This window comes from Pinus tabuliformis, chromosome J (genome assembly GCF_031772625.1).
Source record: "Pinus tabuliformis cultivar Carrire ecotype Pingquan chromosome J, CPIR1, whole genome shotgun sequence".
NCBI lineage: Eukaryota > Viridiplantae > Streptophyta > Pinopsida > Pinales > Pinaceae > Pinus > Pinus tabuliformis.
In genome coordinates, this window is record NC_142295.1 from 1047177495 (window position 1) to 1047249583 (window position 72089).

The window sequence follows — 72089 nt, forward strand, 5'->3', positions numbered from 1 at the left end:
GAAATAATTAATTATTATTATTATTAAAAAAATGAATTAATTTATATTAGTAATCATTTTTTATTGATTTTTAATTAAATATATTTATGTTATTAATATATTCAAGTCATGCTTGGTCTTACAATTCACTCTCATTGACTATTGTTGAAGAACATAAAAAAAAGACACTATATTGTTAAACCCTAAGTATTAAACACTCTATATTGTAAGTCTAATATTAGAAACCCTAATATTGAAACCTTTATTATATACCGTATATTATGGAACCTAATATTAATCTTGAGCTTATTAACACTAACATTAAAAACCCCATATTAAATTGTGAATGTTGAATTGTTGGAAATAACTGTATTTTAAACTTAATGTTAAACTAGGTTGAATTAGAAAACATGTCAACATATAATCATGTTAATGCATAGTTAGATGCATATAGAAAACATGAAAAACATCTAATTATATCAATACATAGTTACACACATACATGTAGCTATAACATGTCATAGGTATAAAATGTTGTCAACCATCGTCAAGCATGGTAAACTATGGCAAGCCATGGTCCAATGTCGCATTGTGATAAAGATTGTCTCTATATGAAAATTAACCATGGCCAATGATGGTCAACCATGTTTATTTTATCGTTTATAATATTTATCATAGGGGTTATATACCTTGGTTTATATAATAAGAATCTTGGGGTTTAATATTATTCCTAGGCTTAAATGTTATTCCCTTGGGTTTATTAATGTTAGGGTTTATTTACCTATTGTTTAAGATTAATGCTAGGGTTGAATTTTATTCCCTTAGGTTTTTAATATTAACTCCTTAGGTTTATAATATTGGTCATGAGGTTTAAAATATGAATGCTAGGGTTTAGTTTTTTTTAGGGTTTATAATATTTATATGAGGGTTTTTATCCCTTGTGTTTATAATGTTTATCCCTTGGGTTTATAATATTAATCCCTTGGATTTGTGACAACGATTTTCTCTATATGGTGAGTCATGGTCAACATTTGTCAAACACGCATGACCATGGTCAATTATGGTAAACCATGGCTAAAATTCACATTGTTACAAAGATTTTCTTAATATGAAAATCAACCATGCTCAAGCATGGTCTAATGCCACATTATGAGAATTATTGTCCCAATATGAAAATGAGTCATGGTCAACCATAATCAATCACAGACAACCATGATCAACAATGGTGATCACATTGTGCCAAAGATCATCTCATGGTCCTATGTATCATTTTGAAAACCATGGTAAACCATATTCAACCATCATCCAAAATCACATTGTGACAAAGATTGTGTCAATATGAAAATCAACTAGGGTCAACCATCGACAAGAATGGTCCATTGTCTCATTGTTTCAAAGATTTCCTTGGAATGAAAATCATTCATGGTCAACCATGCTTAACCATGGTCGAATGTTACATTGTGATAAATATTGTCTCAAGACAAAAATCAAACATGGTAAACGATGGTCAACCATTTTTATTTTAGTGTTTATAGTATTAATGTTAGGCTTTATATATCTTGGGTTTATTATATTAATCCCTTGGATTTAATATTATTCCCTTGGGTTTTTAGTATTAATCTATTGGGTTTATTATTCCCTTCCATTTATAATATCAATCCCTTGGGTTTATTAATCTAAGGATTCATATTACTAGGATATAATATTATTCATAGGGCTTATAATATTAATCCTAGGGTTTAATATAAATCCATTGGGTTTATAAGAATGGTTAACCATGGCCAACGTCACATTGTGACAAAGATTGCCTCTTGGTCTGACATCACATTGTGACAACCATCGTCATCCATGGTCAGTCATGTACAACCATGGTCCAACATAGATTTGCGGAAACTATTATCACAATATGAAAATCAACCATGGTCCTATGCCACATTGTGACAAATATTGTCTCAATATGAAAATCAATCATTGTCAACTATGGTCCAATGTTGCATTATGACAAATATTATGTCAATATTAAAATCAACCATGGTGAACCATGTTTATTTTAGGGTTTATAATATTTATCTTATTTTTTATATACCTTGGGTTTATGATATTTATCTCTTAGGATTAATATTATTCCCACGTATCTATAATCACTTGGGTTTTTAATATTAATCCCTTGGTTTCATTAGTCCCTTCAGTTTGTAATATCACATGGTCTAATGTTACATTGTGACAATGATTGTATCAATTTGAAAATCACCATGGTCAAGTGTGGTCAACCATGGTCCAACATCGTATTGTAATGAATATTGTCTTAATATGAAAATAAATCATAGTCAACCATAGTCCAACCTCATATTTTCACAGAGATAGTCTCTATATGAAACTAAACCATGGTCAACGATGATCAACCATGTTTATTTTATCATTTTTAACATTTATCATAGGGTTTATATACCTTGTTTTATATAATATTATTCTTATAGTTTATATTCCTAGTGTTTAATATTTAATCTTAGGCTTCAATGTTATTCCTAAGGAAAATTTTAAGAACCCCCCCTAAATTTACATGTATAATAAATGGGCGAATCTCCATGGTATATAGGAAAAATGGAAGGCGATTTTATCAATAATATGATATGTATATATAATTTTTTGCGGAATCTCTCACCAGGCATGGAGAATATTTTACTCAATCATAAAATCTTGTGTTTATTGAATACATAAATGAAATCACTGCATTTCTTTAAAATATCTTTTGAAATCAAAATTACCAAAATTACATATCAATAACCTAGTGGGTGTAGGATAAAATTCACCTGTGCCATTCACAGAAAGCATGATAAAAAACATAACACTATATATAAAACCAAGAAAAATTACCCAAATTACAATCTATTTACTCCAGCATATGTTGGAAAGTTATAGAAGGATGACTAGTGCAATCAATCCATTCCTTTTAGCCCTGGATTTGTTTCAGTTTAGAACAGAAGTATACAAATATACTTTTCCAATGTCTATGCTTTAACCATTCACCTTAAGATGTTTTTATAATATAATTTCCTAAGTCTATTTAATATCTTCATTATCATAAAAACCAACCTATATCCATCTTAACTCCACATCTACCACTCTTAGGGGGATGAAATCTATTTATCCCTCTGAGAACTTGGTAGACCCAGAATTAAGATGGATCTAAAATGATAGAATTTCCCCTTTAAATAGTCTATGCTCACATGAATACCATGGGTCAATACCATGGGTTATCATAAACCTAGAGCTTAAAAATTACTATTAGTAATTTATAAAAATTAATAAAATTAATAGTTGATTTTTATTTTATTTTTTATTTTAACCAAGCTAAAATGTCTAACATACATTAAATTACAACATCCATTTTTACTCTTGATCAGATCAAATATTTTTTCACTATATGCTAGTTTGCATATCACGATATTTGGTACCTCTTGGGGGTTAGTAGATCTAGAGTAAAGATGGATCTATGCTGGTTTAATTCCCCCATTTAAATAGGCTACATTCCAGGTGAATACCATGGGTCAATACCATGTTCCATTTTGGTGAATACCATGGGTCAATACCATGTACCATTTTTATTTTTATTAATACTAATATTAGGGTTAATAATGTTTTTTTTCATGGTATTAATAACAATCTAGTTCATGGTATTTGTCCCATAGTATTTTGCCCATAGATTTCACCTAAATATAATGCATTTTTTGAGTGTTCGTAAATATAAGGTGACTTATGGAGTAAATAGAAAAAAAATGTTTTATTTGTTTACCATACCTCTTGTTTATTTATATTTTTATTAATTTACCATACCTTTTTTACAAATATGGAATTTGGCCCATAGGATTCACTTAAATAAAACCTCTTTCTTGAGCCTTCATAAATAGAATGAGGGTTATGGACTAAATATAAAAAGAGGTTTTATTTATTTACCATGCATCTAGTTTATTTATATTTTCATTTATTTACCATAACCTTTGAGTAAGTATAAAAATATGTTTTATTTATTTACCATAGGACCACTTTACTTATATTTTTATTTTCTTACACCCTTGCATGTATATAAGGTGACTTGTGGAGTAAATATAAAAAATGTTTTATTTATTTACCATATCTCTCATTTATTTATATTTTTATTAGTTTACCATACCTCTTTTATAAATATGGTATTTGGGCCTTTGGCCCATAGGATTCACTTAAATAAAACCTATTCTTGAAAATGGGCAAATGGAAGGTTGTAACTCATAATTTCAAGGGCTAAATTTACCTTTTTTACCCTCTCCCTTAAAATAAGGTGGGCTATTTGAGGTGATTTGTAAAAATGTACTATGATACAAAATATTTGCCCACTAAAAAATTAAAACCCCTTAATTTCATCAAAGGGCGAACATTCGCCCCTAAAATTTTCTATGGTTATTCCCTTGGGTTTCAAATATTATTCCCTTGAGTTTATAATATTGATCTTGAGGTTTAAAATATTAATGTTAGGGTTGAATGTTTATTTTAGAGTTTACAATATTTATCTTAGGGTTTATATCCCTTGGGTTTATAATGTTAATCCATTGTGTTTATAATGTTAATCCCTTCGGTTTGTGACAATAATTTTCTCTTTATGCAAATCAATCATGGTCAACCATGGTCATTCATGGTTAGCATTGATCAAACATGGTTGACCATGCTCAATTATGGTTAACCATGTTTGAACGTCGCAATGTTATAAATGTTGTCTTAATATGAAAATCAACCATATTCAACCATGTTCAACCATTGCCCAATGTCGCATTGTGAGAAAGATTGTCTCAATATGAAAATGAGTTATGGTCAAGCATGGTCACTTTGTACCAAATATTATCTCATAGTCCTACGTCTCATTTTGACAACCATGGTAAACCATTGTCAACAATGATACAACGTCTCATTGCAACAAATATTCTGTCAATATGAAAATCAACCAAGCTTAACCATGGTCATCCATGGTCCAATGTCTCATTGTGACAAAGATTGTCTTGAAATGAAAATCGATCATGGTCAACCATTCTCAAACATTGTCCAACGTCACATTATGATAATGATTGTCTCAATATGAAATTCAACCATGGTAAACAATGATCAACCATTTTTATTTTAGGGTTTATAATACTTATATAAGGCTTTATATAGCATGGATTTATAATAATAATCCTTTGGGTTTAATATTATTCCCTTGGGTTTATAATCCCTTAGGTTTTTAGTATTAACATATTGCTTTAATTATTCCCTTCGATTGGTAATATTGATCCCTTGGGTTTATTAATCTAAGGGTTCATATTACCAGGGTATAATATTATTCATAGGTTTTGTAATATTAATCTTATGCTCTAATATAAATCCATTGGATTTATAATTGTGGTCAACCATGCTCCAACGTCACACTGTGACAAATATTGTCTCTTTGTCCAACATCACATTGTGACAAAGATTGTCTCTTTTTCCAACATCACATTGTGAAAACCATCGTTATTCATGGTCAACGATGGATGACCATGGTCGAATGTAGTATTGTGACAAGATTGTGTCAATATGAAAATCAACCATGGTTAACCATGGTCCAATGTGTCATTGTGACAAAGAATGTCTTGAAATAAAAATCAATCATGATCAGCCATGCTCAACCGTTTTCCAACATCACATTATTATAAAGATTGTCTCAACATGAAAATCAATCATGGTAAATGATGCTCAACCATTTTTATTTTAGGTTTTATAATATTTATCTAAGGCTTTATATAGATTGGATTTATAACACTGAACCCTTGGGTTTATCATCCTTTGGATTTTTAGTATTAATCTCTTGGGTTTATTATTCCTTTTGATTTGTAATATCAATCCCTTGAGTTTATTAATCTAAGGGTTCATATTCCTAGGCTATAATATTATTAATAGCGTTTATAATATTAATCCTTTGGTTTAATACAAATCTCTTGGGATTATAATAATTTCCAACCATTGTCCAACGTCACAATTATGTCTTGGTCCAATGTCACATTGTGATAGTCATCATCGTCTGTAGTCAACCATGGACGACCATGGTCAAATGTAGCAGTGTGATGAAGATTGCAACAATATGAAAATCAACCATGGTCATCCATAGTCAACCATGGTCCTACATCACATTGTGACAAATATTGTCTCAATATGAAAATCAATCATGGTCAACTGTAGTCCAATATCGCATTGTCATAAATATTATTTCTATATGAAAATCAACCATGGTCAACCATGTTTATTTTAGGGTTCATAATATTTATCTTAAGGTTTATATACCTTGGGTTTATAATATTAATCCATTGGGTTTAATATTAGTCCCTTGGGTTTATAATTATTTGTTTTTTTTAGTATTAATCCCTTGCATTCATTAGTCCCTTTGGTTTATAATATCGCAAGGTCTAATGTCGCATTATGACGAATATTGTCTCAATTTGAAAATCACCATGGTCAACCATGGTCAAACGTCACACATTAACAAAGATTGTCTCAATATGAAAATCAGTGATGGTCAATAGTGGTCCAACCTCACATTCTGACAAAGATTGTGTGTATAAGAAAATCAACCATGGTCAATGATGGTGATCCATGTTTATTTTAAAATTTATAGTATTTACCATACAGTTTATATACCTTGGTTTATATAATATTAAACTTACAATTGATACTCCTAACAATAAAAGTAAATTTTTTATTATTATTAATTAGTATTATTAATTAATTTTTATTACTATTTAGTTAAATATAATTATTTTTAAATATTATTTTTATATTTTTTTCAATGGCTTGTGTGATAGATACAAATGAAGCCTTTGACATATGTCAACCACATTTACTAAAATGATTATTGTTATTACTAAATAATTATTGATATTACGATTATTATTATTATTTAATATTAACACTATTATCAATTAATCTTATTATTAAATAAATAATTATATTAAATAATTTAAAATTAAATAATATTAAATAAAATTAAATATTAAATAATACTTAATAATAATAATAATGATATTTGTATTGTAATAACTTTTTTTTTAATATTATTTTTACTATTATATATTTATCAATGGTAGATACAATTGAAGTCTTCGAGGTATTTCAACCAGATCAATAATTTTAATGTGGTTGTGCTAGTAACAATTTTAATTGATAAATATTATAAACCCTAAGATAAAAATGATTGACCATCATTTACCATTGTTGATTTTCATATTGAGACAATCTTTATCATCATGCGACGTTGGACAATCATTGAGAGCGGCATTGGACAACGGTTGAGAATGGTTGACCACGGTTGATTTTCATTTCAATGCAATCCTTGTCACAATGAGAAATTGGACTATGGATGACCATGGTTAACCCTGGTTGATTTTCATATTGACACAATATTTTTCACAGTGAGACGTAGGACCATGAGATAATATTTGGCACAAAGTGACCATTGTTGACCATGGTTGAACATGGTTGATTTTCATATTAAGATAATCTTTGTAATATTGCTACATTCAACCATGGTTGACTGTAATTGACCATGGTTAACCATGTTTGATCAATGCTGACCAAGAATGACTATGATTGATTTGCATAAAGAGAAAATCTTTGTCACAAACCAAAGGGATTATCATTATAAACCCAAGGGATATAAACCCTAAGATAAATATTGTAAACTATAAAATAAACAATAAACCCTAACATTAGTATTTTAAACCTCAAGATCAATATTATAAACCCAAGGGGTTAATATTAAAAACCCAAGGGAATAACATTGAAGCCTGAGATTAAAATTAAATCCCAAGCATATAAACGAGAAGATTAATATTATATAAACCAAGGTATATAAACCCTATGATAAATATTACAAATGGTAAAATAAACATGGTTGACCATCATTGGCCATGGTTGATTTTCACAGTGAGACAATCTTCATCACAATGTGACATTAGACCATGGATGACCACACTTGACCATGGTGATTTTCAAATTGAGACAATCATTGTCACAATATGACATTAGACCATCTGATATTATACATAGAAGGCACCAATAAGCTGAAGGGATTAATAATAAAAACCCAAGTGATTATAAATGAAGGGAATAATATTAATCCTAAGGGATTAATATTATAAGCCCAAGGTATACAAAAACTAAGATAAATATTATAAACCATAAAATAAACGTGGTTGACCATGGTTGATCTTCATATTGACATAAACTTTGTCACGATGCAACATTTGACCATGGTTTACCATGATTTATCTTCATATTGAGACAATCTTTGTCATAATGTGACATAGTACCATGGTTGACCATGATTATAAACACAAGGAATTTATATTAAACCCTAGGATTAATATTATATACCCTATAAATAATATTATATCCTAGGAATATGAACTAACTCATTAATAATCCCAAGGGATTGATATTTTAAACTGAAGGGAATGATAGACCCAACATATTAATACTAGAAACCCAAAGGATTGTAGTCCCAATTGAATAATATTAAGCCCAAGGGCTCAATATTATAAACCCAGGCTATATAAAGCCTAAGATAAATATTATAATCCCTAAAATAAAAATGGTTGACCATCATTTACCTTGGTTGATTTTCATATTGAGACAATATTTATTGCAATGTGACGTTCAACCATGGTTGACCATGATTTATTTTCATTTCAAGTCAATGTTTTTCACAATGAGAGATTGGACCATGGTTGACCATGGTTAACCCCTGTTGATTTTCATATTGACACAATCTTATTCACAATGCAACATTGGATGATGGTTGAGCATGGTTTACCATGCTTGTCACAATGAGAAATAGTACCATCAGATAATTTTTGGCACAATGTGACCATGGGTATTGACCATGGTTGAACATGATAGATTTTCATATAGATAAAATTGTTGTCACAAACCCAAGGGATTAATATTATAAATCCAATGGATATAAACCCTAATATAAGTATTATAAACCCTAAAATAAACATTAAAACTAACATTAATATTTTAAACCTCGGGATCAATATTATAAACCCAAGTTATTAATATTAAAAACCCAAGGGAATAACATTGACCCTAGCATTAATATTAGACCATAGATATATAAACCCTAACATTAATAAACCCAAGGGAATAACATTGAAGCCTAGGAATATAAATAGTAAAATTATTATTATATAAATCAAGGTATATAAACCCTATGATAAATATTATAAATGATAAAATAAACATAGTTTACCATCGTTGGCCATGGTTGATTTTCATATAGAGACAATCTTTGTCACAATGTTGTAGCACCCCTCCATTGTATGTAAAACATTTCTAACCTAAACTAAGAAAAGCTAGGTCTAATGTGTGACAAGAAATGTAAATACTTTATGAAATCAATAAAATAATTAGTCACTTAGAAAAGTGAGACACCAAGAGATGATATTTCTTGCCAAACCCCATTGGTTAATGGGAAGGGATAATTCTTTCATGATAACACTTCTAGATAAAATTCTAGATAAGCTTAATGGGTTGGAGATAAATATCCATTAAGATAATTAGTTGGAGAAAGACGTTAAGTTAAGAAAAACATAAAAGCCTTGTAGGAAAGAAAGGCAAGCTTTTATGAGGAAAAGCCTCACGGGAGATAAAGGCGAGTTTTTCTGGGAAAATCCTAGGCAAATGGATACAAGAGATGCATAAAAGTTGGACTCTACTAATGGAAGCCATATCATGAAAGGGGGTATGAAATACCCATTGAAGAGATCAATATAGGCATTTGATCCATGGCAAAAACTCTCGGCTCGGGGCTAAAGTGGAAGTATCAGTTCTAGGTTGGGTGGCATTGCTTGGTTTTCTAGGTAACATTATTTCAATTTATTTTGTCGGATTTCATTGCATGGGATGTACTATATGTTGTTCCTTCCCCTGTATATTGTCGAATTCTCTTAGCATATGTGTATAGTTGCATGTGTGATCTTGGTGTATGTGGACGATTGAACATTGATGCATGAAACAATTATGTAAGATGAATAATTATGTTTTAAGGTTACCATCGTATAGTTGGTGGTTCAGGTTATCCATCCTAGGCCTTTGCACCATGAATTGCATCTACTAAAGATTGTCTTAACTATTTATTCACAATGATTCATATTGCATAAGATATATGACAATAATACTTCGACTATGACAGTAGGACTATGAACATGTTAGATGGCAAAGTTAGCTACAATGTATTTATGACAATGTCTCCATTAATGCTTGTGGTAAATCCTCAAAGGAACGGAACTAGAATGAAAGATCTTGAATGATAATCATTGATTCCTTCCTTTGCAATGTGATGTATGCATGAGTAGAATTGCATGTGTTGACTTTGTCTATGGGATGATTATATATGGATGCATGTGGAAATTATTGTATGTATGTTTAATCCAAGTTAAATTTAGTGAAGGAACATAATTTGGGGTTTTTATTATTAGGTCAAAGAGGTATGTGACTAATGGTATTAAAGAATTAAATTCAAACATTGCGGCCTGTGGGCCAATCCACCTCTATAAGATATGAATAAGATGTAGGTCCTAATTTAGGTCTTACACAATTCAGAAGTTTAATGAAGGGTTTGGGTATAAATTACCATAAGACAAATATTCCAAAATTTATTGAAGGGGGATGTTGAAGAAATAACACATATATTGTGTTATATATATTATATTGATTAATTGAAATCAAAGATAATTTTGAACTCGGGTCATGTAAAATGATGGATAGTGAAATGAAAAATAAAGTTTTCTACATTGCTCGACAACTGTGAAACTAGTTGTGTTCCCATTTACCTAAAGGGGTCAATTATCATTCTCGAGCTCTCTCTTACAAGAATTGAGAAGAGAAAGAGGACCATGACACGTGACCCCGATGCTTAAAGTCTTGACAGCTACAATTTTTCCAAATTGAGAGAAAACTGCATACATAGACCTTTTGAGCTCTGACTAACAAAATACAAAGGTAAGGGTTCATAAAATCACAAAAATAATTCATATGTTGAACCAGAAATAGTAATTCTGTCGAAAGTCATTTATGGTAGAAAAAAAACATATGTTGGACAAGTAATTGCACAGCTAAATTAAATAAACATACAACAGATCAAACATGCACAGAAGACACAACTTTTAACGTGGTTCACCCAACCAATCTGGGCTACGTCCACCAAACATAGGCATCAGGAATTTATTAATCAAAACAGGAGATTACATCATGAAATCCTCACAAAACTCTCAGCCTCTTAGCAAACCATCCGAATGGTTGCCTGTTATATAGCATAGAGAATCTAACAACCTCATTAACTCACTCACATCAAATATAGGAGGCATTAACTCCCTCCCAACAACCTGGAGCTAATCTAGGAACTGAATTTCTATTATTGTCATCAGCTGAGATTTTTTCCTATTTTGCTCCAAAACAGAAAATCTCAACAATCTCCACCTTGACAACAATTAGCCTGATGCCCTGTTATTATTATTTTATCTTTTCTGCAAGCCAAGAGAAGCCAAACACCAGTGTAGCTTCTCCAACAAAACTGGTTTCGTGAACATGTCTGCACAGTTCTCCTTTGTATGTACCTTTTCAAGAGAGACTCCCCTTTCAGTGATAACCTGTCTTACAAAATGGTACTTAATTGGAATATGCTTTGATTTACTATGATAGGCCAGATTCTTAGCCAAATGTATTGCACTTTGACTATCACAAAGTAACCTGATGTTGTCCTGTAACCTACCAAACTCACCAAGCAAACCTTTCAACCAAACCGCCTCTCTGCAAGCATGAGAAGCAGCAATGTATTCTGCTTCAGTAGTGGATAAAGAAACAATATTCTGTAGCTTTGACATCCAGCTTATAGCTCCACCTGCAAGAGTAAAGACGTACCCTGAAGTTGATCTTCTCTTATCCAAATCACCTGCAAAATCGGAATCAACATATCCGCAAACAAATTCACTACTCTTATTGTAAGAAATACAATAACTACTTGTGCCTCTCAAGTACCGAAGCACCCATTTCACTGCTGACCAGTGTTCTTTACCCGGATTTGCCATGTACCTGCTGACAACCCCAACTGCATGTGAAATATCTGGTCGAGTACAAACCATCGCATACATTAAACACCCTACTACATTGGCATATGGAATTCGAGACATATAATCCTTTTCTTCATCTGTATTAGGACATAAACTGGAAGAAAGCTTGAAATGGGAAGCTAAAGGGACTGACACAGGCTTCACATTATCCATACCAAACCTCAAAAGTATTTTCTCAATATACTTTTGTTGTGATAGCCATAGCTTACCATTGCTCCTGTCTCTGAAAATCTCCATGCCCAAAATCTGTCTTGCTGCTCCTAGATCTTTCATATCAAATGTCCTTGCCATCTGAGTCTTCAACCTATTGATTTCTTCAATGCTTTTGCTTGCTAAAAGCATATCATCAACATACAACACTAAGATAATGAACATGCCATTATTTAACTGCTTAAAGTAAACACAATGATCATATTCACTTCTTACATATTTCTGACTCAACATGAAAGAATCAAACTTCTTATACCACTGCCGAGGTGACTGCTTCAGGCCATATAATGACTTCTTGAGCCTGCAGACAAATTTCTTATTGCGATGCTGAACAAACCCTTCCGGTTGTTCCATATATATTTCCTCATCTAAGTCTCCATGTAGAAATGCAGTCTTAACATCTAATTGCTGCAACTCTAAATCAAACAAAGCCACTAATGCTAACACAATTCTAACTGAAACAATTTTAACCACTGGTGAAAATATCTCATGAAAGTCTATTCCAGCTTTCTGAGAAAACCCTTTTGCAACCAGTCTCGCTTTGTACCTATCTTCCGTATCATTCACACCCCGTTTCACCTTGAACACCCACTTGCATCCCACAGTTTTCCTGCCTTTGGGAAGTTCAACCAGATCCCACGTGCCATTATTACCTAAGGCCATCATTTCTTCCTTCATGGCTGCTTTCCATTTGTCACTATTTGAACCTTCTACAGCTTCCTGATAACACAAAGGTTCATCATCATTAGTGATCAAAGCAACTGAAGTAACATGATCATCATACCTTCTCGGAGGGCGTTTGATCCTTGTAGACCTCCTTAAGAATGTTTCTGGGGCTTTCACAATTGGTTGTCTATCATCTGTAGGAACTTCTTCATGATCGCCATCTGAGACCTGTTCATGACCTCCATCTGAACCCTATTCATAATCTGATTCTGAAACCTGTTCATGACTAGAATCTGAACTATGGTCGTTATGACTATCATTAGAAATGCTGTCAAACTGAATATGCTGGAAATCAGATACATCATCCTGTTTCAATCTACTATTTACATCTAACTGTACAAGAGAGGATTCATCAAACTTTACATCTCTGTTGATGATGATTTTGCAGGTAGTAGGATCCCACAATCTAAATCCCTTTGTTCCATCACCATACCCAACAAAGACATACCTTTTCGATTTCGGATCTAATTTAGTTCACTGATGTTTAGGCACTAGAGCATATGCATCACAACCAAACACTCTGAGTTTAGAATAATCACAAGGGTGTCCTTTCCATACCTCTTGCGGAACCTTGCAGCCTATTGCCGTTGATGGAGATTAGTTTATCACATAACAAGTTGTTGCCACTGCTTCCGTCCACAACTCCTTTTGCAACCCGACGTTACTCAGCATACACCTTGCTCTCTCTAGAAGAGTCCTGTTCATGCGTTCAACAACTCCATTCTGCTGAGGAGTATAAACCGTGGTCTTATGTCTCTCGATCCCTGCATCCTTGCAATAGCTGTCAAACTCCTTGGAGGAAAACTCACCACCATTGTCAGTTCTTAAACATTTTATAGTTCTACCAGTGTTGTTTTCTACCAATGCTCTAAATTGTTTAAAAACTGTAAAAACATCAGACTTCTTTTTCAACATGTAGACCCATACTTTCCGAGAAAAGTCATCAATAAACGACACAAAATACGACGAGCCACCATACGACGCTGTAGGGGCTGGACCCCAAACATCTGAATGAATATAATCAAGTATCCCTTTACTAGTATGTTTGCCTGTTTTAAACTTTTGTTTACTTTGTTTTCCAAACAAGCAATGTTTACAGAAATCTAACTTTCCAGATCTTAGATTAGGAAGTAACTTACGGTCAGCCAAAATTTTCAACCCTCGTTCGCTCATATGGCCCAACCTTTGATGCCATAGGCGAATGGAACTACTGTCCTGTTCAGACACCGACACATGATCTGACCCAGTTCTACCTTCTAATTGAAAAAGATTTCCTACCTTCTTAGCCTTCATCACTAGTAAGATACCTTTATAGATTTTCATAACTCCACCTTGAATTACAGTTTTATATCCATTCGTATCCAGTGCTCCTAATGAAATTAGATTTTTCCTTAGATCTAGTACATGTCTCACATCAGTTAACATTTTGGTTGTGCCATCAAACATTTGTAGTTGTACACTTCCTATTCCAACAATACTGCAAGTGACATCATTACCCATGTACACGACTCCATCATCAACTGATCTATATGTTTTAAACCAATCTTTATGAATACACATGTGGTTAGATGCCCCAGAATCTAACAACCAATGTTGATCATGTTTTGACATATTAACTGACAATACCTCATCACTCATACCTGAACCAGATACTGAACCTGTATCTGTGGTGTTGGCTTCCTTCTTTTCTGTCGAAGAGCCTTCTTTAGCAGCCTACTTTCGCTTCCAGCAATCCTTTTTCAGATGTCCAGCCTTGCCACAATGCCAACACTTCACTTTTGGCTTCCTTCCTTTGGACTTTGAACGAGAGTCGCTATGCTTTCCCCCGGAGTGTCTTTCTCTTGAGCGACCTCTGGCCATCATTACCTCTGATGTAGAGGTTTCTGCATTCGATCTCTTCCTCGTCTCCTCAGCCAACAAGGCTCCAACAACATCGTCAAACTCAAGGATGTTTGATGTACTAAAGCTTATGGAAGTAACAAAGTGATCCCAGGATTCAGGCAATGAACATAATAGAGTTATTACCTTATCCTCTGAATCAAATTTCACATCTAGACTGTCTAATTGCACCAGTAAGGTATTAAAAACATTCAGGTGATCAGCAATCGAGGTACCTTCTTTCATCCGCAAACCGTAAAGCTGCCGTTTCAGGAGAATTCGATTTGTCAAAGATTTCGTCATATAGAGCTTCTCAAGCTTCGACCACAAGCTTGTGGCGGTTTTCTCTGACACAATGTTGAACAGAACATCGTCCGCCAGACATAACCGAATTGCGCTCAGAGCTCTATCGTCCATCTCATCCCATTCATCCTCCGTCATGGAAGGAGGCCTTTTGTTTTTCCCCAACAGTGCTTTCGCCACACCTTGTTGAACCAGCAGATCGTGCATCTTTACCTTCTAGATCTCGAAATTATTTTTCCCATTAAATTTCTCTATTTCAAACCGGGCACTTTGAGTTTTCGCCATTTTGTATCAAAAAACACAATAATCTCCAATACCAACGTTTAAATACCAGCAATTACAAAAAAAATTACCTATGCCTTTGTTTTTACACAACAAAAAACTGCCTATGCCTTTGTTTTTACACAACAAAATTTTTTTGCTGTGAATTACAATACATTTAAAGACCACCGCCAAAATAAAAAAACATTCCCTGCTTCTGGCTCAAAAAACGCTGCAATATGCATGCGCACTTATTCAGTGAATCTTTTCGCGAGTTCAAAATTCAAATTATATTGAACCATTCGTCCAACACCACTGTTATATGTAATGGCCCCACCCTCGCTCATTTAGGTCTTCACTGGATGTTGTTTAATTAAAAAACAACAAATACTTTGTAATGCTCACTTATTCAGTGAATTCTTCCCAACTTTAAAATTCAAATTATATTGTTACCATACGTCCAACTCCACTGTACAGTGTATAACACTACAGCAACGAAATATGAAGTGCAAATTGATTCATGAATAGTGCTTTTGTGTTGTAAAATTGAACAGAATTTATTGCAAACTCTCGGTTCTGGTGGCTTCAAATAAATCTACACTTCGACATTCCTTAAAACAACAGACCGGCGCTTACAGCAAAACAAAATCACACGCACCAGCGATTAAATTTCAGGCTCCACGCAATAGATTGACATACCTTTACTCAGCGCACCGCACAGCAAACGCACCAGGTTATATCAGCGCGCACGGAGGCTGTCTACGCCTTTCAGGCAACACACACTGTTCAACGCAGGCCACAAAACAAGTACGCTCATATACTCTGCCCGTTATACGCAGGCAGCAAAAAAACAAATATCCTCACTACTCACTGCATCTCGCCAGCGCCATATTCATCAATGGAATCCAACAGCAAACCTCTACACAGTCCGCCCTCCAGTATGCATACCAATTTCGGAAAAAAAAACGCTCCACGCATTCACACGCAGGCTCAGTGCTTCAGCAACACCTGCGCTCTAGCACGCTGCTTGATCCACGTATCAACTGCGCTCCACCTCCAACATTGCTCTGATACCACTTGTTGGACAAGTAATTGCACAGCTAAATTAAATAAACATACAGCAGATCAAACATGCATAGAAGACACAGCTTTTAACGTGGTTCACCCAACCAATCTGGGCTACGTCCACCAAACATAGGCATCAGGAATTTATTAATCAAAACAGGAGATTACATCATGAAATCCTCACAAAACTCTCACCCTCTTAGCAAACCATCCGAATGGTTGCCTGTTATATAGCATAGAGAATCTAACAACCTCATTAACTCACTCACATCAAATATAGGAGGCATTAACTCCCTCCCAACAACCTGGAGCTAATCTAGGAACTGAATTTCTATTGTTGTCATCAGCTGAGATTTTTTCCTATTTTGCTCCAAAACAGAAAATCTCAACAACATATATTAAAAAGATATAGATATATAGACAAATTCAAACGATGCATCCACGCATAATAATCTATCCTCGGCATTGAAAATTAAAGTAAATACCCATGCTGGCAAAGTTGTCATATCATAACTTGATACTTTATGCATCTTCTCTAGGAACTATATTTAAATGATTTAATCTTATAAATAATAATTGGGTATATCCCTCATATAAAGTTGGATTAAAAATTATCCTCCCCTATCTAGTGGCCTCTTTACTTGTTTATTTGAAGCATAGGTGTTCTATTGACAGAGAAGCGAATACTCCAGGATTTCCTCGTCCTTGTAATATTGCCAATTCTCCTTTGAATAAATCCTACCACTCACAATGACTGCTTGATATTGGTGATGCGTGAATGTTGCTACATCGAGGAGAAATGCACATCTACTGACCTCATCAAATAGTGGATTTTAAATACAAATTTGAGGTATCAAATATTACTAGCGTATGCCTACTTTTTCCAACTACATGAACAAAACTCTTATATCTCTATTAGCAAACAAATTGGATAAATTGGATTGTCATGTTTCGCTTTAATTCTATCCATTTTATACATTTTTGAAAAAATATATATATAATTATACTCCATGTGTAAAGTCATGGATTAAATTGGGAAATCGTAAAGATTTTTAATTATTGTTTGGCTCCCATTATCAGCCTTGGGTACAATTTTGGGTGACAGCTAGGACTGCCACCGCGGTAGGGAATGATAGTAAAATAACCCAGAAGGAAAAATAAAATCTGAAATTAATTTTTGAATACAAATGTTTGTATAAACTGCAAAAGGATAACATTTGCAGCCAGCTTGATTGCTTCTGTGTATATGCAGAGATACATTTGCAGCCAGCTTGATTGCTTCTGTGTATATGCAGAGATGCATCACAAAAAGGAGTGTAGGTATGCCACTAGATGATATGAGTATCCATTGGGAAACCTTGGGCGGTGTCAACAGTGTGTGGGCGTACGAAATTATTGTATCCGGAAGATTTCAACCAGATACTGACCGTTGGTTAAAAAAACAATATAGCATTTCAGTTTTGATAGAAACATTACAATCCGCCTTTGGGTGTGTTTGACTGACAAGTTCTGACTCTTAGGCATTTATATGCTATCAATGTCACCGCGCAATGTCCAACATCATCTCTAAGAGCCGAGCAGCCATGATAATTCATGAGCGGGTGGGTACCAAGGCTCGTGTTCGAACAAATAAAGTAATGCTTATTTTAATTGCTTTCTTATTGGTTATGTAACTCACGAACTTTACGAAAAGGGAAAAAAAACCCACGCTTTTGAGCTTTAAATCATGCTCAAGTTTGGTAATATATGTTAAAACAAACCCACACCTTGCCAAATTGAGTAACTGATGTTTCCCTCTCCATTTTCCTTATCAGCAAAGCTGGAGGTATCTGAATGCGGATTGAGTTGCCGCAAAAGAATTCTAGTTTCATATGACAACATGGGATTAGTTTTTTTCATGATGTTTTGTTGTAAGTATGCGCATACATGCATTCGGGTTCGACATCATTGATAAACTAGTTGGTGGCTTTTCGTTGATGCAAAAATATTTCATATCCAATCGATCTGATTAATGACATCGGATTCTACCATCTATTGTGAGGAAAACCTGTGAAGTTTTCCCATCGATATAATGCAAAAGAGCATTCAATTTTCCAAATCTACCGCACACGCTGTCTTATACAGTGCCCTAGTGGATCTCTGAAGATTTCTTATTTTGGCAAGCATGCTATTTGAATTGGTTGAAAACAGTTCAACTCAAATTTTATTTCGTGGATGAATTTTGACACAAGGGGATGTGAATAAGTAAGTTATCTGAAGAGCTGGTTAGCCTAGCAAGTCGTATGAGCATATATTCCAAGGACATAACAGAGTAAAAGATTTCGGCTTGTCTTGCATCCTACAACATAACATGCTAAGTTCTGGACAAGTATTGTGATTCTCCTGTTATTGAGACAAACAAATAAAAATTAGCTGTATATATTCATACCCAAATCGTTTTTATGTTAGTTATAAAAATTGGGAGCAATTAAGGTGACAACTTTCAATCGGCACATGCATCAGTGAGTAACCCGGTCAGGCTACATAAACTTATTGTGATAGGAACGTTGATTGAAATATAACATGCGTGTTGCATTCTACCTTTTAATGTTTGTGAATTGCCAGATTCTAGTTCCATGATATCCTTGGACTAGGGACGGTGTGCATTAACTCTAAACTTTCTCCTTTTGCAATAGTTTGGTTGCTTTGCAGTTATCTATCCTTTGACCAAATTATTATTAACTTTTAAAAATTCTATAGAGGTTTGAATACAAGTTGAAGTGAGAATACATTTATAAATTTGATTATTACCTCAATATTGATCTATTGTTTTGCCTCTAGGTTCTTCAAGTGAAGGGATGTAGTGTGGGATGCTTAATCGTTAGTTTAACAGTATGAATATTCTTCCAAAATTATTATATATTTTGGAGAGCACAAAACAATGATGTTGTGGAGGCAATTCCATATTGAACCATATTAGAATTTCTCAGTTGTCTATCAGTAGAGATATTATTTTGTTTTGATGAACATCCTGTTGGATGTTTCTTTTCAATTTTAATGTTCAATGTAGAAGCCTTTGGTGAAGATAATTTATACTTTGTTTCCTTAAATCAGTACTGTTAGAAATATTATGTGACTACAACAAATTGCGGGAAATTTATTTAGCTATGCTTTTGTTAAAGAAAAACTATATTTAACTTTCTTGTCATGTCTTTGCAATTGTTACATGGTGGCCTCAGTGAATGGCATGTGATGGAAACTATGTCGGTAAATTATTCATCCTATATTCTCATTGGAAATAATCCAGTGGAAGGATCTTGAATTTTCACACGTATTCACAAAATTAATTGCAAAGCTAGATAATAATGAGCTCACTATTGGCAGTCCTTTAGTGGATACACTGTTGTCAATGATTCAGTCGCAGGTGGATATTAGCTCCGTCAGCGTGTGATATTTATCAATTAGTATTAAGTTTCCTCCTATACTAGCAAATGTTTTATGTTGTTGCTAACAGAATAATCCGTTGATTGCATCCTTTTCTAACTGAATATTAGCAGGATTTCAGATCAACTCTGAAGTGGGCTCCCACACACCATAGAGAGTAAGCTCTCCTATGATTTGTATATCTTTCTCCTTATTCTATTTATGGTTGCTTCCTTCATCTTGACAATAACAAGATCTAGGGGCAACTCTGATGTGGATGCCTTTGTTAAATATTTTCTAAGATACTTAGACAGGGTCGACCTAGTTTTAGATGTGCATAATAGAGCGGGATAAATAAACAATTTTGTAATAATTGTGAAGTATGGTTATTACAGTGGAAGTGCGAGGTTTTACCTATAATATTAATCAGATATTCAATTAGATCACAGGTAGTACCTCCCGTAAGGAATAGGGCGGTGAATAAGTAATTTTAAAGTATGATTATTGGATTAAAATTTTGATGATAAGATCATCATGTTATTTTACTCATAGTAAAATCAAATTATGAGTTGTATGATTTGTGTGTAAGGGCATAACTTAATAAAATTCCAGCTAATACTGGTAAGGATAGTAAAGTCAAGGACATCACTTAATGGAATAAATTTTATGATTATAGAGATCCTAAGAAAGGATGATAATTGAAAGAGGAAATGTTGAACTCATATAAGGTAAAAGGAAAACAGAAAAGATAAAATGACAAGTACCATTTCCATAGATTATGGTCAACACAGATTAAAATAAAAGTATAAATATCTAGTTAATTAATTGATTTCCAACTTAGAGCATATTGATTGTATTTATTCATGAAGTTCCCATGAAATATTGTTAATCTCATAAAGGACAGGTCATAGTATAATACTATGTAATTGTACAAATTGTCTTTCAATTTAATCTTTTGATTAGTGCATCTATATGTAATGATGCAATCCATTTCAGAATGTAATTTTTCCATTGGGGAAAGTGCTATTGAAGGGAACTTAACCTTAATAGGTAACATATGCATAGTTTGGACCTACAGGTTCTTGAGTGAAACCATACCTAAATAATTGTAACTAATAAGAAGCACAAATTTTATGGTCAAAGTGTGAAGAGTAGGAACACATGCAATACAACTTACTATATGTAGGAAGATATCATACATTAATTGTATGACCTTCATAAGAAAGTCAATGGGACTGACAACAAAAGTACCTCTAGTGTAAATACATAATAGGAGTGTAAAAAGAAACTCCTAGTGCTTCTTGGTTCATAGCAGAAAGACAATATTAAGCTTATGAGTACATTCTAAAAATTTCACTCAAATTTCTAATGTGACTTAAAATGTGCAACCTCAAAGTTGACAACCTTAATGAGTATATCCATCTAGATATATATGGGCTTTTGTAAATATCTCGCAGAGAAGAACCCTTCAAAAAGGTGCTTACAGTAGGATGATTGAAGATATTACAATTATACTTTTTGAGGAAAGTGAAAAGGGAATAATAATCAGTGGGTTTCTACTTAGCTCAGTAAAGTATACTTATAGATTATACATGATGGTGCTTGATGCATTAGATAAATTCATAATATCCTAATGAATAATAAGAATGGTACGCTAGATTCAGAGCATGATGGTCTGATTTAATAAGAAAATTCTCGATAAACCAAAAACGTTTTCGCATTAATACAACTTATGATGATCTAAGGATCTTATGCTAGTAATAACATAACACATGCATCAAGAAGGTTCTAAGGATAACCAATCATGCAATAGAAAACATTAGGATGATTCAACCATAGGGATGACTATGTAGTACTAGTAATCGAGGTTGTACCAGCAGGAATACGGATGTTGTAGCACTATTCCCTAACAAGCAATATTGGGAAGTTTACCTGATAGATTGCATTGATAATGTTGCATGGGTTGAATAGGACAACATAAGAATCATTGCATAAACCATAAGGGAATTCATGTTAATAAATATGATAATTGATCTCCTTGTTTCAGGGGGTTTCTGAAAAATGGTATCACACCTTTGTTTAACATTAAGTCACCCCTGGGATCACACCTGGCTATGCATAGTGCCTAAAAAATTAAAAGGTGTGGAATTGAAAACATTGTAATTTCCATTTATAACTCATGAAGGGGAAATGAGTTTATACCTACACTGAATTATTCATGGCCAACTAGATGTTGGAAGAGGTGTAAAAATAGCATATGACATGATTAGTTAAGTATGGAGTACTTTTAAGTACCAAACGATCATTTTATTGGTTAAAGATAAAGTTAAGAATCATAGTCAATAGTCTGATTTATGATTAAGCGGAAGTCATATTACGTTATTGTTAAAACCATACCCAAGTGACATATTTAATCCCAAAACTCAATATTATGAGTATGATAAAGTTGTAGTATGCATGATTATTTCTTTCATGCTATTTTGTTGACATTACACTACAACCACATGACATAGGAAAATGAATTGCTAAATAAAAGAACTTGAATACTTTGACATAAAAATTTCACTGGTTGCAGAAGTTGAATAGGTCCATGAAATTCCTTATTCTCCTATCGATAAACTGAGCACATTTTGATCAAAAGGTAATATAAACAAATGAAGGATTCTTTGGCATAATACTAACATGGTTGGAAACATGTGGATGAAATATATTTTGTGTAGGTGATGCTATGGACATCAGTATGGTGTACAAGTTGTACTGATGGTACTATGTACAAGCGATACATGTATTGCATGATAATACACTACTACATAAAGGAGGGTTTTAAGACAATTTTTGGGTAAATTGTCTTAACTTAAGGCAAAAAAAAAAATATGTGTGTTGTATTAAATATTGTCTTTAAGCGAGTGTCTAATACAGAAGGTGAGTGGGAGCAGGAAGAAAAACGCGCATAACTAGGGTTTGTAGTAGAATACTGGAGTTGGGTACCATGGAGGGGAGAGAAGGGGGGAGTTCTACTCCCTCCTACAGTCATGTAGTCTCAAATCATTTCAAGAAGCCTATGGAAGTGGAAATTGGGTATACAGAGAGAGGAAAACAAGTAAACAACAGAGCACATAGTATGGAAGAAATGCAGGATGAAGGAAGAAGGGAGAAACGTGTAGAGGTAGATAGTAAAAAAGCTGACCCCAATATTTGGACAAGACCATGTAAACCCAAGGCTTCCATCACACCCTGAGTGGTTTTAAGTGACCCAGCCCTACAGGTGCATAGGAAGCAGATGGCGAGTTACGCAGTGATTTCCAAATTCATGGGGTTATGGCCTACGGAGAATACCCTACACACACAGATAAAGAACCATTGGAAACCTAAGGGACATATATACCTGCACCTTGGATCCAAGGGTTTCTTCACAGTTGTGTTTACTAACCTCGAGGGTAAGGACATAATATTTGAAGGAGGACCCTACTTCTATGTTGCTGCAGGTCTCTATATATGACCTTGGATGAACTTCGTCCCAGAGTGAGAAACATTTACTTTGGTGCTGGTATGGATAAGACTTTATTCCCTACCTCTAGATTATTAGCTACCGGAATCACTAAAAGCCATAGGTGATAAGCTAGGGCATTTTATAAAAATATCAAAGGTCACACTGTGCAGGAAATATACCTCCTTTGCTAGAATATGCATGGAAATGGACCTTTCTGGGGCTTTGCCGGATGAAATAATTCTAGAAGTTTTTTATGAAGATTGGTTGCAGGTGGTGGATTAATAGCATATACCCTTCAGATGCCGCAAATGCCATGAACATGGGCACCTCTTGAGAGATTGTCCTTTAAATAAAATGGAGAGCAGTTTCAAAGCAACCTCAGGTAAAGATATTGAAATCTTTACCAATGTGGGAGGCAAAGGAAAAGGAGGAATAAAGAACCAAAAAAAAAAATCTATGAGGAAAAATAGCCTAGTCATAATAAGTTCAAGATATTAGAAGAAGAAGAAGGCGAGGATAAAGCAAAACAAGTTTTGAAGGACAATCCAATAGAGAAGGAAAAGGAGGAGAGCATGGAGGATATATCTGACCAAAATCAACAAAAGGAGGATCATCCGAGCACGATGGAACTTGATAGGGACCAAGAAATGACCTCAAGCGAAGTGGGAATGGAGGAACATGAACTACAAGACATACTAGAAAGGGAACATATCGATTTAGAAAAGTTCCTGGAGGAAGGAACTACCAGAGGAGTGGAATCGCTACCTCAAGAGGAATTTAATAGAGTACAATAGCTCTTCCTCTGGAGAACTGAGGCAAAGGGTTCTAGGGTAAAAAGAAACCATGATATTCAGGATAACGAAGGGGTCAAAACTATGGAGGCAATAGAGGGACAAGCTCCCAAGAACCCAGGAAGAGAAAGAATAAGAAAAAGACAAAATGAGCTGCTGATTGAATGTGGAAAACTCATGATAAACTCAAGTAATATGAAAGACCTAACTAGTTACGCATTTACAAATATTTCTTAATGAAGCTTACAACATGGAATATTAGGGGTCTAGGAAGTAAAAGGAAACAACGAAATCTCAGCAATAGAATGAAGGAAGAAAAACCAGATTTGGTTTTTATCCAAGAAACAAAATGTTCTGTAGATAAAATAAGAGAGATACATAGCAAGTGGCTTATTAAGTATGAATATCTAGAAGTTAAAGCAGACAACACAGCAGGAGAAATTCTTGCAATGTGGAACCCTCAAAAACTTGGAATCCTAGATGTTGAAACATCCAGAAACGACCTTTTAGTGCTCATCCAACCTTTCGAGGACAAGGAAGTTTATCTGGTCACGAATGTCTATGGTCCACAAAATCTTGAAGATAAATTCAAGCTTCTAACATCTCTGGAGGAGCTACAAGAAAGACATATGGGCATCCCATCGATTCTGGGAGGGGATTTTAATATGATCGAATCTCTTTCAGAAAAAAAAGGAGGGACTAGATCTCTAGGCAGAGATTCCATAGCTTTTCAAAACTTCATTACCAAAATGAAGCTAGTAGATACAGAAACCTCCAATGGTATCTTCACCTGGAGCAATAAAAGGGGGGGTTGCTCAAGTGGCCTCTAAACTTGATAGATTCATTATCTCTGAGGACCTTATCCTCTCAGGGCTTGTCTTGTTAGCTATGATTCTCCCTTTTGGAGGCTCAGACCACCGGCCCATTCACTTAAAAGCATCCTTTATAGGAACACCAAGAAATAGACCTTTCAGATTTGAAAATTTTTGGCTTACCCACCCGAACTTAAACAACAATATTGAAAAATAGTGGACAAAATATTTGAATGTTCAGGGTACTAAAATGTTCCTTCTGCAGCGGAGGCTGAAACACATCAAACTCAGGCTTAAATATTGGAACAAGAATGAGTTTGGCAATATCTTCGAAGCAAAAAAAATAGTTGAAGGAAAGCTTCAGGAAATTAACCAGGAGCTCATCACAAAGGGATTCACTGAGGAGGGTAAGAAGCAAGCTGATTCGCTTCATCAGGAATGGGAAGGCTTATGTAAGCAAGAGGAAATCTTCTGGAAACAGAAATCTAGAGTTCAATGGTTAAAGGAAGGAGACATGAATACAAGGTTTTTTCACAAATCCACAATGGATCACCGATCTCATAACAAGATTCTAAAACTGAAAGATATGCAAGGAAAACAACTCAATACCCACAAAGAAATAGAATCTTCTCTGGTTCAACATTTCCAAGGCATAGCAGAGGAGCCCCTCATAGATATATCACATTTTATCAATGACTTCACTAAACACATTCCTAGGCTTGTGACAAGAGAAGATAATTATAATCTTAACATGCCAGTGAATGAATAGGAGGCCAATGAATGAACAAGAGGTCAGTGAAGTCATCAAAGAAATGAAAAATGAGAAAGCTCCTGGCCCGGATGGTTTTAATGTTGAATTCTTCAAAGCATGCTCGAACATAGTCAAGAAAGACATTTTGGAGGTGGTAGAGGACTCAAGGAAAAACAAAACTATTTTGAAAGAGCTCAACACCTCTTTCATAGCCTTGATCCCAAAGCAGAAAAATTCTATGACACCAGATAGATTTAGACCCATAGCATTATGCAATGCGGTGTACAAAATCATTTCCAAAATAATTGCAAATAGGCTCAAGAACCTTCTTCCAACTCTAGTGTCTGAGGAGCAAACAGGATATGTGGAAGGTAGAAAAATTCTAAATAATATCATTCAAGCTCATGAAGTGATCCACTCTTTGAAGAGTAATAAACAGCCAGGCATCATAATACAACTTGATCTTGAAAAGGCATATGACAAGCTTAGTTGCGCTTACATCATGGAAGTTCTAAAGGCATATGGCTTTGACCATAACTAGATGAGATGGGTAATAGCCGTCGTCTCCACCTCAAGCTTTTCAATTCTACTGAATGGTTCACCATCCAAAACCTTCAAGCCTATAAGAGGTCTTAGACAAGGAGATCCACTCTCACCCTTCCTATTTATTCTCATGATGGAAGGGCTGGGAAATGCAATCAAAGCTGCCAGAGTAGAAGGCAAAATTCAGGGGCTCAAACTCACCATGAATGGGGATGCATTGACTCACCAACAATTTGTGGACGACACCATGCTGCATGGTACACCTACAATCAAAGAAGCTCTTGCCTTCAAACAAATTCTGAAAGAATTTTCTTTGGTTGTAGGTACTGAGGTAAGGCTTACGAAATCAAATATTTTCTTTTTTAATACTGATAATGCTATACAGAGAAGCCTCACTAGAATTCTAGATTTTCAAAGAGAATTATTACCCTTCAAATATTTGGGAGTTCCTCTAACAAACATACCTCTAAGCAAGATAGTTTGGGAGCCCATTATTAATAAACTTCAGGACAAAATTCAAAAATGGACAAATAGGGCTTTGAATTTGGCAGAAAGACTAGTGCTTACAAAAGCCATCCTACATACTATTCCTATTTTCATGTTTTCAACACTTCTAGCTCTTAAATAAGTGATGCAATGCATTAGAAATATTCAAAGGGATTTTTTTTGGGCCAGAGGGGAAGAGAAAAGGAAATGGGCTCTGGTAGCCTGGGAAAAGATATGTAAACCTAAGACACATGGAGGTTTGGGACTCGATGACCCTGAAATCCTAAACAAAGTTCTAGGGGTTAAACTTTGGTGGAGATGGCTAAAGGAATCAGATGCGCCTTGGGCCAACGTTTGGAAACAGAAATATGCAAACAATTGGCAAGAAAGGGAGCTCATCAGAATGTCTAGAATAATGAAAGGCTGCCACATCTAGAACAAAGCTTTGGAGAACAGAGCTATTGTTTAGAAACATAGTTTCTGGGAAATCAGAGATGTAAGCCTTGCTTGGTTTTGGGAAGATAATTGGCAACAGGAACCAAAACTACTGAGAGAAGAGTTTGACAATCTTAAGAATGATATTGATGACAAAGGGTTACACAAGGTTAATGACTTATGGGAGCAGAACATAAATGAAGGAAAATTGAGAGTATGGAAGAATCTGTTGTACAGTGAGGACTCTCCATTGAAGGCCCAAGCAGAAGCTCCCACAACTATCTTGGAATAGAGAAAGATTCTGATTTCAACTTCTTCTGACCAACTGAGATGGGGTAGAAACAATGAAGGGAACTTTAACCTTAAAGAGACCTAGTGAATATCCCTTGGGCTTGACTTTACAAACCTTGATATGGTTTGGAAGGACCTATGGAAGAATAAAATTTGGATGAAAATCAAACTATTCATGTGGTTGGCGCAACACAAAAAGATTTTAACTTGGGAAACCTTGAGGAAAAGAGGGGTAATTGGGCCATCAATATGCCAGCTTTGCAAATTACAAGAAGAAACTATGGAACACCTCCTCAACCTATGCCCATTCACTTCTATCTTGTCGAATTGGGTAGCTTCAATCTTCAAACAGTCTTATAGGGACATTGGTAGCATCAAAATCACATTGAGGAATTGGAGGAGTAATTTCTCTGCTAGTGAGATTCTCAACAAAGATTGGGAACTTGTTCCTAGCTTTCTGATTTGGGATGTGTGGAAATAACACAACAATATAATCTTCAAGAATAGGAGTGGTTCTACCCAGAACATTATGGACCAGATCATAGGACAGCTTAAAGAGACTGTTGGTAGCCTTATAAAAACCTCCCCTGAGAACCAACCTTATGAACAGGATAGGCAGATTTTGATCCAGTTGGGCCTTCAAGGGCTCTTCCCTCAAGGAACAACCAAGAATGTAAGTCATATATCAGCTGATAAGAATCTCTAGCAACCCCCCTGGATATATGAAGTGCGATATTGATGGGGCCTCAAAAGGAAACCCTCGCATTAATGGATATGGAGGATTAATAAGAGATGACCAAGGATTAATAAAAACCATCTTTCACAGTCATCTGGGTAAAGCCACTAACAATATGGCAGAGCTCATGGCCCTAGAGCAATGTCTAGGAATCTTAAATAACTCAAACTTAAATAATACAATAATTGAAGTTTATTATGAACTAATAATCAACTCAATCATGAAAATATGCAATGGCTCAGTGCCAGACAAAGTTTCGAAACACTGGAGATTACTGCAAGTTTATCATCTTATTCAATCCCAGTTGCGCACCATGAGAACCCTTAGGTTCACTCATGTGTGAAGAACTGCCAATAGGTTAGCATATATTATGGCTAATGAGAGCATTCTATGTGCCAAAAGCAAAAGAATATATGAATGGATAGAGACTCCCCAGGGTCGTTTGAGGGATGAGTGCCACAAACAGGTATCAGCAGATAGGGAGATCTGCCAGAATAGAGGAAAAAAGTAGGATGATGTATAAGCAGGGTGTTCTGCATGTTCAAAGGACTTTTAGTCATCATCATGAAAAACTTGAGCATGAGGTCAAAAGTGAACATAGGGGTTTACTCTATTTATCAGAGTTCTACAGTTATCAGTTTAACAGGTGGGAAGCTATCTACATAATAAGTCTATAGTTTAATAGGTAGGAAACTATTAACAAAACAAGTCTTCAAATCCTTTTAATGTTTAGTGCGGAGAACTTCACTAAAAAGTGGGAAGGTCAACATAATCACATAAATATAATGCATTTCACGTAGCAAACTGCTCAGTGGTTAACCCTCCATTCACACCTGAAATGTATTTCAGATTGGACTCTTTAAGACTTCGGGTCCGAAGGTGCAGTTAAGTTCCACGCTAGTTGGAGACGATTTTTGTGTTCACTTGGATCCGGTGCATCTCAGGTGGATAAGCTGCCCAATGTTTATTGATCGATTCGGACACGATATGGATTTTAATGACGATTTATTATTTTTTCAGGTCCATTTTTGGCATTATAGTGTGAACATGTTGCTCACCCGATATTCACTTGGTCTGTTAGATTTGTGGGGCATGATCGAACAGCCTTGTTTTGGCCCGAGGCTTGGCTTGTGGGCCTGAGGCTTGGTTTGTGGGCTCGAGGCTTGGGCTATGGGTCCGAAGCTTGGGCTTGGCTTTAGCTTGGGAAATTGCACCCTTTTTGTATATTATGTATCTTTTATTTCAATTCAAATAGAATGACCTATGCTTGCTTTAGCAAAAAAAAAGAGTTTTTAAGCGAGTGTCTTAAAAATTATTGTCTTAAAGATTATTGTCTTAAAAAATAGTCTTAAAAATTATTGTCTTAAAGAATATTGTCTTAAAGATTATTGTTTTAAAGATTATTGTCTTAAAAAATATTGTCTCTATATAGAGAGTACATAACACAACCATTATTCTCTCTTAAGAGACAATTTCATTTTTGTCTCTCTAAAGACAACACTCAAATTAGAGAGAATATGTCTTTAATACTAGATATTGTCTCTCTAGACACAATAATTTTTTTTATTTAAAGATCACTTTTGTCTCTTTAGAGAAAATATAAAACAATGAATCCAAAAATATCTCGCCATTGAAATAAATCAATATAAAAAACATTTAGTTAAAAATGAACTACAAAATCATTGATTAATTCATGTTAGCGCATAGTGGAATCGAACCACCAACCCCCTTCTTGTAAAGAAAATGCTCCTCCATTGAGCTAGCACACTTTAAAAAATTATGTGAAGAGTTATGGAAATCCTTAAAATTACTTTTATAGTCATTGATTAAAAAATTACAGCTACACAATGAATTTCAAAAAAAAAAATTGCATATTTCAACAGAGATGAGTGAAAAAAAATAAAAGTGAGTGAAAATGACAAGCAAGTTGCCTTATTTTCCTCTTTATAAACTATATATGGAGATGATAAGACATTCACAGTGCAACACTTTGATATGAATTTTTTCTTTTCAAACTTTTAAACAAACATTTACATTCTCTTTAAAAAGAAATCAATTGGAAATTAAATATCATCTGCCCTTCACATATCTTTAAAGATTCTACAATCCATCAGAAGAACTTACTTTGTCAAGCCAAATTCACAAAAAATCATATAACATTCACCTTAAAATACCTCTTGTATCAGAGCACACATTTCCCAGCCGATCAAACGCATATATCTCAATTAAATAATTAGATTAGAAAACTTAGTGCCGTCACCCATAAAATCTACCAGAAGCAAATGCCCAACATATCTAATAGTAATGAATGTTAAAGACCATGTAGTGAAAGGCAAAGCACAAAAGATAATTGAGGACTCAATTGTTCATAATACCCAAGTGAAATTTACCCCTGTAGAAGGCCCCACACAGTTGGACATCATATAATAACTAAAAAAAATAATAACCTAAATGACCTGAATACAAACAACCCATGAAAGACTAGTGATAGAACAACCCAAAGTGCACTAGGACATTTTCAATTCATTTGGAGACCGATTTCTACAGTCTCATGAAAGAAAAAATGTTTTGTAGTTGAAACCCATTTCTAACATTCAACACAACTGGAGATGAATAGCCAAAAGAGAGGATCTCAATGAACCCTATGAAAATTTCACTTTGTTTTCCATTTTTCTACATTATATCATATAGACATGTTATTCTCAATTGAAAAAATGATTCATCACCACCACCACAACAAAATCTCACTATTTCAATCCACTCCAAACTTATTTCATCAACTACATAGGTTTACACACACATGCATCTTATGATAGAATAGAAAAAAGCTCTGCTAGGTAGTGGAAATTTTATATTCAATCTCAAAGAGAAAAAGTAGAAGGAAAAAATAAATCCAAAGCTACAACGTCACAATGTAAGTGTGTAAAGGTAAAACAAAAGTGATACAATGAATCTGGTTCTTCCTCAATGTGAATGAAACTATGAAATTACGAATAAGTAATGTGGAATACTCTGCTTGTCAGCTGGAATCCAACTTAAACTCTATCCACTAATTCCTCCAAGAAAGATTTCCAGTAAATAATAAAAAAGCAAATGTAAGAATATTCAAACTTTCAACAACCATATAGGTAAGGCAGGTCTACCCTTCCCTAAGGGCAGGTGCCGAATAGAATTGCGAGCTTTTGCCATTAAGTCCAACAACTTTGTTAGATCCTTTGGGGCCAGTGACTAGCCTGAGAGTACCCTAGGTGACCAGGCCACTATGACCTTATCATAAACATGCAGACTGTAATTGAGACCAAAAGGGATTTAGGAGTGCATCATACTACATTGAGAGAGCCTTAGGTCACCAAGTCATTATGAACCTAATCGTAAACAGGCAGACTGTAACTGATCAAGAACTATCACACAAAATATTATATTTTTTGAATGCAGAGCTTTACCAACTCACGCCCAAACAATAAATGGATGTGGCAAAAGAACTGAAATAACTAATTTGAGGATGTTCTAGTTTCAATTTTTCCTTGAAACAATTTCCCCTACAATATTAGAAAAACAACATATGTAAACCAATCAAAATTTTCATATCAAAAAGACTGAAAGAATGTGAAGATGAAGTATGGGTTTACTGAAAAGATCACCCTTTCCCTCAAACCTGCTCTTAAGGGCTGTAAGAAATCATTCTCAAGCAGCCCACGAACAAGCAAAAATTCAATCAATCCACATATGCACCAATAAATAAATAAAATAATACATAGAGAAAGTAATGGGCAAAAGGTTTTCAAAAAATATAAGAAAAAAATGATTTAAAAATAAATAAATAAAATAAAATAACCCCAAAAAGTAGTTTCCAGAGTGCATGAGAAATTACCCTCTCAAGCTCATCCTAGATTTCCTGCAACTTTTCAATGGAGAGAACAAGCTCACCGTCTATGTGCTCTTCCTCTTCCCCTTTTGATATTTTGGACTTGTCCATCCTGCCCAGTCCTTCTGACCCAAAAGTCCTAAAAATCCAACAAAGTTGAAGGCACAAGCAGAGTGGCGGAGCGAGAATGGTCATAACATTCATTATTACCTCCAGTAACTTTGCATGCTCCATCATGCCATCCTTAATGAAGAAAACTTCCAAAGCTTAAAATTTAGATCTTAGCATTCATTATTACCTCTAGAAATGTTGCATGCTCCCTCTTGCCATCTTCGGTGAAGAAAAATTCAAATGGAATATTATCATTAAAATACCAAACAGTTTGTTGATTATTTTTTACTTCCACCTACAAAAGAGTGTTTCCCAGTCCAGGATATATGTTTTGAAACAAACCATTGGTAGTAGTGTGTGTGCTGAGCTCCCAAGCTGGAATGGTGGCACCTAATTTATCGGGAACGAAACTTAGAAAAAAGGACTCAAAATATATGTGCATCTACATCCTATTAAACTAGCAATATTTACAGTAAATAGAACTAATATCTCAACTATTTTCACATTTTATGAACTACACCTATAGAGGTCCAATAGTTGCAAGACCAAAAGAGTTATTCTAAAACTTCAATCTGTAAAAAATTTGATCATCGCACCATATAAGTTGCCCATTGATCTAAAGGCCTTGACGTACTGATGATGCAAGTAAAACAAACAATGGAGGCCTACAAAGAGCATTAACCCAATATCCCAAGTTGCTTTAATCAGGTTGACGCTTAGTAATTACAATTCACATCTAACAACAATAAAGCCATTTTTTTCCATTTGTTACTTACAAAATGAAATGGAATTGACTATCTAATACCCACCCAGAGCCTATTGCTCACTAATCACTAGGGACAAGTGCATTGCCTAAACCTATCAAATAACCAAAAAGAACTAGGACAAGAGCCAGAGGTGGAGTTGCTGCTATGGGTACTACTTTTGATTGAACATTAGGACCTTTGGCAAGTGAAACATTGATTTCTATCTCAATGGCTGATAATTTTTCATATGGAAGGTAACAATTTACTTGCAAGTTTGGAGGTAACAAGGTATGTTGGGAGGTAAAAAGGTACAAGGTATATATGGAACGACATATGGGAGGTAACTTGTACAAGCATAAAAGGTTCTTAGAAGAATATATGTGTGCTCTGAATTCTTAGCAACATCAATGAAAGACTTAATTTCAAAAATAAATTCTTTAATGAGCTCTATACCTAATACTTACCACTTCATATAGAAGTGTTGAGCGTGATAACTACCAAAAAAACATATTATTATTAGACATTTTGGAAGGAAACTCCTTGAACTAAGCATAAAATATAATATTTATACTTGAAAAACCTATACATATGCAAACATCTCAAACAATGATAGTTGAACTTAAGCCTTTTCATTGAAATAACTTACCACTTCTGTGGTATCCATTTTAGAATCCTGTAAAACATCAAAATCCAAGGAATCACATTTCTTGTCAATCCACCAAGGAAAGGTGACAAGAAATATGCATTGCACCGAAACAGTTAATCTAACTTTGTCAATCCATCAAGGAATGGTGACAAGAAATAGGCATTGCCCCCAACCAAATTGTTTAACTTCACCTCTGTTTAAAGCACTCATTAAAATTTATTATATACAACTTAAATACTTATACCTCACAAGAAATAGGCATTGCACCCCAACAAATCATCTAACTTCACCTCTGTTTGAAGCACTCATTAAAATTTTTTAATAACAACTTAAATACTTATACCTCAAATCTAGAGTTTCAATTTTTTTTCACCTGTCACTTCTGACATTCAAAACTACTCACTTTTAACATCTCAAAAATTTATTTTTAAGAAGGGAAAACATTATGTACAACATCAAGTTCCAAGCTTGCCTTTAATCATAGGACCAAAAGTTACTGAATCATACCACCGATGCACTTATACAAGTCCTTTTAATGTTGTAGTTTATCTATTTTAGGTTTTTGGAGATTATTTAGTCATATTTTTTAATTTATTATACATTTAAAAAAAATCAAACAACAAAACCAAAAAAATATTATCTCCTAAAAAATTATTTGACCCAAATTCCAACCAAGCACTCTGAAGCAGAATATATAATGCCATCGATCATTATCCAAGGTGGGATTTCAAATGGTTAAGTTGTACACTCTATATGGGTTTTACTATGATATATCCTTGATATTTCCTAAGGTTCTCCCTAAGGGATGGTCAAGCTTTTTGGCCTTCAGGACCACCCTCTTTGTTAGTCTGGTCTATGCCTCTTCCTTCCTCGGCTATGTACTTAGCCTAGTTCTAGTTTCTCTGTCTCAATTCCTTTCCTAGCCCCCGAGGTCAACTTCCACTCTCTCCTCCATCAGCTCAGTCCCGCCCCATTAGTTCTCACCTCACCTTGACTGATGAAAGATATCTAGTTCAATTTATATTCTTCCTTTTCCATCTATTCAATGTGGCACAAGGCTTCCCCAGGGGGACACCCTAAATCATTGATCATGTCTACTTGCACCGAGAGGAGCAAGTTGTGCAACATGGAATGACTTTTGCCAGCTAAAGAATAACCAAGACATTCAGTTGGAACTTAACTAGCATAAATCAATTTTAAATATGGATCTAAGATGAGCTAAGAGGGATTTAATTTCTTCACTTGCAAATGGTTTTAATTTTTATTTTGGCAGACATGAAAAATTTCAACTTTGATCACAGATAGACATCCTTACACATCATATTGGGCTATAGAATGGGCCTCTCAGCTTAATGATCAGGAAATTAGGTTAATTCTTCAAGCAATGGCAGCTTATGAGAAGGAAATTGGACTAATTATACATACATTCTTGGTTCATGGGATAGAAATTGCTTAGCTGAGATGTGAAAACTAACAACTGAAGCATGACATGGACATTTTCAAATTTCACACCCTTCCTTTGAGCATGCATTCTCTGGCCTTTAATGCATTTGTACAATATTCTATTTTGTATCCTCAACTAACACAAGCAAAGGAAACTAGCACCCAGAGCTCATAGACCTGTATTTGAAATTGTAATCACTTATTCCAATATTGTTTTTCCGAGTTCAGTGAATTCAAGGTTTTTTAAATGTATAGTTCTACATCTACAATTTTTGTATGCTTTTGACAAAGGATAACCCAGACATTTCAGAATTGTATTTTTTATTTTGTAGAATACATGTAAGATCTGGCTGTTCAATTCAACTTAGGCCCTTTAATAATTAAAAAAGAGCCCCTTTATGAGAAACAAACAAACAAAAAACAACTATTTCTATTAAAATATTTTAGAAGAAAAATATTTCATGTCAGACATTTCGTCAATCAAGATCATATTGTAAGAATAATATTGCATTTCTCAAAACCATAGTAGCCTTTTAATAGAAAGGAAAAAATCTTCAAAGAAAATTTCTAAACATGTTTCAAGTGTGAATTCAACAAAATCCAAGATTATGTGAACTCTATGTCACTTGAAAACTGAGGCATGCCACCTCATTCAATAAAATTTAATATTAGCAAAACAAGAAAGCTATGCCATGTTTTAAGTATTCAATTGTAGTCTGCAGATAATTAGTTTCAACAGCTTCTCCAACTAGCTGATAATTGGACAGATCAGAAGTAGTAGGGACATCTAAAAAATAAATATCTAAGTCAAAAACTATGGTAGATATGTTTGTGAGGAGGACCTTTCAGAATTGATTTTAGCTGGTCTTGGAGACTGTGAATTAGATGAACACTTAAGCAACTAAGATTTTCTTCCTAATTTCTTTCAATCAACATAATGTCAATCTAATCATATGTAAAAGAAAATACATAATCTTACAGTAGTGTCTAGTAAGTAACTCAAGCCAAGATGGTGCAAACAGAGTGCTGGCTTTAGAAACACAATGGAGTCTTGAGAAGAGTAAAGCATAGATAAGAATGAAAAGTTCTGCAAAGAAGTGAAGATATTTAGAATTCGTAGATGATTGTCGAGCACAACTTTTTAAAACATCAAATAGAAAAATTAAAATCCCATCATACAGATGAAAAAGGAAGTAATCATACTACCATGAAAAATATTTCCATCTACTTCACAGGATTACAGTTCACATCTAACAACAATAAAGCCAATTTTTCCATTTGTTCTTTACAAAATGAACTGGAATTGACTATATAACACCCACCCAGAGCCTACTGCTCACTAATCTCTAGGGAGAAGTGCATTGCCTAAACCTATCAAATAACTAAGAAGATCTAGGACATGAGTTGGAGGTGGAGTTGTTGCTATGGGTACTGATTTTGATTGAACATTGGGACCTTTGGTAGGTGAAACATTGATCTCTGTCTCAGTGGCTGCTAGTTTTTCATATGGAAGGTAACAGTTTCCTTGCAAGTTTGGAGGTAAAAAGGTACAAGGTACATATGGAAAGACATATGGGAGGTAATCATACTACCATGAAAAATATTTCCATCTACTTCACAGGATTACAATTCACATCTAACAACAATAAAGCCAATTTTTCGATTTGTTCTTTACAAAATGAAATGGAATTGACTATCTAATACCCACCCAAAGCCTACTGCTCACTAATCTCTAGGGAGAAGTGCATTGCCTAAACCTATCAAATAACCAAGAAGATCTAGGACAGGAGCTGGAGGTGGATTTGCTGCTATGGGTACTGATTTTGATTGAACATTGGGACCTTTGGTAGGTGAAACATTGATCTCTGTCTCAGTGGCTGATAGTTTTTCATATGGAAGGTAACAGTTTCCTTGCAAGTTTGGAGGTAACAAGGTACATTGGGAGGTAACAAGGTACAAGGTACATATGGAAAGACATATGGGAGGTAATCATACTACCATGAAAAATATTTCCATCTACTTCACAAGATTACAATTCACATCTAACAATAATAAAGCCAATTTTTCCATTTGTTTTTTACAAAATGAAATGGAATTAACTATCTAATACCCACCCAGAGCCTACTGCTCACTAATCTCTATCGGAGAAGTGCATTTTCTAAACCTATCAAATAACCAAGAAGATCTAGGACAAGAGCTAGAGGTGGAGTTGCTGCTATGGGTACTGATTTTGATTGAACATTGGGACCTTTGGCAGGTGAAACATTGATTTTTGTCTTAGTGGTTGATAGTTTTTCATATGGAAGGTAACCGTTTCCTTGCAAGTCTGGAGGTAACAAGGTACATTGGGAGGTATCATGGTACAAGTACATATGGAAAGACATATGGGAGGTAACATGTACAAGCATAAAAAGTGATTAGAAGAATATATGTGTACTCTGACTTCTCAGCAACATTAAGGAAAGACTTAATTTCAAAAATAACTCTTTAACGAGCTCTATACCTATTACTTACCACTTCATATAGAAGTGTTGAGCATGACAACTAGAAAAAAAGCATATTATTATTAAACATATTGGAAGAAAACTCCTTGAACTAAGCATAAAATATAATACTTATACCAGAAAAACCTATACAAATGCAAGCATCTCAAACAATGATAGATGAACTTAAGCCTTTTCATTGAATAACTTACCACTTCTCTAGTATCCATTTTAGAATCCTGTAAAACATCAAATTCCAAGGAATCTCATTTCCAGTCAATCCACCAAGGAAAGGTGACAAGAAATATGCATTGCACCCAAATAGATAATCTAACTTTGTCAATCCACCAAGGAATGGTGACAAGAAATAGGCATTACCCCAAACAGATCATCTAACTTCACCTTTGTTTAAAGCACTCATTAAAATTTATTATAGACAACTTAAATACTTATACCTAACAAGAAATAGGCATTGCACCCAAATAGATCATCTAACCTCACCTCTGTTTGAAGCACTCATTAAAATTTTTTAATAACTTAAATCCTTATACCTCAAATCTACTGTTTCAATTTTTTTTTCACCTATCACTTCTAACATTCAAAACTAGTCACTTTTAACATTTCAAAACTTTACATTAAAAAAGGGAAAACATTTTGTATAACATCAAATTCCAAGCTTGCCTTTAATCAAAGGACCAGAAGTTACTGAATCATACCACCGATGCACTTATACAACTCCTTTTAATGTTGTAGTTTATCTTTTTTAGGTTTCTGGAGATTATTGAGTCATATTTTTTAATTTACTATAAACTAAAAAGAAGAATCAAACAACAAAACCAAAAAAATATTATCTCCTCAAAAATTATTTTACCCAAATTCCAACCAAGCACTCCTAGGTAGAATAGATAATGCCCTTGATCATTATTCAAGGTGGGATTTCAAATGGTTAAGTTGTACACTCTATATGGGTTTTACTTTGATATTTCCTTGATATTTCCTAAGGTTCTCCCTAAGGGATGGTCAGGTTTTCTAGCCTTCAAGACCCCCCTCTTTGTTAGTCTAGTCTAGGCCTCTTCCTTCCTCAGCTCTGTACTTAGCCTAGTTTTGGCTGCCCTGTCTCAATTCCTTTCCTAGCCCCCGAGGTCAACTTCCACTCTCTCCTCCATCAGCTCAGTCCCACCCCTTTAGTCCTCACCTCACCTTGGGTGATGAAGGATTTCTAGTTCAATTTTTGTTCTTCCTTTTCCATCTATTCAATGTGGCACAAGGCTTCCCTAGGGGGACACCCTGAATCGTTGATCATGTCTACTTGCACCAAGAGGAGCAAGTTGTGCAGCATGGAATGACTTTTTCTAGCTAAAGAATAACCAAGACATTCAGCTGGAACTTAACTAGCATAGATCAATTTTAAATATGGATCTAAGATGAGCTGAGAGGGATTTAATTTCTTCACTTGCAAATGTTTTTAATTTTTATTTTGGCAGACATGCAAAATTTCAACTTTGATCATAGATAGACATCCTTACACATCATACTGGGATGTAGAATGGGCCTCTCAGCTTAATGATCAAGAAATTAGGTTAATTCTTCAAACACTGGCAGCTTATGGGAAGGAAATTGGACTAATTCTACATACATTCTTGGCTCATGGGATAGAAATTGCTCAGCTGAGATGTGAAAACTAACAACTGAAGCACATCATGGACATTTTCAAATTTCACACCCTTCCTTCGAGGATGCATTCTTTGGCCTTTAATGCATCTGTACAGGATTCTATTTTGCAGCCTCACCTAACGCAAGCAAAGGAAACCAACACCCAAATCTCATAGACCTGGATTTGAAATTGTAATCACTTATTCCAATATTGTTTTTCCGAGTTCAAGGTTTTTTAACTTTATAGTTCTACATCTTCAATTTTTGTACGCTTTCGACAAAGGATAACCCAGACATTTTAGAACTGTATCTTTTATTTTGAATAACACATGTAAGATCTGAGTATCCAATCCAGCTTAGGCCCTTTAATAATTAAAAAAGAGCCCCTTTATGATAAATAAACAAACAAAAATAAATTGTTTCTGTTAAAATATTTCAAAAGAAAAATATTTCATGTCAGACATTTTGTTAATCAAGATCATATTATAAGAATATTCTTGCATTTCTCAAAACCATAGTAGCCTTTTAATAGAAAGGAAAAAATCTTCAAAGAAAACTGCTCATGGGATAGTAATTGCTCAGCTAAGATGTGAAAACTAACAACTGGAGCACGTCATGGACATTTTCAAATTTCACACCCTTCCTTCGAGGATGAATTCTATGGCCTTTAATGCATCTATAAAAGATTCTATTTTGCAGCCTCACCTAATGCAAGCAAAGGAAACTAGCCTCCAAAGCTCCTAGACCTGGATTTGAAATTGTAATCACTTATTCCGATATTGTTTTTCCAAGTTTAGTGATTTCAAGGTTTTTTAACTGTATAGTTCTACATCTACAATTTTTATACGCTTTTGAAAAAGGAAAACCCAGACATTTCAGAACTGTATTTTATATTTTGAAGAATACATGTAATATCTGGTTGTCCAATCCAGCTTAGGCCCTTTAATAATTAAAAAAGAGCCCCTTTATGATAAACAAACAAACAAAAAACAATTGTTTCTGTTAAAATATTTCAAAAGAAAATTCTTTCATGTCAAAGATTTTGTCAATCAAGATCATATTGTAAGAATAAGATTGCGTTTCTCAAAACCATAGTAGCCTTCTAATAGAAAGGAAAAATCTTCAAAGAAAATTTCTAAAGATGTTTCAAGTGTGAACTCAAAAAAAGCCAAGATTATAAAACACTAAGAGTACAATGATATAAAACACTAATTGAGTTTGTCGAAAGGTGGACAACACAACAGAAGAACTTGTAAAGAGAGAGAGGGAGTGTAAAGGAGATCGGGGAATGGGGCCACTGACCTCAAAGTCTCCTAAGCCTGATAGCCAAGGGTGACATGGGAAAACTGGGCACTAGTTCCCTATCAGAGTCTTCTGCAACCATTGAGGAGCCTGATTGCCTACTCCTAACACCCGAGGTTGAAAGAAGTGTTGATTTTTCTAGTATCATATAAGACTAGAGAAATTTTCGAACAGATAACTACTTCCAATGATACAATTTGACAATCATTAAGTAGTTATACATGAAAAATTCAACCATCATTAAGATCCATAGAACAATAAAAATCAAAGTAAGAAAATGAACAAGAGACACCAAAAATTACCCTAGGAAAACCCCACTCCAAGGGGAAAAACCCAAAAACCTTTCCTTATGAAAGAATGTCCAATTCAATCCAATTTGTACATCAAAAATAGCATATCTTTGACAAGATTACATAGACAAATACTGACTAGCAAGATAACCTCCTACAATTGTCAAACCAGAACTCCAAAATCCAATAAAAAGATCCATAGAATTCTTTCTGCCATAGGTCTCCAAGAGGGTCAAACTTCAGCCTTTTCCTCAGCCTCAAAGCTCGCACTATTCACAGAGATAAGCTTCGCATGTTTCACAGAGATAGTGTGCCTCAAATCCACATTGTTCCCCAAAGAGTGTGGCTCAGAAAATGTGAGCTATCTTGCCTTAGGTCAGCAAGCTATCTTGCCTCAGATAAGATATCCAAATTGCCTTGGAGGAGAGGAATAGGCTCAATATATAGTAAATTGTCTAGGTCAGGAGACTAAATAGTTCCGACAGTAGAGGCTAGAGTAACAAGTGAAATAAGTTGTTTGATAAGGTGCTATACCATAGGGCATCTGAAGTGGACCATTGAAAACCCCCATAACTAGCTATTGTTGGCTTGGGGCTTGCTACTCCATTTTCTCACATGAGATCTCCACAAAGCCCTTGTTCACTACCTCTTTCTCCTCTCAATTCCAACTCATGTTTCTTTTAAATCCAAAAAAACCCCACAACCCACATTAACAATCTAGGAGAAACATGCATTACATGTACAACATAAACTGGTCCATTCTAAGACCCCTATATTTCAACATCGAGAGACCACATTATTGTAAATTGAAATTCCTAGACAAGGAAATGCCTACCACATGGAAAGGCTTTCTTAAAACTATTCATATTATAAACTATCCCTTACAAAGTTTTTCATTTTGATCTTAAAACATTTGACTTACTGCAAATTCCTATGGCAGGTTCTATACCTAAAAAAGACTTCAAATTCTAGGATCGACAACCCTGAATTTCCTATAAGATGCTTAACACTTAAACAGATCATTGAACTTCTTTAACTATTAGAACCAAGAACTTAAAATTTATTGAAAGGTAAATAACTCTTTCTTAATTATTGAATGACTAATGAAACATGGCATATCAACCACTCATTTTTAACATTCACACAAACAATGCACCTTATAATCCAACACATACCTAATGGAGTCGGTAGAGGAATATCCCATAATAAACACATACACAGTAGCAACAACTCCAGCTGGTCTGACTCCCACTTAAATCAATTTTTTTCTACCAACATAGAAATCCAATGTTAGGAAATAAAAACACAAAATTTCATCAGCCCAGGCAACCATATTCTTTCAAAGCTACGAAACACAAATCACTTCAAATAAAGAAGAATGTGATAAATTGTCTTTCGTAAATCACTCTTGGTTCAGTTTTCCTTAATCCACACATAATAAAACAATGACATTTTCATCAATTTCTAGCGGAAATTGGGAATTTAAAAATCAAATACACTATTACGGTTCTATACTTGGAACGCAATTCTCAAAATACGATTTCCTGATGATTTACTAGTTGGGAGCACGAACTCGAAATGTTTCAAATTCATATTTCAGCAATCTAAAGATCCCCCTTGATAACTTATTACTGTCCCATACCCATCTAAATATTTTCCAACCATGGATTATTAAAACCCTCACATTCTGCAGAATTAGTCTTACTAGCATAATAAAATCCTGTGCAAATAATTTCAGTGCAGTAGACTATCCATAACTTCATATTAGTATTTTTGATATCTTCATTGTTTTCAAAAACCCCCTGGTAATTACTTCTTACTTTCGAATACCCACTTAATGCTACCAAACTGTTACCTCTAAAAACCCTCACATTTTGCAGAACAAATTTAATTAACCCCATAAAACCTACAGTAGAATGTCCAGCCATCGCATCATATTTAAATTTCCAAAATTTTCATTACCTGCATATTCCTCCTAGTTACTCCTTACTCTCCAACCCTGACTTCTAAAAATTGTTGCAAGACTGACTTTGTTTAATTAACACTAAAATAGCTCCTATAAAGAAACTCAATTAAGTAAACTATCCAAAGCTTCATTCAATACAAATTCCCGGTTATCTTAAGAGAGGGAAGTTGTTCGCTTGTTGGGGTTTGATGCACGGTCAAAGTTAGTTAGCCAAACAAATCCTGGTACTACTAGCCCTTTCGGAAACAGTCTACAGAGCGCAGATTGAGGTATCACATGAAGTAGTATGGGAGGGTGCTAGAACCATGTTTCCACACCTTGGAGATGTCTGATGAGTTCAATTGGTCTGCGGTTTCTGCTTGCACGCAAGTTGCTTCATGCATCCTCCCGTTACTCGCAACCTGATACACTGCCTTCGTGCAACCTTATCCAGGGGCTGTACCACTTTTTGCACTATTACCAAAGACCTTGGTTATATTCCAATGTTAGTTAATTATCTTTGACTACTTGAGTGGTTTGAGTTATACTTAACAACATAAAACATTCATATAGGTGTGCACACTAAATAAACAATATATTTGCAAGTTACATCATTCATGCATTAACCTAGGAACAAATACACAGAAATATAGCCAAACTTCTCTCTATTGATTCTTTCCATGGTTACAAACTCGACTTGCCCTGCACACTAAGCTGTAGGGGTCTTCCCACTCAGCTGCGGACTACTAGGCCTATGTGCACTCAGCTGCAGAGCCTTCTCCTACCCTATGACCCAAAGACACACTTCACACTGTGTCTCAATCACTTAGACTTCTCATGTTCTATTCTCCTTCTTTCCCTATTGTCTTTCTTACATTTAGAGCCTCGCTCTATTTATAAAATCCTATGGTCCATGGACCATGGGTAGGTGTATTGAGCCGACATTACATTACAAAACTAGGGTGGACAACCCTGTGACTCTATCATACTTTCATGCCTTGTGCCGGTAATTTGCAGAGCTTTACAACAAGATTTGGTCAAAACTTAGGCTTTGAGCACAAAAACATGCCTTGGGGAGATTCCATGCCCAATAGGCCCCCAACACAAATATCATGACTCGCCCTCAAGTCATTCTATTAGCATGATGATCTTTGTGTGGAGTCCCTCCAACTATTCTCGAACTACGCAGAGGTTAGCATCGCATTGAACTACTTCTTGTTGGATCTACTGGATACGTTGTTACAAGTATTTTGTGTTGGGCGTGCTTCTCTACATCAATGTGTGCATCCCCTGCATGTGTGCGAACTTGCCTTCAATTTCTGCCATGATGTTGAAGGCCTCATTGATCCAAGGTTGAACATGCGCCTTCAGGACTACTTCCTTATGTCATGTCACATCCACTTGCTCCTTCAGTGCTTTAGCCTGTTGCATCAGTGCAAGCCTCTGAGTGAGGACCACCATCTGCGCAGTTCCTCAGACACTATCATACTGTTATTGGAGTTTTCATGCCTCTGTGTCTAAGCGCTGGATGTTGGGATCCTCCTACAGATTTGAGAGGACCTTAAGTGATTCTTCCAACATGCTGGTGCAATCTCGCATTGCACCTCAAATTTCCTCCAACCTCACTGTGATAGCACTAGCGCATTATTCTCTGACTTCTAGGGGAGTGGATGGCTGCGCCTTTAACCATATCTCAGTGATTTATAGATTCAGCTCCAGTTGAACCTTTATCATTTCCTCCCTGGCCTCACGGACCCCTACTGATAACCTGTGGATCCATGCGTCCACTGGTATGTCTGCTGGGATGGCCAGCTATGGGACGCTTTGGCAAGCATCGTCTATCACCTGTACCCAGTGTTGATTTTGCGACACCAATTCATCACGCTACAAGCTTAGTTGTTCCATATTTATTTTCTGCTCACTGAGGACATGGAGCACGGGGCTCCCCTAGCTCGCAGCTCTGCAGTTATCCCATCCTGTAACACATATAAGGTCTCGTGTGACAGTGGAACTAGATTAATAACAAGACCCTTCAGCACGCTAACCGAAGGCTTGTCAACCTCATTTGATGTCACTAGTGCCCCTTCTGGCAGCACTATGGTGTTTGTCATCTACGCACGCAACATCTACTCTGTTGACGTCGATCGGACTGCAAGGTTGGTTGAAAGGGTACCAACTCAAGGGGGCCACGCCTGTAATTCCTACAACTATGCTTTAAGGGCCCCCAACACAATCTAGTTCTCCTGTATGAAATCTTGGAAAGCCTCATAGGTGACATCGTGCACTGTTTCACCAATGTCATGCAGATCACCCTCGGTCAGGGTGATCGGGTCAATGGACAACTTTCATGTTTTGACATTCTTACTTGACCCTCCCTGCTCTATTCGGTGCTAGTGCTTTAGCTGGGTCGATGCGGTTTGTGGGTCTGCTCCTCCTTCTTCTGTCTTTGCTCCCTTTGATTCCTGCCCCCGTGTCATGTGGCCCTTGCCCACCTTTGCGAATACCTCCTATGTTGTTGTTGCTGCTGCAACCTTTTCATACTTAGCAGCTTTCTGTGCCATGTACGGTGTTGCTCGTACTTTTGTTGCCATGGCTTCCCTCCTCCACTTTTCAGCCAGCTGTGCAATGCACAACTTGGCCTAATATTTCTTCTATGCTACCAAATTCTCAATCTTTGCATGTCTAGGGTGTGCCACTCTGACAGCCATGCCTCCAGTACATTGAAAATGATGTCGTCGGTGGCTACGAAGGGTAGCTTTCTCCATTGTTTAGTCGGGTCCTTGCACGCCCTGACTCTGCAAAAACTCTGCAGATTGTTGTAAACAATGGGTGAAAACTGTGTCTTATGGTTGATCCCCATTCTGAGGTTCATCTCCATGGACACCTAGAATATTTGGTTGTCGTGTATCCTCTTAGCATCCTTTGTGACCCAGAGCAAAGCGTACTTCACGGCCTCCGGTAAATCCCTATGAATTATGGGTAATTGACTGTCCTCTAGTAATTCCCCAGCCACGAGTACTATGGATAGCAACAACCATGCATAGTGGAACATTTTTCCTTATTCCTGGGCTTCATGGCAATTTTCTAAAAACTCCTTGTAGAGGAACTCAGACCAATTAAACTGGACCCCCTCCGTGCACTGCTCAGCCAATGCTACCACCAGCACGAATACTTCATCTGTGCGGCACTTGTGCATGACCTTTCCAGCCAAGATTTGGGTCACCACGAGCACTATTTCTCCTTGATGTTGGAGACAGGGTATCCCCTTTTCTTCTTTTCCAACTTGTACTTTTTCTTCGTGGCCATCGCGATGGCCAAATCACTGCCCCTCCCTTCTGATATGTCAGCGGGGTCCTCACCTTTGCATGGAAGCCAGGAGACATAGTGAATCAGGTCTGTTGTGATGGGGATGGGCTCCTCTAGCCACAAACACCCGTCATGCACCAAGTAGAGCAACTACTTGATGACGAAAATGGTTATTGGTTCGCGGTGGAAGTGCGCCACACAAAGAAAATTCAGTAGTCCATCTTTCTCCACTCCATGCAACCACTTCCATGGCTCTAGCTCTGTAACTCCCACTACGGTGTTATGATTAGGCTTCATGAGGTTCCTTGTCTCCAGGTGAGGGAATTTCTCATGGTCAACGAGGTCCCAATCTTCAAATTTTAGGCTCGACATGCATCCTAGGTGCGTGCCTTCAAACATAATATTATCTATGAGGAGTGGGGCCTGGAGTGAGCTCTTGGTCTTGTCCAGGTCCTTGGGCACTTTCGCCTTCCCTTTTTGTCGGGGGACATAGGCGGACAATTTTATCGCGTGGTGTGTATGCTTATTGTCCTCCTCCATGCCTTCATCCTCTTCCTCCGTGATGAAAATATCCTCTAGATCTTCTTCTTCTTCATCTATCTCTATGGTGATGGCTTTCCCCTTCTCCTCCATTGATAGTTTGGTGCGCAGTGGGTTCTGCGAGGACAAACGTATGGGGACCATTACTTGTTTGTCCTTCTTGGGTCTTGGCATGCGCGGTGATTTCAGGATTTCTGCCACAATCCTGATGCCTTCTAGAACATCCCCCACAGTCATGGCCTACACGGCCTCCTTGACGATTATTTTTGTTATGTCCATAACATCTTGAGTAGTTGCCATCATACTCATTCAGAAATCTAACACTCATGAACTCAGGGGCTCAATCAACGCTCAGTTCACAACACTCAGGGTTCTGCTTTATCGCTCAAATTGAAAATGACCAAGTGTTGTTTGTTGGGCAGCCCTTTGATTTTTATAGCATTTTTTGAATTTGAATTCAATTGTTCCCCCTAATTCCGGTTCATTAATGCTTTCTTGGTGGTAGATTTTCCCAAATCTTGCCCATAAATCACATCTTAAATTCCTATCGCCCACTCCATTTGGCCTCAAGTCGAGCATCGCATTTTGAATAGTGACTCAATGGTCACTTTCCGACTAACTCGAGTGGCAGTGCAGCCCCCCGTGCACAGTCATGAACCTTATGACTTTTTGTTTCTGCACACAGCTCCAACCTCATGTAGCTTTCGGGCAGAGTATTTTATAGTCCTGCACTTCCTTTCAACTGCTTGGAGCACTAAGACTGTGTTTCCTTTGGCTAGTCAAGTGGTCGCACCGCCCGTGTCAAGTTCCATCTGGTCCTTTGTCATGGTTCCTGGAGAATCCCCACCTTTTTTGGTTACAGTCGGCATTGCACACTTCATTATTTGTAACGTGCTACCCTAGTCACTATGCTTAGCAATATGCAATCCAAGCCAAGGCATTAGACTGATCAATCCACGGCGATAGTGCTCAAAGTTGTCAATATGATCATGCACACCCTGCCTTACCACCCTAGTTTTTCGGCAAGAAAATCCTCCTTTATTTTGTCCTCTAGCTTCTTGACTTCTGTGGTCACTGAGGCGCTTTTCTTCCTTAACGTACCCTTTCTTCTTCAAATTCTTGGAGTCTAAGGTTTCCCTGTTGGATTTCTGCAGTAATTATAAACTAGTAAAAACTCGTAAAAACATCAAAAGCAGTGCTAAAAACGAAAAGTGTTGATGCTGGAATAACACCTTTTCTTTCTAAAGTAAATTTTCAACATGTTTTAAAAATGGCAGTGAAAACCATTTTTTTGTGCAAAAATTGTTCAAAAAACACCCTCAAAAAGAAGTGTTGATGTTCGAATAACATATTTTTTTTCAATGGTAAATTTTGTGCAAAAAACACCCTCAAAGCAAAAAGTTTTAACATTGGGATAACAATCTTTTTTTCAAGGGTAAAATTTCAACATTTTGAAAAAATGGCATAAAATATTTTATCATTACCCCGAAAAAAACTAAAATTTCAAAAAAATAATGAAAAAAAAACCAAAACAATGAAAAAACACAAAAGAAAAAAAATAAAAAAAATAAAAATAACAAAGCATAAATTAAAATATATACTGAAAACAAAACATAAAAAAAAAAACAAAAAAAAAAATTCAAACATCAAAAAAAAATTCAATCATAAAAATGTAAAAACAAGAAAACAAAATTAACCTATAAAAGATAAGAAAAAATAAAAATTACAAACAAATAAATAGTAGAAAAAACATATTTAAAGAAAAAAGGGAAAAAAAAAAAACAAATATGTAAACCATAAAAAAATTAGGAAAAGAAAAAAAACAATTAAAAAAAAAACTATAAAATTAAGTAGGTAAAAATAGAAAAATTAAACAAAAACATTAACAAAAAACTAAAAAGAATTGAAAACTAATTATAAACTAGATTTATAAAAAAATGGAAAATTAAGAAAAAAAATTAAAAGCTATTGAAATTAAGATTAAACTGTTGATTACTTTAAAAAAGCAAATATAAAAATATATATATAAAAAGACAAACAAAAAAAAAAATGTTAAAAAAAAATTATCTCATAAACCATATAAGAATTTGGAAAAAGGAAACAAAATTATATATATAAATAAGTAAAAATAGAAAAATTAAAAAAAAAAATAATTAATAGAAACTAGGAATAAAAATTAGAGACAAACTAGATTAAAAAAAATAGAAAATTAACCAAAAAAAAATAAATTAAAAACTAGTAAAATTACTATTAAAAACATTTAAAAAAACTAAAATAAAATCAAAATATATATATAAATTCTTTTTAAAAATATGTCTTTTCAAATTAAAAAAAAATTAAAAAATTAAAAAACGTTTTAAACTTATAAAAAAATTATGTGTTTTCGATTATATATATATATATATATATATATATATATATATATATATATAAACTTTCATTGTTTATTTAAAAACAAACAAATAAAAAAATTTAAAATTCATTTTTCTTATTAAACAAAATTTTGTTTTTTTTCTATTTAAAAAAAAATATTAAATTTCTTTTATTTTGTTTTAAAAAAATTTGTTTTTATTTAAAAAACAAAAAAATTATTATTTTTTTTTAAACATCTTTAATTTTTTTATTTAAAAAAAAAAATCATATTTAAAAAAAAACAATGGTTTTTTAAAAAAATGCCTGCCGTCCCCGTGGTGGCACGGTCGTGTGCGGAGGGTCTACGTGCAGACCCTCTACCCATAGTTGCGCCACCACCAGGCGGCGGTTGGGCTGTGGGGCGATTCTCGGAATCACCCCATAATCTGCCCGCTTCCCGGTGGTGGCGCGGCCGTGGGTGGAGGGACTACACGCAGTCCCTCTGCCCACGTTCATGCCACCACCGGGCAGTGGGCTGGTTGTGGGCGATTCTCAGAATCATTCCACAACCCACCCACCGCCCGATGGTTGCGCAACCGTGGGTGATTCACGAAATTGCCCACAGCCCGCCCAGTGGTGGTGTGGCTATGGTCAAAGGGGCTGCATGCAGGCCCTCTGCCCACGGTCGTCCCACCATTGGGCAGCGGGCGGGCTCTGGGGTGATTCTGAGAATCGCCCCAAAGCCCACCCACCGCCCAATGGTGGTGCGGTCGTGGCCGGAGGGCCTGCACACAGACCCTCCACTCATGGCCATGCCACCAAGGGGGGCAACGGGCAATTTTTTTTTAAATAAAAAAAAAATTGTTTAAAAAAAAATTAAAAAATTTTAGTATTTTTTTTTAAATAAAAAACAATTTAAAAAAAAAAAATTAATTTTTATTTTTATTTGTTTGTTTTTAAATAAACAATGAAAGTTTAATTATTATTATTATTATTATTATTAAATCGAAAACACATATTTTTTTATAAGTTTAGAATATTTTTTTAATTTTTTTTTTAATTTGAAAAGACATATATTTTTAAAATTTTCATATCTATATATATATATATATATATATATATATATATATAGATATATATATATATATATATATATATATATATATATTAAATTTGAGTTTATTTTTGTTTTTTAAGGTTTTTTCTAAATGTTTTAAATATTAATTTTACTAGTTTTAAAAAAAAATTGGTTAATTTTCTATTATTTTTTAATCTAGTTTGTTTTTAATTTTTTTTTTCCTAGTTTTTGTTAATGTTCATTTTTCCTAGTTTTTGTTAATGTTTTTTTTTTTTTCTATTTTTACTTACTTAATTTTTTATATATATTTTTCTAATTTTGTTTTCCTTTTTCCAAATTCTTTAATGGTTTATGAGATAATTTGTTTTTTTTAACATTTTTTTTCTTTTGTTTGTTTATATATATATATATATATTTGTTTTTTTTAAGTAATCAACATTAGAAAAAAGAAAAATAAAACATCTTGAAAATTAATCATAATTTAAAAAAAAATGGACATAATAAATTTTAAAGTGTGGCAAATAAGTCCTCTAAAAAAAGGTATGCATCAACACGTTGCATCTACATGTTTCAAAATCAGCATGAAAATCACTAATATTTAAAAACAAATATTTAAAATGTTAAAAATATGATCCCAACAAAAAGAAGTGTATTATGCGTAAACCACTTTTGGAAATCAAGTCACGTTTTTACTACCCCTACAAAATGGGTAATCGTACTGGTTATTTAAAGTGCCAAAAACTATGCTCTAAAAAAATATGTGTGTTCTGCATTGCCCCTTTTCAAAATCGGGTCAATCTTCTACTATCTCTACGAAACAAGTAACACTATCAGTTCCCATTTCAAAGTTTACGTTGTTGGTTCTACGAACCATCGTCCCTACCAGTGCTGGATTAGGGTTTTCAAGTACTAGAGGACTTACAACGTTCATCTCATATTCCAGCCTTGGTGGTGCCTGCGCAGTCAGGTTTCTACATGTAGTCCTATACGCCCATAGAACTGTTGGTACGCGCAGGTCCCAGTCAGTCTGTTTTGCATTGTGGACCCTGTTCAGTACTTCGCACACTTTGTCAAAGGCTTCCATGTGGATAACCTTTTGTGCCTTGGTCTTACCATACCTCCTGGTCCCAATTGGATGGGTTGTTCACGCCATTTTCTTTCACGCTCCTGCTTACTGATCGTCGTTCCTACCATGCGGACGGTGTGACTTTATGCAAGTTGTGCAACATATGCCTGTATCCATCTAGGAAGGTGGGTGCGCAGGCCGTTCTATCCATCATATTTTTCTTTTAACCTCATATGAGGATTCCCAAATCGTCTGCGCATCATCCTTCTACATTCACGCCAATCCTCAAAATTCCGTTGGTGTGTACCCCACCACCTTGTGGGCATAGCGCACAGTACCCATTTTAGTGAGTCAAACCGCTGTTGTTTTGGCACTTATTTTTCAAATTTTTTCACCCTCTACCTCGCTTAACCCATCATACGTAGGCAGATCTCTTGTTTCTGTTGCTATGCAATGTAGTGACCTTATCATCATGTTACAATTGAGCATGGTTACCTCGTGTAACCAGTTCTGCCATCATTCTATCTCTTCACCAGAATCTGATGTGCAGGAGCTTTCGCTCTCCCACAAGATTTGACCATCTTTAGTTGGATTTACCCAGTCTTTCTCTCACGTGGTTATCTTGTAGATGCAGTCCAGATTGTTGTCACTGCCATTGTCGCGGACTATTTCTGTGTAGCACGATCCTTCTGCAAGGTCTAAAGGTACCACTATGCGCAGTGACTTTTTCCCAAAAATCATCTTGCGCTTCTTTACATTTATCACTCCATTCATGTCAATGGCCCAATCTATTCCTAGTAATGCAAGATAGGGATTATTTTCATCAATAATCTTTATTAGTTTGAAATCTCCTAGCGTGCAAAATCCTTCGATGTCTAATGTAATTTCCTGCAATCTTCCCATAGGTAGGATATTTTGCTGGTTCGCCATTCACAATTGGATAGGAGACCATTGCAACACAAGCCTGCCCATGCGCTCCCATGTCTGCTTTGGTAGGACGTTTGCGTCCAATCTTAGATCTAGAATCACTTGATCCATCTCATATTCCCTGATCTGCATAGTCAATCTCATCTCCCTTGTTGTTCACGTTGTGTGCTTCTCGAGCTTCCGAGCTATGTGTGGTTCTCCTCGCATGGTCCCAGCACATCTAGTTATGAGTTCTTGCAACCCCTTCATAGTGTTGTTGTCGCACAACAACTTCATGCATGTCTCTAGGAATGTAGTGAGCATTGATGGGTCCATTTCTGGTTCCAGTCTGTCTTTACTTCCTGGAGTGGAGGCATCCATGAATCTCCTCTTAGCTTCCATGAGTGTCTCTTTAGCACGTTCCAAATCAAATTCAGGTTCCTTTGTCGGAGACTTGTAAACCCAGGTACTTTCTTCCGCTACTTGCCCTTGTCATCCACCTTCGTAATACTCCTTTGGAGCACAATATTTACTTTATGTTCTTCCTCGTGTGGCTCAGACCTCATCATTTACAGGTTCTGAGCCGGGGGAGGTTGGAGTGTTCTTGTATCGCACAACCTCACTATCAGTGTTGGATAGTCCTCTGTGTCATGATCAAACAATGTACAATACAAACATGATAGTCACATTGGATTCATACAGTCATGGGCATAATGTCCTGGCCCTCCGCAATTATAACATATCAGTTGGTTGTGACCTCTTCCTAGTGCCATTCCTCCTCGGCCTTTTCCGCGTCCCTGAAATCTGGTATGTGCAATTCTTGTGTTTTGATCCAGGGCCTGTGTTTTGGCCTGAACTCTATAGGTAGGAGTCTGATCCATCATTAGTTCATAACTTCTACAAGTATGCTCATCATGGCCTACTGACCTGCAAAAATTGCAAAACAACTGCTAGGAATTTTGTGTATACTTTTGTAATAGATGGCAGTTATCTGTAGCATGCTTCCCTCCTATCTGACAAATCACGCACCACAATGCAGGCACCGCGCTTGGTCCTACTTGTGCCTCTGGTCTCAATGGCATTGGTCCTCCTCCCGCAAGGTAATTCACGGACACCGGGAAGTGGTCCTTGTCGTGCCCCTGGCCCTTGCATTTCATGCACAATACCTCATCATGCACTTCTGGACAAGCTGTCCTGTCTTGTTTCAAACTCTACATCTCAAGGCATAAGTTTTTTAGCCGCACGTGAATTTGCTGGACTCCCAAGTTTGGATCTTGTATCAGGGTCTTGTGCAATCTCATTGCGACCTCCAAAGCTTCAGCTTGAGTTGTTAGTCTTTGTTGCGACAATACGTTTCATAAATGCAGTGTTAATGATGCTACAAACCATTCGCGATGTTGTCCATTTGCTAGTGTCATGTTCTCTTCACGAATTGTGCACTTCAATCTTTGATCCAGCTCCCACAGGGTTTTGCCTGGTAGCATTGTGATTTCCTTGAATCCAATAATCAACTGTGCCTCCAATTTTGTTCTGCTGCATTCCTTATTTAGTACAGCTTGGATATCCACTATCCCCTCATTCAGATTGTCATTGGAATGCTTAATGTATCAGGTCAGTGTGCAATCCTATAGAGCGCTGACCAACATTGCCTTCTTTATATTGTCATTTGTGACACCTTGCGCTTGCCATACCACTTTTACCACGAACCAAAATTGGTTCTAATCTTCATTCCCTACTCCCTTGAATACTAGTAGCTTTGTTGCGCTGGCCATACTACTTTATGGTGGTGGTGGAGATGGTATGGGTAAATTCGGGGGTGAAGATGGTGAAATTGGTGGTGGTGTGGGTGGGCGTGCTATGCGCAGAATTCTCAACTTTATCAGATTGATCGCACTTCTTGCTAAAACCTTCATGAGTTCTTCTTCGCCTCCGTGTAGAGGTGAAATCAATGGTCTAGTTTCTAGTTCTGTGCTACCTTCGTTTCTATAGATCCTCCCACTCTGTGTAGCCCCAAACATCAATCTATTCACATAACCCGGTTTTCACACAATAGCATTTTAATCCAGGTGTTCAAATATTTAACTTACTTACCTCACAGTCCCTTGAGGAAGTGTCATTCTGCCTCACTATAGCTAATTGAAGTATCTACTACAAATTTGGTGATGAATCCTCTAATGATTTGGTCCAGCCAGTGATTGATAGTGTGCATGATCCTATCTTCTGATGCTTCCAGTCTACGCACCAACTTTGGAGTCCACACAATAGGTTTGTCTAGTTTACACCTTCCCTGGATATCTGCTAGGTTTGTGATCCACTTGTACAACTCAGTGGGGAAGGATGAAAAGAAAAATTTGTGGATCACAGTATACAAGTAGAAATGTAACCACTCTTCCTTTGATAATGGTTCCTATTTTCCTACGTCACGAACTTGTGAATCTTTCTATCCAACCACTCCTCAATTCCTTTCTTTGTCGAATTCCAGTGGTACAACATCAGACATCTTTATGTAGATCTCAGTCCTAGCAACGGAACCATTTGTTGGCTTGTTAGGGCCTAACCAAAATTCAGAGTTAATTATCCAAACAAATCCTAGTACTACTGGCCCTTTCAGTAATAGTCCACAGAGTGTGGGCTGAGTTCTCACTTGAAGTAGTATGAGAGGGTGGTAGAACTAGGTTTCCACACCCAGGAGATGTCTGATGAGTTCGACTGGTCCGCAGTTTCTCCTTGTGTGCAGGTTGCTTCGTGCACCTTCCCATTCCTTGCAACCTGATACACTACCTTCGCGCAACCCTATCCAGGGGTTGTGTCGCATTTTGCACTATTAACCAAGACCTTGTTTATATTCCAATGTTAGTTAATTATATTTATCTACTTGAGTGCTTTGAGTTATACTTAACAACATAAAACATTCATACAGGTGCACTCAGTAAATAAACAATATATTTTCAAGTTACATCAATCATGCATTAACCCAAGTATAGATACACAAAATTATAACCAAACTTCTCTTTATTGATTCTTTCCATGGTTACAGACTTGACTCGCCCTACACACTCAGTTGTAGGGGTCTGTGCACTTGGCTGTAGACTACTAGGCCTCTGCACACTCATCTGCAGAGCCTTCTCCTACCATATGACCCAAAGACACACTTCACACTACGACTTAATCACTTAGACTTCTCATGCTCTATTCTCCTTTTTTCCCTATTGTCTTTCTTACACTTAGAGCCTCACTCTATTTATACAATCCCATGGTCTTCAGACCATGGGTAGGTCTATCCAACCGACATTACATTACAAAACTAGGGCGAACAACCCTCTGACTCTATCATACTTTTGCATCCCATGCCCACAATTCGCAGAGCTTTACAACAAGATTCGATCAAAACTTGGGCTGTGAGCCCCAAAACATGACTTGGGGGGATTCCATGCCCAAGAGGAGTGGAAAACGAATGTATCTTTTGAAGAAAACCTTGGGGACTCAGATCATACATTTTCCGCAAATGGGAAAAAATTTCTTTTCCACAAACCCTGTATCCAAAGATTACCATTTTATTTAATATTTGAGGCACCCAAAACCCGAAAGGTTTTCCCTAAAAAATGACAGGAAAAAAAAATAAAACCCCATCAAAATGACTCTGCTTTTGCTCTGAAACTTAGTAAACTCTGAGCATTGTAGACAAACAGAACCAGTATAATATTTTCCATGGATACAACAGATCAAAAAACCATTACTTCAAAAACTCAAAACCCCTTAGGGTTTCAAAATGCTGCAAAAGGATTGGAAATAATATTACCTTACCACTATTAACAATTTTCAAATCTCTAGGATATATGAGATGGCTGAGAGCATGGCCTTAATGTCCCTTTTTCCCATGAAGTTGTTGAAACAGATGAAACTCCCCCAGCTTCTATCGCACACAAAGCAAAGAACGAAGAAGAAATAGAATTGCTACCCTTATCAATGAATGATATGATAAAGCCCAAGCACAAATGAAAATAGGGTCTTGCTTCACCCTCACAATATTGACTCATCTCCCAGGCAGTCGTGTGTCTATCAAAAATACCATTGCGCAGCTCACGAAGTATGGAACACGTGTCCACAGAAGAATGGCTGAAATTGGGGTGCGAAAATATGCCCACCTATCTATAGATCACTTTCTAACAAAAGGACAATTGACTTGGGCTTTAAAGCACTAGTTGATGTTAACCCTACATAGACCTTTATGGTATATAATTAAATTCACGGAAATAGCAGAAATCTCTCTTATCTTTTAAAAAAAAATTGTAAAAGTAAATTTATGTTAATTTATTTATTTCAAAGTTTTTTGTTTTTTAAATTATGAATTTGTTTTCCTTTACAATTTTTTATACCAATCACCTCAACATTTTTAAGACAATCATAGATCTTTCAAAGTGAATCATTTATTAGCCACCCTAAGTGAAAAAGGAGGTTGGTAAAGCTCTATAACCTATCAAATTTGTCCATAATCCTATCATATTTGTCCATAATCATAAAGTTAGAATAATTGCTTGGGCATACATCAAGGCCACTAATCCCCACATGGCACATAATCATAAAAGCCATAATGATTTGACATTAATGCACACAAAGCAAAAACAATGCATAACAATGATTATAAATTCAATCATTGCTTGGATAAGGCTAGCATTCAACAAGGGTTCATCATGGGATGGTCCCAAACCATCATTAGTAAGTTTAGGATCAAATATTGCAAGTTGCAACTATAATTTAACTTGTTAAGCTTGATTTTTTGGTTTTATATTAAAAGAATAGTTAGGGTTAGTGTTAAGAATTTGTCATTTTAGAGTTTTAATGGATTTTTAAGTTAATTTTTTCAATGTTTTTATGTCTTTTTTTAATGTTTATTTTCTAATTTTATTATTTTATGTTAGGTTATTAATTTACTTGTTAAGTGATTGATTCATATGATTAATTTTTATAAGTATTATTATGCCAAGAGGTATTCTATAGTTTAATATGGCAGCAATGTTGTAAAATGTAATGTAATGTTATGTTGACTCATCAACATAACATTACATTAAAGAAAAATAAAATTAAATGTTTAGGTTGGTCATTTGATGGGTTTTCTCATGTTGGTTTACAAACCCATGGTATTGCATGGTCCATCATATTTGTCTATGGTATTTGTTATGATGAAGCATATTTAAAGGCTTGAGGAAATACATTGTGGAATGCAAGAGTACTAGCTTAGATCCATATTAACTTTGAACTTAATATCTCTCGTTGCTTGGTAGATTTGGATTTAAAATGGATCTGGGATGGGTAGTATACATATAAGGTATGTGTATTCTAGCTACATACCCACACCTTGCATGATACATTAGTATTCTATGATTGGTCTTGAGATCGATTAATAGTTGAGCTTGAATTAGTCTTAAACTTGATTGATAGTTAAGTTTGATTAGTGGTTAAGTAAATGATTAACCATTAATCCTTATTAATAAATAATTCATGATTTATAATTATTATGATTATTTTAATACTAGATTATTTAGGATTCTCACAAAACCATTTGATTTGATTGACCCTTAAGTAAATATTATTATTTTATTAATATTGTTATGGAAATTATTTTATTATTTTATCATTCTTTATGACTTGACAAGTTTGACTTCTTCAAATTAATTTATGGATAGGGGAATAGGTTGGGGGATGATAGGGGCCATCAATAGAATGAGAGGGTTGGTAACATTAACGAGGGGGTTGGTAACATTCATGAGGGGGGAGATAAGTAGGAGGGTTTTCTTTTGTCGAAGGGATTATTTTGAGGGGGAGGGGGAGGATTTTTGTCTTTGGGGAACTTGTGGGTTGGAGAGGTTTTGGGTTATCACAAATAATGGTGGTTTCTGGCGTTGGACACTAGAGGGGTGTTGACATGGGAAACTTAGACACACTATGGTTGTGGTTTCAACTTGGTCTTAGAGGGCTAGGGAACTTGTGGAGGTTTCCTAGGCTACGAAGTTGAATAGGCTTTCCTAGTTGGCAGGATGGCATATTCAATCGGGTGGTCCATGAAGGAGCACTGCAACTGAGGCACCATAACTAGGTATTTTTCTTGTTGTTTGGCTAAGTTATATAAATTACTCATAAGTAGGTTTTTAATAAGCTTTTAATATGTTGTGTCAAATATATTTCTTTGTTAAATAAACTCTTTTTTTTATATGTTGTGAAATTGTAGAAATTTTGTCATAGTTTGAGGATAGAGGAATGGGTCCTTACATCTCCCAAACAACTCACTTTACTTTACATCTTAATATATGTTCATAGTATTAATATTTCCTAGAGCAAGGAGATTTAACTAAAGCCCCCATCCTCATAGTGTAAGGAGCATATGCCCAATGCTCTAGTGAAAATGTGTCACATTGAACCCCACTTTTTGGACTTAGTCCAAAAATTTACATGTAAAAGTTTGTGCAAAATAGTGAATTATCAATTCATGAAAAGCTCCTATCATGTTGAGCATAGTTAATATACATTCATTGTGGTTTTTCTATAGAAGAAATAATGATTCAATTATAGTAAGTTGCTAAGGCGCAAATGTATCGCTTAAAAGGGAAACTTTCCAAGTAATGGAGATAGAAAGAAATTGGTTGTGAAATTGAGTAACCTAATGCCAAAGTGACTCAACATATGCATAAATTTAAAATAGAAGATTGAGTTTTAAGGAAACGATAGAAAGAACATTGGGTTATAGGATGCCAACGTGCACCAATATGCTACCAATAGCTTGGTCCCTAAGGATAAAGGACTAAGTAAACAAAGACTTCTTAGTATTAATTGAAGGCTCACAAACATTTGTTGGCGCATAGGGGTGACCTAGGGTTCAGAGCTAAGCCAACAAAAATCCCTTTGACATTGGAATTTTTCAAAATTTGCAAACAGGTGAGGCCTCACCCAACATATGTTAATGGGCGTGCAATAACATTTGAAGGTTTTGCAGGGGAAAGGGCATGTAGAGATGAATTTAATTCCAAATGATAAACCTAAACTATGTTGCTCGTCATACATTGTAGATATAACCATTTAAAAGGAATTACATTCATATTGCCTGTTATAATATCCCTAATGAACTACAACGCACATTGGTTAAGTGTAAAAACATTGCATAATCAACAAAGTAACCATTCAACATGAGTTCAATATACAAGCACAAAAAAAATGATGACACTCAACAAGGGAACATAGCTTCACATACATTGATACCATTATTGGCATTATGCCTCAACTATAAAATATCAACACAAGACATTCACCAAAATCTCTGCAATGACTTCATATTTCATTCATTTATCCAACACTTTATACAAGATGCATATAGAGTAGAACATTAGGAGAGAGAAGAAAGTTATGTGTGTCTTTCATGTTATAGATTTGCATGCAACATCCTATTAAATGTTTCAACATGTTTTGACACCCATAAAATGTAGATTTCTTATCATTCTCTTAGGAAGGATATGATGTCTTACATCCTTATAAGTATAGAGCTTTTCATTGAAATGTGGCCAGGGAAATGGAACAACCTTCTACTTTGTAGAAGTTCTTTTGTTCCATCTTCTACTTTGTAGAAGTCCTTTTTCCCAAGCTAGTTGGACTCATTAGCATTGTAGAAGTTCCAAACTTTAGTGATACAATATTTGACTAGTATTCTCTACAAATTATTGATGCTAGGATTATCACTTATTGATCCTTGGACCTCTTCATCTAGTATTCTAGAAATGTACTCATTTATCAACATCACCATTATTGAAAGTGAAATTTAACATCACTTGTTTTCATATTTTTCATGCATATTTGAGTAGATTCCAAAAGAGGTGTCTCTAAAAGGATGACAAGGACCAAACAAATATTTCTTCATGTTAAAAACACCCAATTATGTTTATAACATTAGATTTTCAATGAAATTTGATTCCATCTTGCTTAACATGGGTTCATATGACAACCCAACTGATGGAAAGGCCTATTCCAGTTAAGGGAATTGTAACAAAATTTTTTACTTTATGTCACTTTCCTTTATACCAAATTCTGCTTCTAAGGTCTTTCATGCTTCCTAGGAAGATGTAGTTTTTTCTACCTTGCACAAGGAATTATCATACAATGCATGTTTTATAAGATCCAATACTAAGGCATAACATACTTCCTCATATGGGTTATTAGACCGATGCTCAATCAATTCGTTACGTAAAAGAAAAGGTTTCATTTTGGAAAATCCCAAAAATTAAATTTTCTACTAGTAAATTTTGGAATTGTACACCAGCCTACCTAGAGGTATGCAACAACAGAAAGAAGCAAAATATGCATAGATTTTTAGAGGTAATGTCTAGAGATGAATAGGTCTAGTATTTTAGAATAATATACATGAATAAAAATATAATTATTTCCTCGGAAAAATGGGCACAGGAAAGACCATTATTAAGGAGAATTTCTCCAAGAAGTACAGGAACATAAGCGAAAATAGATCTGTTGTTTGTCGTCAATAGATACCAACAACACTAGTAGTAGATAATAGGAGGCCATCAAATCCTAAAAAAAACATATTGATAGTAGTAGTTGTCCTCTTTATTCCATTTATAGGCTTCTTTGTTGCTAGGTGGAGCCATTGGAGTGAAAATATCAAGCTTTGTTTAATGTGGCTCGTGGGTGGCCACTTTAGGTGAGGTGCATATTTCTGGCTCATGGTAGGTGGTTGTTTTTTCTGTATTGCATGTACTCGGCACCATGGGGAATGGAGGTTCAGCTGGGGCTAGTGGTGTCTCCTTCTATGCGGGAAGTTCGAGAAGTATTGGGAGGGTGGTCTTTTGTTCATTCTAGTGGATCTGCAGAAGCCAGCCATGCACCCTATTCATCGCTCGGGGTATAAATGTTTCCTTCAATGTTGACAATGAAGTCATCCAAGAAAGGATTACATAATCTTATATCCTAGGTACAAGTGTGCATGTTGGGTCCCAGTTAATCACAAATGAAATTGATGAATAGACATGAGGATTTTGTTAAGTATTATTACCATGGTCATATGGATCTAAACATATTTCCACCAATATATTGTGTCATCCATAACTGAAATATCATCCACATAGATACAGAAGGTTAGTTATTGATATGGAGTTATGTACTCTATGGTATGTATAAGTATTATTACACTAGAAATTCATGAGTAATCATCAACAGAATTATTTTACCAAGGTCCCTTAAGATTGTGTTAAAAACTTAGTGGGAAGAATTAAAGTGGAACTTCAAAGTTTAATTTTGTGTCACTGTGACTAGGTTAGGTGTGACTAGGTTAGGTAGGAGGCACAATCTAAGATCCTCACAGAAATATCAATAGATTTTACCGAACAATTATCTTTTTCACCAGGTTTCTTGATTAAGGCCATAAATATCATTAAGGCCTGCTCACATTTCTTAGAAGAACATAATATGCCATCCTCAAAATCCTCCACCTCAAGTTAAAAAATAATATTAGCGAAAGGAAAAATTATTTTGAATCCTAAGACACCAATAGGTTTTTTTCTACTTGTTTTATCAAGAAATATAATTCTATTAATGAAACAAGATGACTATATAATCAACAAAGGTTAACGCTCAAAATAGTTTTGTGAAAAAAATCCATCACCTAACGAGAACATATAAACGAAGGAGATACTAAAGATGAGGCTCCCATAATAGGTACAACTTAACCTTCACCCATCCATATCCAGTTCTAGTAGTTTGATTTAATTTGATTGTCCCTCTTTAATGCATCCATCACTACAACACATGAACTCTTGAAGCCTAATATTTTCATATATTGAAAAGTCATGGTTGATGCAATCCCTCTACTCTAATACTTCTCACATGGATACGTTGTCAATATATTGTGTGTAAACTTAAGATAGTTTATGATCCCATTTTTAGTATCATGAATTAAATATTTGCATCCATTCTCTACTTTATTTTGTATAAACATGAGAAGGAGACATGAAAACTTGACATACTAGTGACATGACTTCTAAATAGTCCACAACATCATAAGATGATCCATAGAAACATCACTAAAAGTAAACCCATATTAAATAGTTGTCAATTTAATAATTCATTATATAGTTTAATATATGTTATTTTCTAAATAAACCATGGTTGATAATAATTTTGTTAACAATAACAAAAAATCTTATATAATAGAATATGTTTGTGTGTTTTTTCGTTAACAAAAACAAAGTTGATCATATTTATATTCAATTTGAAAAAAATACACATAGTAGATACTTATAGCATTCACAAGTAATTGAGGTCAATATATTCTGGTTATAAATTTCTATCTCAACATTTAAAATTCCAGCAAAAATATTAAGAAGCCCATAACCCTTCATAAAATTGATTGTAAACATCTAGTATTTTAAATATTTATAATTAAATTATACCATGATAAAACTTTAATTACTTCAAATAAGGAAATGATGTACTCTATCGTCACCTAGAATAGAGTACTCTTGCAAAGATCTATGTATATATGACATTCTATTCACTCAAGATTGATTATTGCAAAAAATATTTTGATTTCTACTCTTCACCTAGACATAGACATTATTGCTCTAGATATTTCAAAAACAAGTCACCCATGAGCCATCAATCCATTACTATGTTGTCTCTTTTTAGCCTTCTCCTCAATTACACAAGAAAAAGTGATGCCATCTTCTCCTTCATCTCCCTCCTTATATAGAATACATTGATGGTAAGGACCCCAACCCCTATGATCCACCTATAATTATATAATTATTCCTTTGTCTTAACATTTTCCATTCACATTCCCGGATGCGGGTGTTTGTACGAGTGGCAGCAAGGAGCCACATGTATAACATGTGCTGCCTCGTGTTCATCTGGAATTTTAATACCTCTCACCGCCGAAGAGTTAAGTAAGGAGAAGCGATTGCAGAGCATTCAATGCTGCGCAAGGTGAAATGGGTAGGATGCAGAGGGCAGTTAAGGAGTTCGGGTTTCGAGAGAATTTCAAGCGGTTTAAGATGGAGGAGAGTATGTTGCAGGTCCCTGCTCAGAGCAAGGATCACGCTGCTCAGGCTCCCGTGGGCAATCTCCTCATTCACGCGGCAGTTCTTGTGGATTCAGCAGGCTATCAGAAGGCCGAGGGAAGTCGCGAGCTGGTATACTCTGTTGTATGTTGTTTTTGTTTTGGTGAGCTTCATCTCAGAATTGTGGCGAGAGGACTTATTGTTGTTGGGGGGCGACTCAATTCGGGAAAGAGCCCATTCGCAGCTCAGCTTCAAATCACCGGCTCCCCGGCAAACATGGTCAGACCAAGGCAACGGTTGCTCAGCAGGAGAGGGTCCGCTCGAGGAGGTTCTTCTCGCCGCCCTGGTGAGGAATCCCACCACCACTGCTGCTGTTGTTACTGTCACAGAAGGACAGGGGCCACGTCCATCCAGGCAACTCAACACATGGAGGTGGGTAATACCAGCGCTGGACATCACTCTCTTCCAGCTTTCGGGTCTACCATCTTCACGCTTGGCAGTTCGAGGGACAATTCCCGCATCAATGCACACATCTCAGTTCTATTCACTGAGGATTTTCAGGAAGATGAAGGCGGTTCAGGCAGCAAGGAAGAGCTCCCAGGCGAACAGCCGGGAAAAGTCGAGAAAGACCCAGTGGGGGTACCTGAGCAGCCTCCCAAACGACCTCAGGAGCAGGAGGCGTCGACTTCAAAGAGGGATGCAGGGGAAGAATGGGACGGCCTCCCCGAACACTACGGATGGTGCCGAATTATTGAGGAAGAGCCGGAGGACTAGCGTCCAAAGGCACACTCTGGCGCTCTCCACTTTTGTTCAGGTCTGGTATGGGTCTCTCGTTCCTGTCTGTGTCTGGTATAGGTCATATGTCTATGTTTGTGTCTCCCCAGTTTATATTCATGCTTATGTACGCACAGGTTATGTCAGTAGGTTCTGTAAGGGTGCTGTCAGTCTTCTAACGCCCCTGCGAGGGTTGGATTTTTGTTCCGAAGCCCCTGCGTGGGCAATTTTTGTTTGATTGTGAACAATGTTATGTCATGTTATGATCTGGAAGAGGCTCTGTCTGGAAACGAGGCCCCTGCGAGGGCCAACTCTGAGATGTGAAATGCTAACCCAACGAGCCACAGTAGGCCTTGGGCAACTTGACTCTTTGCTTGTAATGCTTTCTTGTACATAATATAATAGAATAGAATAGTTTTACCGAGAAAAAAAAAGCATTTTCCATTCACATAAACTTACATTATAGATTATTTTTCCTTTTCCTTCAATTTTGTAATAATCAATAAAATAATTAATTAGTAAAATTTGTACTTGTTACAAATTTCAAATTTATGAATGGAATGTCAAGAAAAGGTATCATTTAGATATTTAACATTGCATGTCTTAAATTAATATAGAATTTTCATATCTTTAAAAATTGCACCACTAAAAGCTACACCAATGCTCGTTTTTCCCATTATACCAAACAAGATTTTAGAAGGATAACAAAATGCGAGATGAACACCACAAGCATAGAAATTTAATTTGAAAATCCCAAAAACCCAACTTTCCCATTCAATAAGAAAATGATAGATAGGAAATGTAGGTGAAATTGTTGAAAAGCATAACCACTTGGTTCTTTCTCATATAAATTTTCTTGATGAATGAAAATAGTGTATTCCTTTGTAGAAAAGTATGAGCTCTAAAATGTTCTATGATAATTGCATATTCTTGGGGCTTGGCTTTCAAGGCAAAGTCCAACGTTCACTCTAAACTAACTATGATCATCAATAACCACTCGAAAAATGCTAGTAGTCAACGAGTAAACCAACCACACTAGAATTTGAAACCGAATAGATCAAAATGAAAATTAAGCATGTTAACACAAGAGTTCAATAAGAACTTGAATTTGGTTACTCATGCCTACTAGGGAGATATTTTCATTAAAGGAAATCATAACACAACAACAATACAACAAAGTATAAGTGATCTGAATGATGATGCTACCAAAGATGTAAGTGAAGGACTAGGAAATTTATGGTGATGATGGGAATGATAGATCTCGAAGACAACACGATAATGTTGTTGGAGAAAGGGCCATATCATTGTTGAGGGATGGATTTAGTTTCTAAAAGGGTCTCAACTCAATCTACCCAGTTGGATGGGTTGTTTATCTCAGATACAGTGAGATTGGTTAAATTCAGCTTATCAGGATCATGAGGGTAGGAGAGGCAGGCAAAATATGGATGGGAAGCTTAACAGTCCTCCACATGGAAAATACATGCTTGCATGTAAAAGTAAATGGAATGATAGGGGGCTAATTTGATGCAAAGCAAGGGTGAATTATGCCTCTTTGAATGCACATCATGAGATTGTGTTTAAGATTCACTATTCTGAAGTTGCGAGAAGACTAGAGTGTAAGCACAAGAGAGAAGCTAAACATATTGTGGGTTGAGAAGAGAGCCAAGAAGGCCCTTTCTGGTTCTTCTCTTTTAGATTGGAGACACAATACTTAAGAGTGTTTATAAGGTAGATAGTAAAGATGAGATGGATTCTCAAGCATATGCTGGCAGGGGTGTTGTTGGACTATCACAAAGGAAAAAATGATCTAATGGATAAAATGAATGTCTGCTTCCAAAGAAAATTTCAACGTTGGGGATCAACTTGGAAGGGGTAGTTGATGGTTCCCTAAGCTATATCAAGTGATTGCAATGGATTAAATATCAACTTCTGCTACAAAATCTCACGAGGAATATCATTATGCAATAAATGCACGTGAAAAAATGGAAGTCAAAGTCTAGGAATCATTACAAAGAAGCGGTTCAAAAAATCACCACTAAGTTTTGAATGGGGTCTAAAATTTGACCTTCTCAAAATTGAATGAAGTTGGAACCACTCTAAAACAACCCTAAACAATTAATGTTAATATTCAAAATTTAAGTAAAAGTTGACATTATCCTTATCTTTCCTCTTCAAAAAGGAAATATAAGGAGAATGTCAACTTTTACTTTTACTTTAAAAATTAAATATTACCATTAATTACCAGGGTTAGGTTTTGTAGAGCCCTAGGGTTAAGATATTTTTTTTCCTCTGAAGTATTTTTTATTAAAAAATTAATATTTGTTTGTCATTAGCTATGTTGTGCTACATTCTTCAGAATTGGTCAGTTTAGTAGAGAACTAGTCCATTTGGTGTTTAAAGGCCGATTCAATAGAAGACCAGCCTTAGCCAATCTGAACCACCAAACTAGATGATTACAACTCTAAAACCACTGGGACCAACCAATTCCACTAGTTCTAGGCTAGTTCCAAAAAGTGTGTGCCCTTCTCATCTTCCTCTCAAAGTCATTTTGTTGGATCCTTTCAGGAATGGTGATTTCGAGAGTGCCATAAACTGTCGGATTGTTGTGAGCACCTAAGATCATAAGTAGTTAAGCCTTGACAAAATTTTTTTTGCAAGGAACTAGTACAAACATCCCAAAACATATTTAGTGAGGACATTCATGCAAGGAACTATTACAGACCTCCCAAGATACTTAGTGAGGACGTGCATGACTAAAAAGCAATAGAAAAAATTATCCACCGTCAAAACCCCTACCTAAAACATTAAAGTGTGGTGCAAAAAAAATTACTGGTAGGCTATTAATGCTACCAACGATCATTCCCTCTTCAATTTCATAAGAATCTCCTACTCAAGCTACCTCCTCCACTATGATTATAGTAAGTTCTTGCAACTATGTGAGCTATAGGAAATTAAAATTGCCTTGGAATCTCCACTAATCTTAGGGAACTTGACTTCTCTGCATGCCCCAACTATTTTGGGTTGATTTCTTAGTTAACTAGATGATCACTAAGTTTGACTGAAGTCCCACTACTTAAATGACCTTCCACTAGTTCCTCCAAAAGTTAGAACTAGTTTAACTAACAAAAACTTGAGATAATTGACCTTTATTGCTACAAATTAGCAATCACATATGTAGAACTGAACTCTAACTCCTCCAACTTGAATTTATTGAGTAAACTAGGTAACACAAGCCATGTCACGCAAGTTAACATCATCCAAGTTGTTTGCTGATGTATAAATTCAATTTTTTTCAATTTAATCAAGGAAAAATCAAATTGAGAATTTCTTGCTGCATTTTTCAACACATAGTTCACTGGAATGTATTACTTTGACTATGAACTTGGCATAGTTCACATGTTAAGTTCATAAGGTTTTGGGTTGATGTGGTTCTATGTGTTGTTTATATAAAGAATAGTTTTCCATCTATTGCTATTATAAACAAGACTCCCTATGAAATGTGGTATGGCCACATTCCTTCAGTGAGACATCTCAGGGTTTTTGGTTCCTCTTGTTACGCCTTCATACCTAAGGAAAATAAAAAAAAAATTAGTGCAAGGATCACAAATGTATCTTCTTTGGGTACTCATACCTCCAAAGCATACCATCACTATGATGAAGTGAATAATAAGTTTATAATATCTAGAGATGTGATCTTTCTTGAGTCTTCCAAGATTGACAATGTTGTTGAGTGGCAGCTTAATCATTTGGATAGATTCGAACATGCAAAATATTTTCAAGAGTTTGATAGTGATATTCCACATATCCTTCTATTAGCTCTATACTTTCTATGAAGAGCCTTGAAGAAATCATCTTGAAGGAAATTCCTTCCCCTCCTTTGTCAAGAAGGAGCTAAGAGACTACTAGCAGCATGTAGCCAAATCTGACAAGTAGTGAGTGTACATGTAAGATAAAAAGAAAGGATTAATGCAAAGGAATGTATTGACTATATATATATATCATAAAACATCTCTCATCCCACTTAGGATGCCTTGCATCATGCCTGGTTAGTCATAAAATCATGTTCGTCACAACCTCTGTAGCTTAAATAAACAAGTGGTATTTTTGTTCATCTTCTAAGCTATGTAATAAAAAAGTGAAAGGGAGCAAGACATGTAGAGGAAACATGAATTTTAGTTCTTGCAACCATGGATGTCATTGAAGACAGAACGATATGACAATGATAAGAAAACTTTTAAGCTACAGTAAGAGGTCTATATCAAAAGATGTGCTTTGTTTTCCATACCTAGCCTCCAAAGGGTTATGCATCAGATGGAGTCTTCATGCGGTCCCAATATTCTATCATACCTTGGGTTCCTTGGTCTGCTTATTTTTCTCCTCAGATAATTGAGAGTCATCTATCATCTCATCTTTCTTCATGGCCCCTGAGAGAAGTAATTATGTAGTTTCAGCGAGCAGTGATTGTTGTGGGATGAGGCCCTAGGAGGACACATTTACATAGTTCTATCTAGATGAAAGGCACTGCTATGGGATGATTCCCTGGGAGGACACATCTACGCAATTTTAGGATGCAAGACAAACTAGGTAGTCAAGGGACAAAACTACATAGTTTCTGGAACAGTGGGTTCCGGTTGAGGGAAGGACATTGGACGAAACTACTATGCAGTTTTGAATGCTAAGGGAGGTTACAATTTCTACGCATTACACAGTTTTGATGGGAAAGGGAAAAGCTTGAGGGTTACATATGTGAAGTGCATAGTTCAGGAAAGTTGGATGAGGCTAGGGTGTTAAGGAAACTCTGAAATTTGGCTAAGTGTGGGATTAGTGAAATTGATGTGAACAATGATAAAACTTGACTATGATCACACACTTGAAAACTTAGCGATACAACATAGATCATACACAACATATATCACATGCTTCCCTTAATGCAACAACCTTTCTGGCAGCTTCCAGAAAGTGTGGCTCTAATGATAGACATTGGGAGGATAAAGGAAACACTTGTGTAAGAGTGTGTGAAATGAGTGTGAAACATGTCTATGTGGTGAGAACAACCTATTCACATAAAGGTTTCCCCTTGAATCAAAACAAACCTCCCTTTGCATGACAAGCGATAACCCCCATGCCCAAACATGACACATTCTATGTAAAAATAAAAGCATGAATGACTCTTAAGATCGAAAAGGGGAGATTCAAATCATCAACTCACCAATAAGTGACTAAGGAATGATCGATCACAATATCTATAGTAGGCTCTGAAATTTAAGTGTAAGCTAAAATTTCGGAGGGTTTTGCAACCACTACAATAGAGCCTTCACATTCTTGCTAACTTCTTTTTCAACTAGTGTCTTAAATTCTACGAACTTGGAGAATGTCTCATCTTTCTTCCACATGAAGAAGATCCAACACTTCCGTGAGAAGTCATCAATAAAAATGACAAAAGATTTGTGTCTGGCAGTGTAGGCTGTCGAGAAAGGTCCAAAAACATCATAGTGGATCCTTTCTAGGACTGCATGTGCTTTGTTGTCCCGATCATGGAATGTGGATTTTATGTACTTCCCCAACGTACATCCTTTGCATAAATACTATTGCTTAAGTGCTCGTTAGGGAGGCCAGTGGTTCTTTTTTGTATAATATTCAAGGTACCATGATGCAAATGACCATGTATTTTGTGCAAAAGTTCATCGAAATCCTGACCTGCACTTTCTCGACCTTATTGCTTAATGGAACACAGTCTTCCACATCTAGCTTATACAGGTTCTTCACATGAACCTCGATTTGCTTCACCTGTCCCATGGCTATGTGTCTCAAGAATGCTTTTCATTTGTTGAATATCACTTCACCACAATGGTAAACCAACCACTTGGTGAATGCTAATAAACGGACCGCTAATCCTTTACCTTTACCTTTTTTAACTAGCGCCTCGTATTGAAAATTTGAAGACAAAATATTTATTTTATCTTAAGAAAATGTCATAAAATCCCCCTCTGTGTAGCAGTGTCGAATGCAACGATAGACAAGTTGTCTCTAATTGTATCAGCAAATATGAAAGGGACGAAAGAGGAATTGATGTCCGAGAAACCTTGTCAGTGAAATTTGTCGCATTCTTCTTACTTGGCTATCCCCACAAAACAAAGAGCTGAATAAATCATTTTCTTTATATAAGTTAACAAAATGGTAAGTAAAATAACGAACTCGATATAAGTGCAAGACAGTAGTTGTCGGCAAGCTAGTGGACTTAGGGCGCACTGCCAGAGTCAATTTTGCAATTGTTAGATAATATCACCTTAAATTGATATGTTTGTGTCTTAACTGTTAATTGTATTAAATAGGTTTTATCTAAAGTGGCCATTATCTTAATTATAAAGTTTTGTCTTAAAATATTTTTGTCTCAAACTCTTTTTCTCTTAAGTATAAAGTTTTGTCTTAAAATAATTTTGTCTTAAATTGTTTTTTTCTTAAATTGTTTTTGTCTTAAATATAAAGTTTTGTCTTTAGATGTTTGTCTCAAACTACTTTTGCCTTAAATATAAAGTTTTGTCTCAAAATATTTTCGTCTTAAATATAAAGTTTTGTCTTAAAATATTTTTGTCTCAAACTACTTTTGTCTTAAAATATTTTTGTCTTAAACTATTTTTGTCTTAAATATCAAGTTTTGTCTTAAAATACTTTTGTCTCAAACTGTTTTTGTCTTAAAGTTTATATTTAAGACAATTCAATTGATATTAATTTTAATGTAAAATAACTAAAATAAAAAGTGATTATTTAAGGCAAAAGATTTCTTTTGTCTTAAAAAAATGTCTTAAAAGTACCCTTGGTGTACAGAGGTACAAAGGTACGCTCTGGTAAGGAGACCGATCGAGAGCGTGTACAGAGGTACGATAAAGTGGGAACTAAGAATTGTATTGGAAACTAAGGATAAGTATCCATATTTTGCTTCAGTCTTAGTATACATATGACATATGGTTATGTTTATGATGATTACATATGGGGTATGATTTTAATGGTTATGTTTTAGCTAACCTGTTATGATATTTTATACATGTTGATTAGCCAAATGTGCTAGTTTACTTATGGTGACTAACGCAGGGAAACTACAAGAAGCAAGTGTTCGGCAAGAACACGAAGGCATTGGAAGAATTTAAAGGAAGGACACGCATTTCTTCAAATACAATGAACATTAGGAATCATATTTAAATGGAGGGAAATATAACCTGTAGTTATGCAAATAGTAGTATTGTATGTCAAGTTATGATATTAACTATGGAAAAAGAAGTTGATTTTCTGCATCTCAAATCTCTCACAAAATTGATTGAAACAAATGTTACATGTAGCGATGGAAGGATATGTGCTGGGAGAACTCCTTTCTAACCAATATATATATATATATATCTATATATATATATATATATATATATATATATATATATATTGGAAGATTTGCATTAGATGGAAAGGTCATGGGAGCCTGTAAGTTCAGAAAGAACTACATGTGAACAAAGAAATAACATTATAATATGCAGTAATATGTAACAGCCCCGAAATTAAAACATGTAATTAATTAGATTAATCATGCGATTTATAATCAACACACAATTTATCAACTAATTGTCATCAAATTTCAATAAATGAGTAGAGACTACTTGCCTGTGGTGATGATGTGTATCACTTGTGATTCCAAGGTTGAACTCTAGTTGAATTCTGCTAACAACAACAACAAAGTTTTGCAGACAACTCTCCACCCAGCCATAGGCTCAGTTGCATGAAATCTTGCTACAACTGACCACCCCCCAAGCCCTCAATCAACATACTACTACCAGGGATCCTTTGTCTCACAACACTATTCTCCCAGGAGAATGGATGATGGAATCATGGAATCATGGAATGCCTCTCATCTTCCTACTCATCTATGAAATAGAGGAAACATTGGAAGGGGAACCACATGCGCACACTCCATGTGTCAACATGAAACTTTATTCCTTTCTTGTTTTATTCTTTTGTTTTTTACTTTTTGATAGCTTTACTGATTTTTACTCATTTCTTGTTTTATTTCTGATTTTTACTATTTTTCTGTTTATTCTTATTTATATTTATTTAGAGCATGTAATTAGTTTATTAATTTATTGTTGTTTATTATTTATTTACTATTACTAATTTTTTTATTTATTGTTTATTATTTATTTAATATTATATTATTTATTTA